The sequence below is a fragment of the Aquarana catesbeiana genome, linkage group LG11 (genome assembly GCF_042186555.1).
Source record: "Aquarana catesbeiana isolate 2022-GZ linkage group LG11, ASM4218655v1, whole genome shotgun sequence".
Taxonomy (NCBI): Eukaryota; Metazoa; Chordata; class Amphibia; order Anura; family Ranidae; genus Aquarana; species Aquarana catesbeiana.
The window spans coordinates 15,741,197-15,802,144 of record NC_133334.1 but is presented as its reverse complement, the minus strand read 5'-3'; the positions used below and the strand labels follow the sequence as shown (position 1 = coordinate 15,802,144).

The following is a 60,948-nucleotide window of genomic DNA, read 5'->3' as shown; positions in this document are numbered from 1 at the left end:
TGGGGCTGTGCTGATAATCAATCTGCTTATTATCAGCACAGACTCCCCCTCTGACAGGGAGAGCCGCCGATCGTCTCTCCCTGTCAGCGCGAACCGAGAAATGCCGTTTACTCTGTCAGAGGCTTCTTACCACAATCGGAGATTCGACGTGTCAGACTGACATGCCGCACTCGCAATCGCTGCACCCCCGCGGGCGTGCGCCTGCATGTTATCCTGCTGGACGTCATAAATGCCCAGTCAGGACAACAGAACCACTTCCCGGCCGTCAATCTACTATAGGCCGGGCAGGAAGTGGTTAAATATAGTACATTGTGGGTCTCCTTAGTCTGACTGTAAAGCGACGCATCTGTACCATGTATATAACCTGCTGCAGCAAAACTGAAAAACAGTATCTCACAAAAGTGAGTACACCCCTCACATTTTTGTAAATATTATTATTATTATTATTATTATTATTATTATACAGGATTTATATAGCGCCAACAGTTTACATAGCACTTTACAACTTGAGGGTAGACAGTACAAATACAATACACTTTAATGCAGTAGGAATCAGAGGGCCCTGCTCCTTAGAGCTTACAATCTAAGAGGGAAGGTCAAGAGATACAAGAGGTAATAACTGTGGGAGATGTGCTGATTGAGAAGATAAATGTACAGTTGTTAGGTGGGGGCCAGATAGGCTTCTCTGAAGTGATGAGTTTTCAGGGATCGTCTGAAAGTGGATAAAGTAGGAGAAAATTGGACAGATTGAGGTAAAACATTCCAGAGGATGAGAGAGGCAGTGGAGAAGTCCTGAAGGCGAGCATGGGATGAGGTGACAAGGGAGTTTGAGAGAAGGAGGTCTTGGGAGGAGCGAAGAGAAGGATTAGGTTGGTATTTTGAGACTAGGTTAGAGATGTAGCTGGGGGCCAGGTTGTAGATGGCTTTATAAGTTATAGTTAGTATCTTGAATTTAATTCGGTGACTGAGTGGCAGCCAATGGAGGGATTGGTAGAGGGGTATAGCAGACGTTGAGCAGTTTGTGAAGTGGATGAGCCTGGCAGCAGCGTTCATGATGAGCTGAAGTGGGGATAGCCTATTTAGAGGTAAGCCAATGAAGAGGGAGTTGCAGTATCTTGGAGATGTTGCGGAGGTTGAGGTGGCAAATATTGGATAGCGATACGATGTGGGGCTGAAAGGTTAGTTCAGAGTCCAGGATTACACCTAGGACCTTGGCATGGGGGGACAAGTTGATAGTTGAGCCATTGATATTGACAGAGAAATCAGGGGAAGCGGCACCTGAGGGAGGAAATATCATGAGCTCGGTTTTGGATAGGTTGAGTTTGAGGAAGTGATGTGACATCCAGGCTGATATGTCTGCTAGTAAGTTGGTAATGCGTGAGGAAACAGATGGAGAGAGCTGGGGGGTGGAGAGATATTTTATTATATCTTTTCATGTGACAACTCTGAAAAGATACTCCGTGCTGCAGCTCACTTTCGGGGGCTTGGCAATCTTCTTATAGCCTAGGCCATCTTTATGTAGAGCAACAATTCTTTTTTCCAGATCCTCAGAGACTTCTTTGCCATGAGGTGCCAGGTATAACTTCCAGTGACCAGTATGAGAGAGTGAGAGCGATAAGATGACAACGGGGAGGGAAAATGGCTAATTGGGCCCAATTTGGACATTTTCACTTAGGGGTGTACTCACTTTTGTTGCCAGCAGTTTATACATTAATGGCTGTGTGTTGAGTTATTTTGAGGGTACAAAAAATTGACACTGTTATACAAGCTGTACACTCACTACTTAACATTGTAGCAAAGTGTCATTTCTTCAGTGTTGCAAAATATTCACAAAAATGTGAGGGGTGTACTCACTTTTGTGAGATACTGATTATAAAGAAAAAAAATGACATTTAAATAGATTTTCCCAGTTGCAAAAAAAACCCCCATTGCCGACAATAGAAAAATGAAAAAAAAAAAACGGTGTGGGGTCCCACCAAAATCCATACGACCCTTAGGTCTGGTATTCATTTTGAAAGGGACCCCTACACCAATTTTTTTAAAAAATATGGTTTGGGGTCTCCCCCAAAATCCATACCAGGCCCTTATCCAAGCATGCAGCCCTGGGCTCCTGAACCATACCAGGCCACATACCCTCAACATGGGGGGAGGGCACCTTGTCCCCATGTTGATGAGGACAAGGGCTTCTTCCTGACAACCCTGGGTGGTGGTTGTGGGGGTCTGCGGGCTTATCAGAATCTGGAACAAGGGGGCACCCAGATCCCAGCCCCCTCCCATGTGAATGAGTATGGGGTACATTGTACCCCTACTCATTTAGCAAAAAAAGCGTTAAAAATAAATAAAGATAAAGAGAGGAGGCAGTTTTTGATAATTCCTTTATTTGAAAAATAAAAAAACAATGTCTCCCGATGTAGATCCATCAACAATCACGACACCCGCTGCACCTCAGGACCCGGAGAAAAAAAAAGCTCCACCCGTGACAAAGGCTAACTGCCGAATGCCTGCACCGCCATGTGACATGGCTTAAATAGATAAGGGACACCCGGTGACATCGCCCCACTAGTGATGTCACTGACTGGTGCATGCTGGGCCAGTGACTGCTATACCATCTTGGAGACACACACTGTTATCATCATGGCTCCAACTTAGTAGGTCAGTATGGTACATGATGTATGTGTGATTGAATATAAAACAAGTAGATTAGCATCTCCCTATATTATCTATATTGTATGCTTTATTCACTGACACGGGATAGATACCACCGGTTCACTTGTCTAATACCCTTTTCTGATATGTGTATTTATAAATATATATATATATATATATATATATATATATATATATATATATATATATATAGTGGGGACAGAAAGTATTCAGACCCCCTTAAATTTTTCACTCTTTGTTATATTGCAGCCATTTGCTAAAATCATTTAAGTTCATTTTTATCCTCATTAATGTACACACAGCACCCCATATTGACAGAAAAACACAGAATTATTAACATTTTTGCAGATTTATTAAAAAAGAAAAACTGAAATATCACATGGTCCTAAGTATTCAGACCCTTTGCTGTGACACTCATATATTTAACTCAGGTGCTGTCCATTTCTTCTGATCATCCTTGAGATGGTTCTACACCTTCATTTGAGTCCAGCTGTGTTTGATTATACTGATTGGACTTGATTAGGAAAGCCACGCACCTGTCTATATAAGACCTTACAGCTCACAGTGCATGTCAGAGCAAATGAGAATCATGAGGTCAAAGGAACTGCCTGAAGAGCTCAGAGACAGAATTGTGGCAAGGCACAGATCTGACCAAGGTTACAAAAAAATTTCTGCTGCACTGAAAGCGGGATTCTGGCCTTAAAAAAAAAAAAGTCAGCAGCTTCAAACACTGTAGCTGTTGACTTTAAATAAGTACTTACCTGTCCTGGGTGCCTGCGATGTCGGCCTCCCGAGGCCGACCTGTCCCTCGGCTCTCGGGTCCTGGCACTGCCATCCTAGGTGAGGGAAAAACAGGCAGTGGAGCCTTGCGGCTTCACTGCCAGTTTCCTACTGCACACGCGCAAGCGGCGCGGCGCTCTGTGAATGGCCCCGTGGTGTTCTGGGAACACACACAGTTCCCAGAAGACAATGGGGCTGCTCACCGAGGAGAAGAATGGAAAAGGAAGACACAGATTAGGAAGACTGCCTAGTAACAAGGGTTTAGGTAAGTTTAAAATATTTTTTTTTTCAAATTTTTTTTTTAGGATTTTTGGTGAATTTTTTTTTTTCAGGGTGGCCCTCCACTTTAAGGTTCCTAAGAGCACAGTGGCCTCCATAATTCTTAAATGGAAGACGTTTGGGATGATCAGAACCCTTCCTAGAGCTGGCCGTCCAGCCAAACTGAGCTATCGGGGGAGAAGAGCCTTGGTGAAAGAGGTAAAGAAGAACCCAAAGATCACTGTGGCTGAGCTCCAGAGATGCAGTCGGGAGATGGGAGAAAGTTGTAGAAAGTCAACCATCACTGCAGCCCTCCACCAGTCGGGGCCTTATGACAGAGTGGCCCGACGGAAACCTCTCCTCAGTGCAAGACACATGAAAGTCCGCATGGAGTTTGCTAAAAAACACCTGAAGGACTCCAAGATGGTGAGAAATAAGATTCTCTGGTCTGATGAGACCAAGATAGAACTTTTTTGCCTTAATTCTAAGTTTAAGATATGTTTGGAGAAAACCAGGCACTGCTCATCACCTGTCCAATAAAGTCCCAACAGTGAAGCATGGTGGTGGCAGCATCATGCTGTGGGGGTGTTTTTCAGCTGCAGGGACAGGACGACTGGTTGCAATCAAGGGAAAGATGAATGCGGCCAAGTACAGGGATATCGAAAACCTTCTCCAGAGTGCTCAGGACCTCAGACTGGGCCGAAGTTTTACTTTCCAACAAAACAATGACCCTAAGCACACAGCTAAAATAACGAAGGTGTGGCTTCACAACAACACCGTGACTGTTCTTGAATGGCCCAGCCAGAGTCCTGACTTAAACCCAATTGAGCATCTCTGGAGAGACCTAAAAATGGCCGTCCACCAACGTTTACCAACCAACCTGACAGAACTGGAGAGGATCTGCAAGGAGGAATGGCAGAGGATCCCCAAATCCAGGTGTGAAAAACTTGTTGCATCTTTCCCAAAAAGACTCATCAAAAGGGGCTTCTACTAAATACTGAGCAAGGGGTCTGAATACTTAGGACCATGTGATATTTCAGTTTTTCTTTTTTAATAAATCTGCAAAAATGTCAACAATTCTGTGTTTTTCTGTCAATATGGGTGCTGTGTGTACATTAATGAGGAAAAAAATGAACTTAAATTATTTTAGCAAATGGCTGCAATATAACAAAGAGTGAAAAATTTAAGGGGGTCTGAATACCTTCCGTCCCCACTGTATATATATATATATATATATATATATATATATATATATATATATATATATATATATATATACAGTACATACAGTGCCTTGAAAAAGTATTCATACCCCTTGACATGGTCAACCAAAGAAGTTGAGTGCACGTGCTCAGCGTCATATCCAGAGGTTGTCTTTGGGAAATAGAGGTATGAGTGCTGCCAGCATTGCTGCAGAGGTTGAAGGGGTGGGGGGTCAGCCTGTCAGTGCTCAGACCATACGCCGCACACTGCATCAAATTAATCTGCATGGCTGTCGTCCCAGAAGGAAGCCTCTTCTAAAGTTGATGCACAAGAAAGCCCGCAAACAGTTTGCTGAAGACAAGCAAACTAAGGACATAGATTACTGGAAGCATGCCCTGTGGTCTGATGGCAGAATTTATGATTTCTTGGCCATTTTTCAGAGAATATGAATGATAACACAAAAACTTTTCTTTCACTCGTGGTTAGTGTTTGGCTGAAGCCATTTATTATCAATCAACTGTGTTTACTCTTTTTAAATCATATTAACAACAGAAACTACCCAAAGGACCCTGATCAAAAGTTTACATACCCCAGTTCTTAATACCGTGTATTGTCCCCTTTAACATCAATGACAGCTTGAAGTCTTTTGTGGTATTTGAGGATGAGGCTCTTTGTCTTCTCAAATGGTAAAGCTGCCCATTCCTCTTGACAAAAAGCCTACAGCCATGCCAAAACCTTTACTTTATTCTGCTGTAGCCAATGACAGGTCGACTTTGACTTGTGTTTTGGATCATTGTCATGTTGGAATGTCCAAGTACGTCCCATGCGCAGCTTCCTGGCTGATGAATGCAAATGTTCCTCCAGTATTTTTTGATAAAATACTGCATTCATCTTGCCATCAATTTTGACCAAATTTCCTGTGCCTTTGTAGCTCACACATCCCTAAAACATCAGCTATCCACCTCCATGTTTCACAGTGGGAATGGTGTACCTTTCATCATAGGCCTTGTTGACTCCTCTCCAAATGTAGTGTTTATGGTTGTGGCCAAAAAGCTCAATTTTGGTCTCATCACTCCAAATGACTTTGTGCCAGAAGGTTTGAGGCTTGTCTTTGTGCTGTTTGGCGTATTGTAAGAAGGGGAACTTTGTGCATTTGCATGGTAATGGCTTTCTTCTTATGACTCGACCATGCAGCCCATCTTTCTTCAAGTGCCTCCTTATTGTGCATCTTGAAACAGCCACAACACATGTTTTCAGAGAGTCCTGTATTTCACCTGAAGTTATTTGTGGGTTTTTCTTTGCATCCTGAACAATTTTCCTGGCAGTTGTTGTTGAAATTTTAGTTGGTCTATGTGACAGACCTAGCCGGGAGAGAGACTTTTGGAGGGGATTGAATGCTAGCCTCTTGCCGATCGATCATGGGCCCTGGCATTTGGGGGAACGGTGCTCTTTGTGAGCTGTATGCCTGGTATTACTGTGGATTCGGGTCCTGGTCCCCCAGGACACACAGACTCTGGGGACCCTGGATTTGCCATATTAGAAATAGTGGCTGATTCATAATGCTGGGATAAATACTGTTAGGAGATGCTGATGTCAATTCCAGCCACCTGTCTGTCTGTTGCCTGCTAGAATGTGTATTGTAAATAAGTCTAGTATGGGATCTAAGAGTCATTAGATCCCCATTGTTGTTTGTGTTAATTAACTCTGCTATTGTGTGATAATGTTGATTGGGTTTTCTGAGCTACAAGACGGCCAGTCTGGCCTAAAGGTCATGTCTGAGTCATCTAGGCTGTCTAAAGGGAATATTTAATTAGCCCATGTTAATTAGGTTTCTGGTCACAGGTGTATGTTCAGAGTAATATGAGCAGGAGGTATGCACCTCCTCTTTTACTGTATAAAAGAGCCTGTATTCCTTTCAATAAAAGAGATCCCTGGTTGAACTTACATACAGCCTGCCTGGTGTTTGTTCTGAGCTATCACAACTGGATTTGAACGGCACATAGCTGTAGTTCAATTCCCGGAGCATCGGATGACCGAACCATCAGTTGTTGCGATCTCCAATATGATGTTATAGCCACAGAGGAGTGTCGGGAGAGTGGAATCGAGCGAGCAAGGGGCTCGTTACAGTCTACCTGACCGTGGTTTGGTTTCAACAGAACCCCTCATTTTCCACTTCTTGATTAGAGTTTGAACACTGCTAATTAGGGATGAGCTTTATGTTTGGTTCAAACATGAGTTCGGCTCGAACATTGGCTGTTCACCGAATATTTGCCGAATAACGAACAATTTGGGGCGCTCACGGCAAATTCGAAAGCCGCGGAACACCCTTTAAAAGTCTATAGGAGAAATCAAAAGTGCTAATTTTAAAGGTTAATATGCAAGTTATTGTCATAAAAAGTGTTTGGGACCTGGATCCTGCCCCAGGGAACATGTATCAATGCAAAAAAAAGTTTTAAAACGGACGTTTTTTTCAGGAACAGTGAGTTTAATAATAAGTAAAACAAAAAAAAAAAGTGAAATATTCCTTTAAATTTTGTACCTGGAGGGTGTCTATAGTATGCCTGTAAAGTGGCACACGTTTCCTGTGTTTAGAACAGTCCGAGAGCAAAATGACATTTCTAAAGGAAAAAAAGTCATTTAAAGTACTCGCGGCTATAATGAATTGTCGGTCCCGGCAATACATGTAAAAGTCATTGAAAAAAACGGCATGGGATTCCACCACAATCCATTACCAGGCCCTTCAGGTCTGGTGTGGATATTAAGGGGAACCCTGTGCCAAAATTTAAAAAAAAATGGCGTGGGGGTCCCCCCAAAAATCCAGACCCTTATCCGAGCACGCAACCTGGCAGGCCGCAGAAAAAGAGGAGGGGGGTGAGAGAGCACCCCCCTCCTGCACCAAACAAGGCCACATGCCGTCAACATGGGGAGTGTGCTTTGGGGTAGCCCCCCAAAGCACCGTGTCCCCATGTTGATGGGGACACGGGCTTCATCCCCACAACCCTTGCTCGCTGGTTGTGGTGGTATGCGGGTGGGGGGCTGATTGGAATCTGGAAGCCCCTTTTAGAAGGGGACCCCCAGATCTCGCCCCCCCCGTGTGAATTGGTAATGGGGTACACCATTTCACAAAAAAAGTGTAAAAAATGTTAAAAAAGACAATAGCCAGTTTTTGACAATTCCTTTATTAATGTCTTCTTCTTTCCCCGCTTCTTCTTCCACATTCTTCTGGTCTTCCTTTGGTTTTCTTCTTCTTCCTCCATCTTGTTCTTCCCCCACTTCTTCCTCTATCTTCCTCTTCCTGTGGCCTGCCAGGTTGCGTGCTCGGATAAGGGTCTGGTATGGATTTTTGGAGGGACCCCCACACCATTTTTATTTAAATTTTGGCGTGGGGTTCCCCTTAAAGGGGGGTTCCGGCCGGGAAAAAAAAAATTAAAAGTCAGCAGCTACAAACACTGTAGCTGCTGACTTTTAATAAGCACACGTACCTGTCCTGGGTGCCCGCGATGTCGGCCCCCCAAGGCCGACCCGTCCCTCGGCTCTTGGGTCCTGGCACCGCCATCCTAACTAAGGGAGTCGCGCAGCACTTTGTGAATGGGATGCGATCTGTTGTGGGACACACACAGTTCCCATAACACACTGCACCCCATTCCCCAGAAGACAACGCAGGGAGGAGAAGACTGAACATCACCTCAGAGTAGGAAGAGGCAGATTAGGAAGACTGCCTAGCAACAGCCATTTCAGGTGAGTTTAAAAATGTTTTTTTTCCTCCAATTTTTTAGGAATTTTTTGATGCAATTTTTTTTTTCTCATGGACCTCCACTTTAAAATCCATACGAGACCTGAATGGTCTGGCATGGAATTTGGGGGGACCCCACGCATTTTTTTTTTTTTATTATTTTGGTTCGGGGTTCCCCTTAATATTCATACCAGACCCAAAGGGCCTGGTAATGGACTGTGGGGGAATCCCATGCCGTTTTTTTCAATGACTTTTAAGTGTATTGCCGGGACCGACAATTCATTATAGCTGCTAGTACTTTTAAATGACTTTTTTTCCTTTAGAAATGTCATTTTGTGCAGGGACTGTTGTAAACACGGGAAACATGCACCACCTTACAGGCATACTATAGACACCCCCCCCCCCCCGGTACGAAATTTAAAGAAACATTTCACTTTTATTGTTTCACTTTAAGCATTATTAAAATCACTGCTCCCGAAAAAACGTCTGTTTTTAAAACTTTTTTTTGCATTAATACATGTCCCCTGGGGAAGGACCCGGGTCCCCAAACACTTTTTATGACAATAACTTGCATATAAGCCTTTAAAATTAGCACTTTTGATTATTCATGTTCGTGTCCCATAGACTTTAACGGTGTTCGCGTGTTCAAACAAATTTTTTGCCTGTTCGCATGTTCTACTGCGAACCGAACTGGGGGTTGTTCGGCTCATCCCTACTGCTAATTGTCAATCTCAATTCCTTGGATATCTTTTTATATCCCTTTCCTGTTTTATATAGTTAAACTACCTTTTCCTGCAGATCCTTTGACAATTCTTTTGCATTCCCCATGACTCAGAATCCAGAAAAATCAGTGCAGCACTGGAAGAAAGATGCAAGAGTCTGTCAGGAGTCCAGAAACTCATTGACCTTTTATACACACACACTAATTACAAGCAAACAGATCACAGGTGAGGATGGTTACCTTTAATAGCCATTCAAATCCCTTTGTGTCAACTTGTGTGCATGTTATCAGGCCAAAATCATCAGGGTATGTAAACTTTGGATCAGGGTCATTTGGGTAGTTTCTGTTGTCATTATGATTTAAAAAGAGTAAACACAGTTGAGTAATAATAAATGGCTTCAGCCAAACACTAACCATGAGTGAAAGAAAAGTTTTTGTGTTATCATTCATATTCTCTGAAAAATGGCCAAGAAATCATAAATTCTGCCATCAAACCACAGGACATGGTTCAAGTAATCCATCACCTGTCAGAGGAAGTGGGTTTAAAACAAGACAGGAAGTTGTAGGTGGGTGTGGAGGAGTGTAGAGGAGACTGTGGATGGTGGATGGTGGTTTTGTGTACAGCGATAAAAGTGAACGGCAGTGTCCTGCCTGGAAGCCTCCTGGCAGAGGAAGTTACCTGCGACAAAACCCAAGGACTGTTTAACTGTGATAGCAGTTCTGGACCCAGCAAGTCAGTGAGACTGAAATCTCTTTCTTTTGTTTTTGCTGCTGGGAAGCTATTTAAGTTTAATAAACCTCCTTTTGACTGAAAAGCCTGTGTCCTGCGATCTAGCTGGTCCCCCAAACTTTACAACTGGGGGAGAATGCAGGCAGGACAGAGTAACAGGCTTTTTTTCTTGCTGTTGGCATTGGACTTAAACTGACATTTAAAGTGACAGTACATTGGATGTATGTCCTGGGTTAAAGCTGCACAAACCCTAAAAGCTAATGCAATGGGGGAGCTAATTAAACAGCTGTCCCTGGCTAATATGCAAGAGCAGACTCGCTACGTAGAAGCTAATCAGCGCTTAGCAACCCAGCTTGAGGTACAACAAACTCACCACAAAGAGGTGCTGGCTCTGCAGCAAGAAAATACTCGCATGTTGGTGGTACAGTTGGCAGCCCACCAAGCAACCCAGCAAGGGGTTATGCAGGCTCAGGTGACTGCCTTAAAAGAAGCAGTGCAGTAGCTTTCTCAGGGCCGTGAGCAAGCGGCTGTTGCCCCTGTCAACCAGGTGACCACGAGGGCAAGCCTTTTTATGCAGAAGTTGTCCCTGAGTGATGATGTAAAGTCATTTCTTGCTACATTTGAGAGGACAGCAGAGAGAGAAGGGTGGCCCCAGGACCAGTGGGCTGGCCTGTGTGCCCCTTTCCTCACCGGAGATCCTCAAAAAGCCTACTTCGACCTGCCACTGGATGATGCTAAAGATTATCAAAAACTAAAGGCAGAAATACTGGCTCATCTGGGGGTGGCTACGGCCGTTAGGGCCCAACGAGTGAACCAATGGAAGTATCGTCCAGATTGGCCACCCGCTCTCAAATGCATGACCAGGTGCAACTGGTAAAAAAATGGCTGCAGCCCGAAGTGTTGTCTAGCCCCTAAATTGTGGAGCGGGTCCTGCTGGACCAATACCTAAGGTCACTGCCAGATGACCTTCAATGCTGGGTCAGCCATAGAGACCCCAAAACAGTGAACCTCCTTGTCGAGATGGTGGAACGATATACAGTGAAGGAGGATCTGCTTGGCCCTACCAAGCGCCAAGGGCCCAGTCTGCCATGGCCTATTCGATCGACTGCTGCCCTTCGAAAGGACGTCCCACGGAGCCCTGGAACTAACACCCCAGAAGGCCAAGGGTCACTCCCGGTACCTCCTCAGTGTTCTGTTCCTGTTCGGAAAGGACAGAATGTGCAATGATGACGATGTCATTCCTAGGGCCATACCCGGGCACACTACCCACTGCAAGAGGAGCCCATGGAATGCGGGGTTCTTTGGAGGGGGTCTTTTTATGCCCATAAAGTATGCACCACACATCTCGACCTTGGTGAGGGGAAATTTGAGTGTGAAGTCCAAGTGAACCACTTCCCTGCCCGGGCTTTGTTGGACTCCGGATGCATGGTAACCCTGGTTCATCCTAGAGTAATTGGGAAGATCGGTCCCGCAACCAAAACTTTACAGGTTGTGTGCATTCACAGGGGCACTAGAGAGTATCCTCTCATCTCAGTGTCCATCTCCACAGCATGTGGCACTGGTACCCAAGAGGTGGGGTGGTAAAGAACTTAGTACATGATGTTATAATAGGACGAGACTGTGCACTATTTGAAAAACTGTGGGGACTAGGAGAACGACCTGAATGGTCCAGAGACTGGGGAGAAACTAGTCCCTCTGTTCCTACTGTTGAGGGGAATAACCCTGAAACACCAAATGTTCTTAATGTGGATCCAGTTGATGAAAATGCTAATGATTTGGTTAATGGTAATGAAAGTAGTGCTGATACTCTTAAGGATGTCAAGATGTGTAGTTCACAGACCTACCTGAACACTGAGAGGGGGGAACCTTCCCCACTTCGGGTAATGCTGGGGGAAGAGGATGAGGAAGTGGCCTCTACCCCTGCCCTGCTGGATTTGGGTGTTCCCCAGTGGGCATTTGGAACTACCCAGATGCAGGACCCCACTTTGGCCCATGCACGGGAACAGGTTGTAGTAGTAAATGGGGTTCCCCAAGAGCCAGGTGCGAATGAGCGGTGGCCGTACTTCGCAATATGTAATGAATTGCTTTATTGGGTTACCAAAGTGAGAAAAAATGTGGTAGAACAATTATTGGTACCCCAACAGTATAGACGCAAGGTCCTGGACCTGGCCCATGACAATGTTTTAGGAGGACACCTGGGAGTTGAAAAGACTAAGGCACGGATCACTGACCAGTTTTACTGGCCAGGTCTGAAAGCAGAGGTAAGGAGATACTGTACCTCTTGTCCCACCTGTCATTTGACAGATCCCGTGACCCACTTCCGGAGCCCTTTGGTCCCTCTGCTCATAATTGAGGTCACATTCGAGGGGATAGCCATCGATTATAGTGAGTCCCCTGGTAAAGTCTGCTCGAGGTCACTCCTATACTGGTGATCCTCGACTATGCCACCCGATATCCTGAGGTGCTACCCCTGTGGAATACCTAATCTAAGGCTATTGCCCAGGAATTATTCCAGTTGTTTAAACGGACTGGTTTTCCCAAGGAAATACTCACGGACCAGGGCACCCTGTTTATGTCGAGGGTTATGGCCGATGTATGCAAGCTGTTCCGGATTAAACAGCTGCGCACATTGGTCTACCATCCCCATATGGATGGGTTTTTAGAACACTTTAATAAGACCCTCAAGTCTATGCTCAAGAGAGTTTTATTGTTTTATGTTTTGTTAAACATAATTTACAGAGGTATGCTTTTTAAATTTTTTTATTTATTAAATTGTATTTTTTCATCACTAGGGATGAGCTTTCTGTTCAAGTCGAACATGAGTTTGACTGGAATATCAGCTGTTCGATCATTCGCCGAAGATCGAACATTATGGGGCGTTTGCGCCAAATTCGAGTGGCGCGTCACGCCCCATAATGCACTGCATCATCACAGTGCATTGCTGGCTGATGATTGGCAAAGCATGCACTATGACCCGCATGCTTTTGCCAATCACAGCACCGTCAGCAAAGAGAGCCATAATTGACCAAAGGCAGGGTGCATTTGGCCAATTATGGCTCAGGGGCTTAAGTCCATGCCCCACAGTATATAAGGCCACCTGCACGTCGGCCCTGTGTAGTGTGTTGCTGGCGTTAGATTGAGCAGGCAGTCCATTCCTGGTGTACTGTTTCTAATCTACTTCAGGCAGGCAGGTGATTCAGTTAGCTGCAGTGTATTTAATAATATATATTCAGTCAGACTGGTGTATATATATATATATATATATATATATATATATATCCACTGTATCCAGTTTAGCTAGACCTTACTGCAGTCCATTCCTGGTGCACTGTTTCTAATCTACTTCAGGCAGCCAGGTGATTCAGTTAGCTGCAGTGTATTTAATATATACTGTATTTATTGGTGTATAACACTCACTTTTTCACCATGAAAATCGGGTGCAAATAGCGTGTGCGTGTTATACGCCAATACTTCAACTTCAGCTGCCTCGGAGGCAACGGGGGGGGGGGGGAGTGCCATCAAATTACATACAGTGAGAATCTCCTGTTTACTTGGCGGCCTCTGTAATAGGAAGTCAATAGATTGCAATGGCGAGGCTGCTGCATTTATGGCAATGGCGAGGTTGCTGCATTGATGACAATGGTGAGGCTGCTGCATTGATGGCAATGGTGAGGCTGTATTGATGTTGACTAATAAGGCTGCATTGATTGCATTTGTGAGGCTGCAGGTGGGCATTAATCAGGCTGCATTGATGGCAATGGTGAGGCTGCAGATGGGCACTGACCCTTATTTTACTTTAAAATTTAAGTTTTTTCCTGAAACTTCCCTCTTAAAATGAATGTGCATGTTATATGCCGATAAATACGATATATATATATATATATATATATATATATATATATATATATACAGTTAGACTGGTATATATATATATATATATATATATATATATATTTATATATTTATATACACTGTATCCTGTGTAGCTAGATCTCACTGCTCCTGGTGTACTGTTTCTAATATACTTCAGGCAGGCAGTTGATTCAGTTAGCTGCAGTGTATTTAATATATATATATATATATATATATATATATATATATATATATACTATATCCTGTGTAGCTAGATCTGACTGCAGGCCATTCCTGGTGTACCTATTCAAATACACTTTCAGGCAGGCCAGGCAGGTTATTCAGTGATCTGCAGTGCATAAAATATATATACAGTCTCCAACATATATATATCCACTACATTCTAGTCTAGCCAAGCCTATATCTGACTGCAGGCCATTGCTGGTGTACGTTTTCAAATACACTTTCAGGCAGGCAGGCAGGCAGGCAAGTGATTCAGTGATCTGCAGTGCATTAAATATATATACTCTCTCCTACATATATGTCCACTGCATTCTAGTCTATCCAAGCCTTTACCTGACTACAGGCCATTCCTGGTGTACATATTCAAAGACACTTTCAGGCAGGTAGGCAGGCCAGTCAGGTGATTCAGTGATCTGCAGTGCATAAAGATATATATACAGTCTCCTACATATATATCCACTGCATTCTAGTCTAGCCAAGCCTATACCTGACTGCAGGCCATTCCTGGTGTCATTTTTCTAGTAAACTTCAGGCGGTCTTTTGCTAATCCAATTTTACAGCATGTCTGCAAGGCCACCAAGGAAAGGCAGATGCTCACAGGCCACTAAAAGAGGGCAAGCAGGCTCTGTGTCTACAGCCAACAGTACTGGTTGTTGACAGGGTGCATCCTCAGCATGTGGCTGTGGGGCACGCTTGTCCTTTTTTTCAACAGCTGGCCGTGTTGAGCCACAACGTGCAGAAGAGTTGGTAGAGTGGATCACAAAGTTGTCGTCATCCTCCTCTGTCACCCAGGCTAAGACAAGTTTGGCTGCCAATGCAGCTGCCAAAGTGGCCTATTCCATCGACTCAATGACATCAGTCACTCCTTCCCTAGCCCCACCATCATGTCCTGAAGTGTCCCCCGAACTGTTCGACCACAGTGTCGGGTACATGCTGCAGGAGGATGCTCAGCGTTTTGAAAGCTCCGATGATGGTAACCATTTTGAGGATGAAGGCAAAAACGTGAGCCCAGAGAGAGGGGTAGCCCAAGAAGGACAAAAAACTTGCAGTCATGTTCCCCCAGCTGCAGCATACTGCCAGGTTTGCTCCAGTGGTGAGAAGGGAGGGGATCATGAGGTCACTGACTCTACATGGGTGCCTGATAGAAGAGAGGAGGAGGAGGAGGCACATCTCTAATGAGGCAGGATGCCTCCAGGGGCCAGCTTAAGGACAGCCAACTGACTGCATCACACCACAGAGCTCCAAATGTGCAGGGCGCTGCTGACTCTGCGTGTTTTTTCAAAAGTTCTTTGGTGTGGGCCTTTTTTGAGACTTGTGCAGCAGATCGCACCGTTTCTGTTTGCAACATATATCTGAAGCGTATCAAGCATGGCCAAAACAGCAGCTGCTTGGGTACTACCTGCTTGACCAGACATATGTCGTGCTCCCATGCAGTCCGTTGGCAACAGTACTTAAAAGACCCACACCAAAGAACAAGGCAGACCTCTCCTTGCTCCTCATCAGCTGGGATCTCCAACCCCACTATACCTTCAGTCCTCTCAGAGACCTGCAAAGAGAGGAATGAAGGTGTAGAATTAGGTTCCCAAGCACTTGCGGGCAATCTGCTAGTGGTACACCTAAATCCAATTGTAGCAGGCAAATTTCTCTACCCCAGTTGCTAAAATGTCAAAAGAAATTCGGTCCCAGCCATCCACATGCTCAGTGGCTGAATGCTAGTTTGGCTAAATTGCTAGCACTCCAACTGCTGCCTTTTCAACTGGTAGACTCTGCCCCCTTTCGAGAATTTTTGGAATGTGCAGTACCTCAGTGGCAGGTTCCCAAACGCCATTTTTTTTCTTTGAAGGCCATTCCTGCTCTCTACCGGCATGTGGAAGGCAATGTCTTGGCCTCGTTGGACAGGGCGGTCAGCGGTAAGGTGCATATTACCGCTGACTCATGGTCCAGCAGGCATGGACAGGGATGTCACCTTTCTTTCATGGTGCACTGGGTAACCCTGCTGGTAGCTAGGAAGGATGTAGGACAGGGTGTAGTAATGTTTCAACCCCACGCCTCCAAAATGCTGGTAGTGGTGATTCTGCCACACCTCTCTCCTCCACCCTCTCCTCTTATTCTTCCTCTATGGCCTCTTCCTGTGCAGATTTGTCCTCGGAACCAGCGGTGCTCCGTGGGCGTTCTAGGGGCTACGCAAGCACTCAAAAAGATGCCATGCGGTGCTTGAGTTGGTCTGCTTAGGGGACAGGAGCCACACTGGGGCAGAGATTCTGCCAGCTCTGTAGGGGCAGGTTCAGAGGTGGTTGATGCCACGCCAGCTTCAGCCAGGAATGGTGGTTTGCGACAATGCCACAAACCTCCTCTCCGCCCTCCGACAGGGACACTTCACTCATGTTCCCTGTTTGGCTCACGTTCTAAATTTGGTGGTGCAGTGGTTCTTGTGCAGGTACCCAGGCTTACAGGATCTCCTGAGTCAGGCCAGGAAAGTCTGTGGGCATTTCCGCCGGTCATATAATGCCAGTGCTCGGGTGGCTGACATTCAAAGAGAATGCAACCTGCCCAGGAATCACTTAATTTGTGACATGCCCACCAGGTGGAACTCAATGTTGGCAATTCTGCAGCAGCTGCACATGCATCAGAGGGCCATGAATGAGTACCTGTATGAGTATGGCACCAGGACAGGGTCAGGGGAGCTTGGCTTTTTTGCCATGCCAGTGGCTACTGATCAAGTATGCATGCACTGTCCTGTCACCATTTGAGGAGGCCACGAGGATGGTGAGCAGTGACAGTACATGCATCAGTGATACTGTCCCTCTTGTTTTCCTGTTGGAGCACACGCTGCATGGAATAATGGACAGGGCACTTGAGGCAGAACAGAGGGAGGAAGAGGAGGACTTCCTTACCTCTCAAGGCCCCCTTTATCCAGACAGTATTCCTGCAGGCCTGCCTATCACACAGGAAGAGGAGGAGGAGGATTGTGTCAGCATGGAGGTGGAGCCTGGCACTCAGCATCAGCAGCAGTCTTCAAGGGATCATTTTCAGTTATCCCCCAGAGGAAGGCACGAAACCCCTGTGCCGAATACGCGTGGGGGAGGGGTAGGACGGAGCTGTCAGCAGAGGAGGAGGATTGCACATGCCATACCGCACGCCATACGATCAGCTGCTTATTATTTTACCTGTACAGTCTGGTGCACTCTAGCACCCATCCAATGTGAGTACCCTCTTGGAGGGCTTATTCTTTAATAAATGTCCTGGCTATATTGCACTATGGAGTCCCTCTGTTTGTTTTTTCTATGATTTTGGATCTTGGTTTTACCTGAGAGGAGTGTTTTTGCACCATTGTAACCTGAGTGAGCCTAGCAGTTTCACCTGGGAGGAGTGTCTTTGCATCATTGTATCCTGAGTGAGCCTAGGAGTGGCCCCAATGCTTATTTTGACACCGTTTAATTACTGTGTCACAGGACTGAAGGTGAGCGCAAGCACATGTGGGGTGTGACGGGAGAGCACAGTTTTCACGTGTTGTGATATATACACCCATCAGAAGAAGCATGATGTTTATTCTTTTTATGGACACTATTTATTCACGTTTTTTGTGATTTGTATTTATTAATTGGGATATACACTCATTTGTCACTGGAAAGTGTTTTGATATTTTTATTTAAGCACGTTGCACTTTTATTAGTTACTACCACGATTGCACCTTTATATGCACTTGGTGGTTTATCATTTATAGTTATTTGCATTATATTTTACCTGTATGGTTTTATTTATCACATTACATGTGTTTTATATGTGAAAATATTTTTTATATATTATATATTTATATGTGACACTATACTAGCGCGGGCACATTTACTATTTTTTATTTTTCAACATTACATTACAGCCTCTAGCAGTTTTAAATGACTTTTATTCCTTTAGAAATGTCATTTTGTGCAGGGACTGTTCTAAACACGGGAAAGACGCGCCACTTTACAGGCATACTATAGACACCCCCCAGGTACGATATTTAAAAGAATATTTCACTTTTATTGTTTCACTTTAAGCATTATTAAAATCACTTCTACCGAAAAAACTGACATTTTTAAAACTTTGTTTTGCATTAATACATGTCCCCTGGGGCAGGACCCGGGACCCCAAACCCTTTTAAGGACAATAACTTGCATATTAGCCTTTAAAATTCGCACTTTTGATTTCTCACGTTCGAGTCCCATAGACTTTAACGGTGTTCGAATGTTCGCGTGAACTTTCGGTCCGTTCGCATGTTCTGGATGCGATCCGAACCGGGGGGTGTTCGGCTCATCCCCTATTCATCGCTACCCTAGTCAAGCGAACATGGGCAGGAACAGCAAGAATGTCACTAAAACGTTTACAAGTGACCATATTCACTTACTGCTGAGTGTCAAGTATGTACTGCCAAGGATGTAGCTGGAACCAGAACCAGTGACATTCTGAGGAAAGTTGCAAACTGACACGCCAAGTCCATGAACTGTCTGTGCGTGTAAATGCACCTCTAGCAGTAACGCAGGAGCCAGGAACCAAAGTTTATCTGTCTGATATTTTTTCTGGTGACCCCCACTATAGAAAATAGTTGTATGCTATACTTTAGGCTTAGGCCACACTCTTCTGGTTTTGGGTACAACGTTGCATGAACGCGCAATTGTCAGTTAAAGCGACACAGTGTGAAATCGCAAAAAGTGCTCTTGTCAGGAAGGGGGTAAAATCTTCCGGGGCTGAAGTGGTTAAATCAGGGTTCCCAGAGCATCCCTTATGTTAGAGTCCCCAGAGTTCTCCCTTACATTAGAGTCTGTAGAGTCTCCCCTTACAGTGAAAGGGAACTCTGAGAGTTCAGATGTACTGAAAAAAGGGGAACTCTGTGGACTCTGATGTAAAGGGGGACTCTTGTTATTAACTTCATATGATTAGAAATGTTATTTAATAGAAAAATATACAGTCAGGTCCATAAATATTGGGACATCGACTCAATTCTAATCTTTTTGGCTCTATACACCACCACAATGGATTTGAAATGAAACAAACAAGATGTGCTTTAACTGCAGACTTTCAGCTTTAATTTGAGGGTATTTACATCCAAATCAGGTGAACGGTGTAGGGATTACAACAGTTTGTATATGTGCCTCCCACTTTTTAAGGGACCAAAAGTAATGGGACAGATTAACAATCATCCATCAAACTTTTTAATACTTGGTTGCAAATCCTTTGCAGTCAATTACAGCCTGAAGTCTGGAACGCATAGACATCACCAGATGCTGGGTTTCATCCCTGATGATGCTCTGCCAGGCCTCTAATGCAACTGTCTTCAGTTCCTGCTTGTTCTTGGGGCATTTTCCCTTCAGTTTTGTCTTCAAAAGTGAATTGCATGCTCAATTGGATTCAGGTCAGGTGATTGACTTGGCCATTGCATAACATTCCACTTCTTTCCCTTAAAAAAGTCTTTGGTTGCTTTCGCAGTATGCATCGTCATTGTCCACCTGCACTGTGAAGCGCCGTCCAATGAGTTCTGAAGCATTTTGCTGAATATGAGCAGATAATATTGCCCAAATCACTTCAGAATTCATCCTGCTGCTTTTGTCAGCAGTCACATCATCAATAAATATAAGAGAACCAGTTCCATTGGCAGCCATACATGCCCACGCCATGACACTACCACCACCATACTTCACTGATGGGGTGGTATGCTTTGGATCATGAGCAGTTCCTTTCCTTCTCCATACTCTTCTCTTCCCATCACTCTGGTACAAGTTGATCTTGGTCTCATCTGTCCATAGGATGTTGTTCCAGAACTGTGAAGACTTTTTTAGATGTTGTTTGGCAAACTCTAATTTGGCCTTCCTGTTTTTGAGGCTCACCAATGGTTTACATCTTGTGGTGAACCCTCTGTATTCACTCTGGTGAAGTCTTCTCTTGATTATTGACTTTGATACACATACACCTACCTCCTGGAGAGTGTTGTTGATCTGGCCAACTGTTGTGAAGGGTGTTTTCTTCACCGAGGAAAGAATTCTTCGGTCATCCACCACAGTTGTTTTCTGTGGTCTTTCGGGTCTTTTGGTGTTGCTGAGCTCACCGGTGCGTTCTTTCTTTTTGAGGATGTCCCAAACAGTTGATTTGGCCACACCTAATGTTTTTGCTATCTCTCTGATGGGTTTGTTTTGTTTTTTCAGCCTAATGATGGCTTGCTTCACTGATAGTGACAGCTCTTTGGATCTCATATTGAGAGTTGACAGCAACAGATTCCAAATGCAAATAGCACACTTGAAATGAACTCTGGACCTTTTATCTGCTCCTTGTAAATGAGACAATGAGGGAATAACACACACCTGGCCATGGAACAGCTGAGCAGCCAATTGTCCCATTACTTTTGGACCCTTAAAAAGTGGGAGGCACATATACAAACTGTTGTAATTCCTGCACCGTTTACCTGATTTGGATGTAAATACCCTCAAATTAAAGCTGAAAGTCTGCAGATAAAGCACATCCTGTTTGTTTCATTTCAAATCCAATGTGGTGGTGTATAGAGCCAAAAAGATTAGAATTGTGTCGATGTCCCAATATTTATGGACCTGACTGTATGTATAGTTTATACTATAAAAAAAATTGATGTGTGCCGCTATACGTTGGCACAGTGGCAGCGCTGGGCAAATGGGCGTACCTGTAATTAATTGGTGAGGCTAGCGGGCGTGTGCGTAGAGCGTGACCCCACCCGCGTGACTTGCTGGTGTCCCGGGCGATCGTGTCACGGAGCCTCAGAATGGATAAGTGCCTATGTAAACAAGGAATTTCCCCATTCTGCCTAGTGACATGACAGAGATCACTGCTCCCTGTCATCTGGAGCAGTGATTGCTGTCATGTGAGTGGTAGCCCACCCCCCCACAGTTAGAATCACTCCCTAGGACACACTTAACCCCTTGATCGCCCCTTAGTGTTTAACCCCTTCCCTGCCGGTGTCATTTACACAGTAATCTCTGCATTTTTATAGCACTGATCACTGTATAAATGACAATGGGCCCAAAATAGTGTCAAAAGTGTCCGATGTGCCCGCCATAATGTCGCAGTCACGATAAAAATCGCAGATCGCCGCCATTACTAATAAAAAACATTAATATTAAAAATGCCATAAAAGTATCCCCTATTTTGTAGACGCTATAACTTTTGCGCAAACCAAAAATATGTAGAAGAATACATATTGGCCTAAACTGAGGAAAAAATTTGTTTTTTTTTAATATATTTTTAGGGGATATTTATTATAGCAAAAAGTAAAAAATATTGCTTTTTTTTCAAAATTGTTGCTCTTTTTTTGTTTATAGTGCAAAAAATAAAAACTGCAGAGGTGATCAAATATCACCAAAAGAAAGCTCTATTTGTGGGAAAAAAAGGACGTCAATTTTGTTTTGGTGTACCGTCGCACGACCGCACAATTGTCAGTTAAATCGACGCAAAAAGTGCTCTCATCAGGAAGGGGGTAAAATCTTCAGTGGCTAATGAAGGTCCAACATTTAGCAACTCACATGGTTGATGATTAAAAGAGGCACATCTAAGTATCAAGGCATCCAAGGTAAAGATGTCCACATAGACCATCCTCCTCACCGCCGGCTCTCACCGCTGTGAGTCTGCAATCGTGACCAGGAAGACTAACCTGCAGTAGAGCGATTGAACGGCTCATGGACCGCAGCGTGGAAGGGACGGCATTGATGGCGGTGAGGAGAATGGTCTATGTGGACAGCTTTACCCCGGATGCCTGAATACTTAGATGTTCCTGTTTTAATCATCAACCATGTGAGTTGCTAAATGTTGTACCTTCATTAAATGTAACCATATTGCTACACTTAGAGGCTCCTCGCTTCTCTTTTATATTCAGTTGTGACATGACACTACTTGTATATCAAGTCAAAATGTATTTAAAAATTTAGCTTGTCTTGCAAAACGCTCTCAAACCAAATTACTCTCAAACCAAGGTTTTACTGTATGTGCAAACCTTACAATATATATATTGCTGTGCTCAACAAAACAAAAATGCAAAAAACATGTAGCTCCACCCCCAATGCATTTCACCACACCCGTCATGGCTTACTCACAGGGAAATGGGATGTCTATGCCTGTATATATTGCCACCACATGTTGACCAGGTAACCACCATGTTGACCATCTTTAGCATGGACCCTTGACTCCTCCCACCATCTTGGAATTGGGAATGAAGGCCTAATAATCACTACTTTTCTGTTTAATAACTCTGCTATCGTGCATAGTAATAGAATAAGAGTATCTCCCGCCTAGGCTGCTATAAGGATGGGGTTGCCTCCCTTCAGACACTCCACCTATAATTGAAACCTAGGGCTTAGCTTTACAGAGGGAAAGAGGAGTGAGGAGGATTGTACTGTGTACATACATATCACTTCTATCAGCATGCTTCGTATAATTCAATACAACCGATTGGCTACTTGTATTGCTTCCCCCTCTCCCGGTCGGACAACTGCAGTCAAGGGACCAAAAGAGGTCAAAACTACATCACATTCAGATACTTGCACTTCTAGCATTTGAAAAATACATTTAACAATGTATTAATGATTACAGAGATGCAATCATTTGTGTCTTTCATATCTGTCTGGAGTTCACACTTTAGGTTTTATGGGACCAGTACAAATGTTTGGTTTTATGGCTGTGTGTTTGTTTCTTTGTTTTTGTGGTTTTTAATGATTTGGAAGCATGCATATCTTGATGATTGGATTCTTTATTAAGTATTTAAATTTAGTTGACATACTGTATATTTGATTTTTTGCTTTTGAAAGATGTTCTCTTACACTATAAGTAGGATTTTAAAATGTTACATTACTTTTTTCAACTTTGCCAAATCAAAAAGTGATGTATCATTTGCATAACTTTCCACATTTTGTTATGTCTTAAAATAAAAGAGTTTTTATATATTTCTTTGACTGTGCAGATAGACTTTTGTATTCAGTTCCGGCCTACAGAGAATTATAAAGCATTTTGTAAGAAATATACAATATAAGAGACCATTATTTGAAATCAGTATAGCGAATACCTCCACAGCCACCGTGTATTTCCCTTTGGTGCTCAGATAGGCCGGGATCATGGCAATCCAGACACTGCAGAACACCAGCATGCTGAAGGTGATATATTTGGCTTCATTAAAACTGTCCGGTAAAGTCCTGACAAAAAAAGCTATAATAAAACTGACAGCAGCCAGGATCCCCATATAACCCAGGACAGAGTAGAACCCGATAACTGACCCTTCATTACACTGAATGATGATCTTCTCCTGGTAGGAGTGTGTGTCCAATTCCTGGAAGGGAGGAGAGATGGACAACCAACTAATACAGATTATAACCTGAATAGAAGAACAAGCTAAGACTATACAGGTGGGCAGTTTTACTCCAATCCATTTCCTCCACACGCTGTTGGGTTTGGTGGCTTTGAAGGCAATGTAAACCATAATAGTCTTGGCCAATACAGAAGATACGGCTATTGTAAAGAGGATTCCAAAAGAAATTTGGCGTAACAAGCAGGTTACATCCACAGGACGACCCAGAAAGAGGAACACACAGAGGAAACCCAACATGATGGAGACCAGGAGGACAAAGCTGAGGCTCTTGTTATTGGCTTTCACAATTGGTGTGTCCTGGTGTAAAATAAAAATGACGAGTACTAGAAGAGTCTTCCCAAAACACAACAGTGAGAGGACTATAAAAACTAGTGAGAGCGTGTCATCAGTGAAGGAAAGAAATTCTACTTCCTTGGGAATACAGTGAGTTCTGTTCTCATTTGGCCATTCATGATCGGGGCATTTCATGCAGTTTTCACTATCTGGAAAACAAAATAAAATCAATGAATACTGTGATCACTTACAGGATATCTTGTTTGGTTTATATATAATAATATAATCGAATATTAATATACGTCAACATATCAAATCAGCTATGTCGTTTATTTCTAGGTTACAATTCGGCCTTTTTAATGTTCTTTAGAGACAATACATACAAAAGAGCATACCCACAGTAATATTTCATAGTCATTACCTGTAATATTTGATATTTCTCCATATGAACACAGGACACAACTATGACAACAAGGGTGTATGGAAGAGCTGAGAACTTTCCGGTATCCTGGGAGACAACTTATTGAGCACTGAGATTTTGGAACCTAACAGAAAGCAACATGTTGTATGTTATACAGTATATATTTTATATTGGTTTTAGAAAACCAAGTTTTCAAATGTATAATTGACACTTTACAAGTGATGTAATCTCATCTCTATCCTAATTTCTCAGATAAAATCTCTTCTCCTATGGAGAGCAATTATTGTGCTGAGATTCTTGAACTTGTAAACCATCTGCTGACTGTGGACTTCAACAACGCTTTTTATTTTAATTTTAATTACCCAAACTCGAAAACATTTTTTCTGATTAGTAAATGACCAAATGAATGTGTGTGATTTTTTTTAAATATCATGTTATGCTTACACCTAACTAGATTTTAAAAGCCAACTTATTATCTTACATACTTGACTTCAGCTAATCATTTTTTGATATGTTACATATTTCATGCATGAATTAACTTTATTCATGAAATTATTCATTCAATAAAGAGATGACAACATAATATTATTTGTGTTTTTATAAGGTGAGACTGTCTTAAGTTAATTTCTTAAGGCAGAACTTCTGGACGTCCATCAGAAAGTACTTGCGATGTTATTAATGGAACCCAAACACAAGCTGTGGCAAGGTGCAGTGCAAATGTACTTAATGCCACCACACATCTCTTCTGGCATAGCTTTGTGCACCATAAACAACTACACATTGGCATTATCCATCAGACCCCATATAACTTACGTCTCCTTACACGACAAATTAGATCTAAAATAATTTCTGGCTTCCTTACAAACCGGGATGATCTCAGAGTAAACCGCTCCCTAGAAAGTGGGAATGAAATTGCCTTTCAGTCAGTGGGGATGGAAGGAGGCTTTAGACATGACCGTCATCTGTTATAGTTCAACCTCAAAGTTTCCTCCTATTGCCTTCTCCAGCAATTCAATTTCCTCCAACTACCCCTCTTCCCAGAGTTCCTCCAAGATATCCAAAGCCAACATCTCATTATAGCCTATTTCACTTCCTGCCAGTGTTTTTGCTTCCCCAGCGTTATTTTCGCCCATCATGGCATAATACATTTTCACAGTAAGATTTCTAATGATTTTTTTTTTCAGATCCACAAACACCTCATACAGATGTAATGGGGGGAGGGGTTCAAGATGGAGCATAGGTACACTATTACGTAAGAAAAATTGCTTCCACTTCTGTAAACCCAACTAGATACACTAAAAATCTTAATAGTTGAGTGACTGATTGCTAGATTTTTCCTTTTTTGGGTTCCTCATCTGGTCCCACTTCTTCTTTTTCTTTTCACCCCCCACACTTACACTTGGGGATCTCCTCATTACAAAAGGTGATTGAGGTTGACTGATACATATGTCTGGCCCGCAAATCATATGTAAAGCCTCGTACACATGGTTAGATTGTCGTACGACTGAGCGTCTGATTCTTGTCAAAAGCGTGTGCAGGATTTTGTCTAGCATACTAACTATCCGCGAATTGATGACGTACTACAAGAGTATAAAGAGAAAGTTTGTTTCTCAAGTGCCACCCTTTGGGCCCCTTCTGCTAATTTCATGTTAGTAGAAGTTTGGTGAGCGTTGATTCGCGATTTTCAGATCTTACAAAACAAATGCCTTTTAAAATATGTTTGGCATAACTACATCAATATCACCAGCAAAGTAGCTTCATTATTATCCCATTAAAGAAGATAAATATGTGCGCTGAATTTTCGACATTTCATCAATTGCCACGTCACGAATGTTAATTCTAGATTACAAATGGTAGTTTACAACAGTGGTCATCAACCCTGTCCTCAGGGCCCACTAACAGGCCAGGTTTGCAAGATAACTGAAGTACATCACAGGTGTTATCATTTGCTGCTCAGTGATTTTAGTATTCTAGTCTGCATCTCCCCAAGGTAATACATAAAACCTGGCCTGTTAGTGGGCCATGAGGACAGGGTTGATGACCACTGGTTTACAAGATCAAACTCTTCTGGGTCGTTCCTAGATTCCGATCATGCGTGTTTGTACTTTCGTCTTTTGTGTGACGATTTCTGTACTGACCATCCAAAAATCGAACGTTGAGCTGTCCTTCATCAAAAATTTACTAGTCTGCTCATCCAGCTTTTGTCTGACGAAAAAGTGAAATCGGCTCTCTAAAGCACCGTACTAATGACCTGAAAATCCACAGACAGCTCGTCATACGAATTTTCCCATCTAATTTTTGTATAGTGTGTACTGGCCTTAAGTGTGGTAGCTTCTTGTTCCCTGGTTAGGAACCCTATGGGATTCACATAGATTTTTCTCCTCTCCAAGTGGAAGTTGCCATTGTCATTCCTAGGGGTTGGTCGATGTAGCTCACCATGGAGAGGCCTACCTAGTGTATGTACCCAGAGGGCATATGATGTTAGTAACCATTGCCTCTATTCCACCTGGTACCTCATTCTTGCCACTTACAACCTTTTCATGATGCATCTTGTATCCCCACTCTTATTTTTATTTATATGTTTACTTTTATGTTTATTTGAAAACTTACCCTTGCCTTCAGTGTTTATCAATGATTCCTTGAATATATTACCATCAACCCACAAAGAATCAAAGTCAAAGTTTGGGAGAGATATATTTCTATTGCAACATAATTTGATTTTATGAGTTTGGTGTTGAGGAACTCAAGAGGCCTGCACAGAACTCTGATCCTAATATTATTTATCAGTTGATCGTATGGTTTCCAGAAAGTCCACAGGAGACAGAAAGGGACTTAAGCCTCGTACACACGGTTCGATTGTTGGCAGGGGATTGTCTGTTGACAGACTGTTGTCCTAAAATCTTACCGTTAGTACGCTCCTTTTGACAATTGTTGTCCAATTTCCGGCCAACAAATGTTGGATGACAGGCTAGTACATTTTCGTCGGACAACGGCTTGACGTCTTTTTTTTGTGTGGTCAGTACACAAATCCGTCACACAAATGTCGAAAATTACAAACACGCATGCTCAGAATCAATGCTCACCAAACACGAAATTAGCAGAAGGGGCCCAAAGGGTGGCGCTCAAGAGCTGAAATACCTCGTAGTACGTCACTATGTTCGTGTTTGTGGCATGACTATCGTGTAACGTTAGTATGCAAGACAAGATCCTGGCACATGCCCTTTTGATAAAAATCAGACACTCGGTTGGCCAACAATCGTATCGTGTGTACAAGGCTTAAGACCCCATACACACTATTAAATTTTCTGCAGATTTTCGTCTTCAGATTTACCAAAACCATCTAGCACAAGGGCCTGCCTGATTGCATACAAATTGAAACTCTTATGCCCTGTACACACCATAGGATTTTCCAATAACAAAACCATGGATTTTTTTCCGAAGGATGTTGGCTCAAACTTGTCTTACATACACATGGTCACACAAATGTTGTACGAAATTCCGATCGCCAAGAACACGGTGATGTACAACACGTACAATGTGCGAGAAAAATGAAGTTCAATAGCCGGTGCGGCTCTTCTGCTTGATTCCGAGCATGCGTGGACTTTTGTGCATCGGACTTATGTACACATGTTAGCAATTTCAGCCAACAAGTATTGTTGTCTGAAAATTTGAGAACCTGCTCTCAAACATTTGTTGGCGGAAATTCCAACAACAAATGTTCTATGGAGTATACACACGGTCGGACTTTCCGACAACAAGCTCGCATCCAACATTTGTTGTCGGAAAATCCGATCGTGTGTACAGAGCATTATGGTTTGACCTCATATTATATGGTTTTGGTAAAAGTGACAAAAATCTGCAGAAAATCTAATAGTGTGTATGGGGTCTTAGAGAGAAATGCTGGAGAAAAGACATACATACATAGACTTACATAATTCTTGCTATACCTTGGGAAAAGAAGAGTCCTTGTTGGAAGGTAATAGTTCTGATAGTTGATAGTTATGATATGAATGACCCACATTTTTAAGACTTTTTTCTGAAGGACCTTAGAGAATCTCATATACCGGCTTATATTCGGGTTGGCTTATACTCGAGTATATACGGTAGCTTTACCTGATTTTTCTTATTTTTCCATTTAATTAAAGTAGAATTAATTACAAGTTTCCAATAATCAAACGAATTACTAAGGAAATTCCCGACAGATCTTGTAAACAAACTCCCATTAACAAAAACATGGTTCTTAATGGTGAACTGTATAGAAAGGTCTTCATTTCCTTCATTTGTACCGAAATTATCATATGATATCATTTTTAAGCACAAGTTCAACTGCAGAGTAAAAACATTCCATAATATATTATATATCACGGTTACTGAATTACTACATTTAAGTAGCTGTAAACCCAATTACTAAAATACGTTTACTATTCATTTCATTTTCAAAATTAATTTTAAATATATATATATTCCATGCTCAGGCCCTTCCTGTTGTGTGGTGGACTCCTGTCTCCCAGTTGTGCTGCTATGTTACCACCTTGTCACATGAGATTCCACCATTGACTACAAGTGACCAATTCAATACATTATAAGCAAGCATGGTCCATTGTTGTCACCATCAGGAAACCCACCCTAGAAAATGCCATACATCATCATGGATTGAATGCAGAGAGGAAGTGGTTGCAAATAGGTTGCAGCAGATTGCAACACTCAGATGTAACCGAAGATAATAGAAGTTGGAAACAAGTGAAATACTATCATACCCTACAGGCGCTATTAAGGACCCCCACAGGTCAGATAGACACAGTACCAGACACTATTCACCTCCTTCCTTTTTTCTTAAACAGATAGAGTTTTCTCATGGTGGCATTTAACCCCTTTGCCTACCGGGCACTTTTACCCCCTTCCTGCCCAGGCCAATTTTCAGCTCTCAGCGTTGTCACACTTTAAATGACAATTGAGCGGTCATGCTACACTGTAACCATGTGACATTTTTATCATATTCTTCACACAACTAGAGCTTTCTTTTGGTGGTATTTAATCACTGTTGGGTTTTTTATTTTTTACAAAAAAAAAGACAGAACATTTTGAAAATAGAAAAGAGTTTTTCTAAGTTTCTGTCAGTAAATTTTGTAAATAAGTAATTTCTCTCCTTCTCCGATGTGCGCTAATGAGGCGACACTTATGGGCACTGATTAAGTGGCACTGATGAGGAGGCACTAATATGCCGCACTTATGGGCACTGATTGGTGGCACTGACATGTGGCACTAATGAGCACTGATAGGCAGCACTGATGGGTGGCACTGATGGGCACATTGACGGGTGGCACTGATGGGCACTGATGGGCATTGATGGGTGGCACTGATGGGCATTGATGGGCAGCAATGATGGGCATTGATAGGCAGCAATGATGGGCAGCACTGATAGGCGGCACTGATATCCAGCACTGACTGGCATAACTAATGGGCACTGATTAGTGGCACTTGTGGGCACTGATTGCTGGCACTGGTGGGCGCTGATTGCTGGTACTTGTGGCACTGATTGCTGGCACTGGTGGGCGCTGATTGCTGGTACTTGTGGCACTGATTGCTGGCACTGGTGGGCGCTGATTGCTGGTACTTGTGGCACTGATTGCTGGCACTGGTGGCGCTTTATTGCAATCAGTGCCTGATTACACGTCTCGATGACCCCTGCGAGGAGATGCCGCTGATTGGCTCTCCTCGCCACACACTCTGTCAGTGTGAGGCAATGAGAGCTGATTACCGGCATTTCCGTGTTTACATGTGATCGGCTGTGAGTGTCCACTCACAGCCGATCACATGGTTAAAGACCCGCAGCTCTTTACAGAGGTCAGTGTTGCGCCATGTCCTAGCAACACATCGCGGCAGTGATCGGTGTGCTGCCCCCCCGTGGGAGTCATATGATGTCATCCCAGAATGAGAGCTGCACTGCTCCTCTGTCATATGATGGTGGGGGGGCAAACGGCAAGTGGTTAATCACCTAAAAATCAATTGTACTTGAAAATTGATCACACCTGATGTACTGACGGCCTAGCTCATTCCTTAGGGCCATAAAATGTCAGGACTAGGGATGAGCTTCGAGTTTGAGTCGAACTCATGTTCGACTCGAACATCGGCTGTTCGCAAGTTCGCCAAACAGCAAACAATTTGGGGTGTTCGCGGCAAATTTGAATGCCGCGGAACACCCTTTAAAAGTCTATGGGAGAAATCAAAAGTGCTCATTTTAAAGGCTTATATTCATGGTATTGTCATAAAAAGTGTTTGGGGACCCGGGTCCTGCCCCAGGGGACATGGATCAATGCAAAAAAAAGTTTTAAAAATGGCCATTTTTTCGGCAGCAGTGATTTTAATAATGCTTAAAGTCAAACAATAAAAGTGTAATATCCCTTTAAATTTCATACCTGGTGGGTGTCTATAGTATGCCTGTAAAGGGGCGCATGTTTCCTGTGTTTACAACAGTCTGACAGCAAAATGACATTTCAAAGGAAAAAAAGTCATTTAAAACTACTTGCGGCTATTAATGCATTGCCGGTCTGACAATACACATAGAAGTTCATTAATAAAAATGGCATGGATTTTAAGGGGAACCCCGGCCAAAATTTAAAAAAAAAAAAACGTTGTGGGGTCCCCCTAAAAATCCATACCAGACCCTTATCCGAGCACGCAACCTGGCAGGACGCAGGAAAAGAGGGGGGGGTGAGAGAGCGCCCCCCCTCCTGAACCGCACCAGCTGGGCTGCGCTGCATCCAACATGCTTTCCAAACGGGCATTCAGTGCTGCTGGTGGTTTTGCGACAGATAAAAGAGCACTTCTGTCCACAGACTCAGTTGACCGGCTGACAATTGTCAAAATGAATCAGTCCTGGATTAGCAGCAGCTATCAAGTCCCTGATGCCGATGTCACTGATTAAGTGTTATTGCGATCTCAAATTTCTGCAAGACTGTCTAGGCTACCTAGCTTTGTGGGCGTTGATTTTTTCTTGAAGTAATTCTTTATATAGGTTTCATGGGCACAATTAACACCCAAGGACCAATTTTTCCACACCTGTTTGACAGGTGCATAAAATTAAATTTTTTTACAGCAAGTCCAAATCTTGCTTTCGTCAAGAGTACCTCTATGAGGGTTATGGTGTGAAGGCATTACCAACACCCAAAGCCCAATTTTTCTTCACATTTTACTTCTATCCAAAGTCTGCAAAAGAGACACCAGACTTTATCTAATACCAATTGTTAATCTTGTCCTGAGTGTACTATAATTTGGCTTCTTCACATAAGGCTTGCTCACTGTAGTGCAAAACTTTGTTATTTCCATCTAAAGTCTGCCAAAGAGACACCAAAATGTATCCAAAAAATCTCTAATCTTGTTCCGAGTGCACTAAATTTTGGCCTCTTCATATAGACTGGCTCCCCAAGTCGTTGTTTACTATATAAAGAAATCTTGCAGGGAAATTCAATTTAAATGTAATTTTTCTTTCTTTATAATTGTCAGATTTGATGCAGCAGGTTCTATACACGGTACAAATAGGCCACTTTACAGGCAGAGAAAGGGGACCCTGTAGGCCCTATTTTTAAAGTGATACTAAGGTTCTTTTTTTTTTTTTTAAATAACAAACATGTCATACTTACCTCAACTGTGCAGCTCATTTTGCACAGAGTAGCCCGAACCTGCTCTTCTGGGGTCCCTCGGCGGCTATCTCGGCTCCACTCCGCATTGGACAACCCCCTGGGAGAAGCGCTCTCCCGGAGGTTTACTTGGCCCCGCCCCCCGGTGGCCACATCATTGGATTTGATTGACAGCAATGGGAGCCAATGGCTGCGCTGCTGTCAATCTATCCATACAACCAGCCTCCGTTCCCAGTTGATGCCTTCTCTGGAGAAACGCGTCGGGTGGAGCAGCTGATTCTGACGTTATCACGTTTTATCCAGCTATTTGGTTTGATCCTGAGCTGTTGCTTCATTAGTTTTTCAACCGTTCCTGTTTCCGTTTTTCTGATTGCTAGATTGCTAGCTTGCTGTGAACATTTGCTGTGAAGTTTTATTGAAGTTTTTTAAATTGCTGTGAGCTGCTGTGAAGTTTTTTGGAATTAAAAAAACCCTTTTCGAAGTTTATCTGCACTCTGGAGCTTTTTTCTTATCTCCCTTGAGTGTTAACCGCCGAGATCATCCATGAGAAGAGATCTGAATCAAGGGTGATTATAACTGTTCCTGTGTGTGGATTCCAAAAGGAGAGAGGAGTTAGTTTTCAGTCGTTGAAGGTGATTGTAATCATGATCCCTGGATTGAAAGACAGGTGGAGGATTTCGATGCCGACAGGCTGATGCAACAGGCTCCCATGATCTCCATAATTTGAGGTCCAACTGATCTGGTAAGTGGCAGTAATATCACAAGTTTTTGGGCTGCAAGATCATCTCATTCCCATCTCTCCTGATTACTGAGTTTCTCCATACTCACATTGTCATTTTTATGGACTTTGCTTATATATTGTTGATCACTTAGATACACTCACTTTATATGGATTTTGTGTATATCAGAGTACTTTTGCTTTAGGTCCTTGTAACAGATTGATAGTGCACACTACTGTTCACATGAGTCGTTTTTTGGTAGCATTTTTTGGTAGCATTTTTTTACTTTATTGTATCACTTTTGCACAATACTATATATATCTTTATATGAGTTTGTATGGTTGTGTTTAATCATCTTCACTGATTAATTAATGGTTGCTCGCTTGTTTTTTGGAGATATATGTTTTTGAGCTTTTTTGTATTTAGGCTTACACAAGCAGCTGCACTTTTTTCACTTAGTTAGCGCAGAAATTTCCTTTATAGCTACTATAAAACTATCCAATCAACAGCCGAGAACCCCCAGCCGAGAGACAGCATGTCCCCGTGGTACAAGTTCGAGGCTTCAGGTAAGTAAAACAGGGGGGGCTGGGGACCGGTCACTGCCAGGGGTTTTTTTCACCTTAATGCATAGGATGCATTAAGGTGAAAAAACACTTACCTTTACAACCCCTTTAAAGGAATTTTCATTTTTATTGTTTCACTTTAAGCATCATTAAAATCACTTCTCCCCTAAAAACAATCTTTTTTCAGTTTTTTTTTTTTTTTTTTTGCGTTGATACATGTCCCCCAAGGTGGTAGCTGGGCCCCCATACCCTTTTTTTATGGCCAATGACTTGCATATAAGACTTCAAAAATTAGGAATTAAAATTTTTTCAGGGTCCCATAGATTTCAATAGGGTTAGTGGCTTGTGACTGAACTTTTGCGATGTTCGAGAGTTCTGGCACAAACCAAACCTTTTTGTAGCACCATTAATTTTTCCTGACACCTAAATATATATCTAGACAAGACAACAGGAAGAGAGTATGTGAACCCTAGATTTATTTTTTGGTATGTTTCATATGATGCCTCACTATATATAGTGTTATTAAGCATATTCTTTTTTTGTAAATGTGTTGCAAAGTTTCTTAGCCAGAGAGAAGAACTTCCTGTTTCAGGTTGACAACACTAAGCTGATGCTTCACAAATTTCAGCAGTGTCAAATATTACAAACAGTAAGCTGCAAGTTGGTCACCTGTCACAAATCATGACTCGTTGACACATCTCCACTGAAGGATTCTAATAAAAGTCTACTCTATTTTTGGCCACATTTGTGCTCACCTTGTGTCTAAATTTTCCTTCATCTGTCTGACCTTTAAGAGAAGAATAATTCTGAGATGAATACAGAACTTGTAGAGCATTAACCACATGTTCCACCGCGCGATACACAGGAGATGTAGTTCTGTCAGATGAATAATCTCCGGAGTCCGGTAAATGTTCCTGACCTGTACAATTGTGAAGAGAAATATAATACAATTTTTCATACAAAGTATCTTTTTTTTTGTTTCCTGACAAGCAGAAAAGTGTTGTCATCCACAGATTTTCAAGTAACTTGTCTTTTGGGTGGATCATTGGATGGAAACCATCAACAAAATTCTTAAAATTCTTATCAGCTTCAGACCAAAAGTTCAAGGATAAGCTACAATTCAAAATCTCTGGATACTTTTCTAAAAGAGGAATATTTGAGGCCCAATTAGGAGGGAGGATGAATGTTACGTCCCCGTATAATCTTCTCAGTGAGGAATGAAACAGGGCATCATGATATGTTCCACAGAGTATGATCACTTTTACCGATGATTTCTCAATGGTGCTATATGCAATTTCCAAATCACGACTATCAGGCATTAATACACCGATACCAGTTTTTATTATAAAGGCCACACAATACCTACGATTTAACAAAATTCTTAATAACCAAGATGATTCCCTTTCTCCACTTTCATCTGCAGATGTTATTATTCCAACCCAAGTCCATCCAAAATGTCTCAGTAATTCTAATATATAATGATAAATCATAAAGTCATCTTGGACTGCACTGTAAAAAGAGGGAACGCTAGCTGTGTTGGGCAAAGTATGATCCACTGCCCCATAACTGACCTAAAACACAGGATGATGTGTTTCAACATTTAGGCTATGAACTTACAAGAAATGGCTAAGCTTCAAAGGATTTAGGAAGACACACTTTTTCTAAAATGAGATTTACTGCACATTCTCTAAACATTTACATACAAATCCTTAGCTGCGTCCATGAAATACATCCACATAAAGAATAACCTGCACATTCAGTGGGCCAAGCAACATATACCCTCATTCACCAAAATCTGCACTTCAGTGGGAAAAAGTGACATTCACCTCATAGCCACCTAAAAACTTTTTTCTTGCAGATCCATAAAGCCATAAAGATTGCTTCCCTTTGAGGGCCACTAGTGGAAACTTTGCATGACTGCTGCCTCTCAATCCCTTCTGTCACTGACAGATGGAATGCAACTAACGATCAGTATCCAAATATGACATAGTGATCACATGCAGGCTATGGTCCTCATTGACAAAAAAAAAAAGCTTTCAGCCTACAGCTAGCCATTGCCACTTTTGTGGCAAGAGTGGAAGAGACTGGTAGACTAGTGGAAGAGTGGTAACCTGTGAAGCTCTGGTGAACTCCATGCCCAGGAGGGTTAAGGCAGTGCTGGAAAATAATGGTGGCCACACAAATTCACACTTTGGACCCAATGTGGATATTTTCACTTAGGGGTGTACTCACTTTTGTTTCCAGCGGTTTAGACATTGATGGTTGTATGTTGAGTATGTTATGCAAGCTGTACACTCACTACTTTACATTGTAGCAAAGTGTCATTTCTTCAGTGTTGTCACATGAAAAGATAGAAGAAAAGATTTACAAAAATGTGAAGGGTGTACTCACTTTTATGAGAAGGGTGTACTCACTTTTATGAGATACTGTATATATATATATATATACATATATATATATATATATATATATATATATATATATATATATATGTGTGTGTTTTTAATTGTACCTGTATGCTTATGCATATGATAGATATGCTGCACTTCTGTAATTTTAAACAGTTTTATGAAAATGTTTATGCAAAAATAAATTAATAACAGATGAGACTGACAAAACAGCCCTGATATACCAGACTTCAGACATAATTTATGTTATTATACTCACGTGCAGGTAGTTATATACAAATAACAGCTGATTTATAGGCAAGGTTGTGGTTAAACTCTGGTCTCCAATAAAACCAACTAATTTCTGGTGATCTCGGCAGGAATAATTTGGGATAGTCTCTCCCGGTCCAGATAAAATCTGTAAAACACTTTTTATGGCTTTTCTGGGATGAGAACACGAGTCATAAAGATGATATCCTAGGGTCACATTAGGCAGGATTGTTGGATTTTTATTCATTTGGTCAATGGCAAAAAGGAACATTTGAATATTCTTGTAGTAATGTTGCATAGGTCTGTTAATATAATGGATTCATAATATGGGTACAAGAGGTCACCAGTTTCCTAACACTTTTTGGTTTAATACCAAAATGGAAATGAAAAAAGCTTATACCAACCCATTACAGTTGAACTTAGACAGATACAGAAATCAGTATTGTTTTTGTTAATATCTCATAAACTGGCTTACCAATAGGGATGAGCTTCAGGTTCAAGTCAGTCATGAGTTCAACCTTAACCCAAGCTGTTTGCCATTTGTTGAATGGACAAACTAAATGGCTTGTATTGGTAAGTTCACCCACCACCTGAATCATTGGCTACTGCAGAAGGAAGTCATTTAATGGTGGTATCAGTACAGCCACTAACTGATGACAGTTTACAGCTGCCTACCATCTTTGTTTTAAATAGTGAAAAAGAAAAAACAGCAAAAAGGCGCCTCTTAGTTAGATTGTAGTATTTAATGACAATAAGGGCATTAAAAACACTCACATTTCATGACATGTTAATTCGGTGCAAGGGATAGCAGTGACAGCCATAGACGATCTCTGCAGCAGTAGGTGGAAGGAAGCCTTGTTCTTCTGTATTGCCTGCCGTTAGTAGAGCGTATACTTCCGGGATCCGACCAGGATCTAGAACGAGGCTTGCACCTCAGCCAAGTGATGGTAATTAGGGCTGGAACGCAGAGTCTGTGGTATGCGCTGTAGTGCCGTTAAGCAACGCGTTTCCGAGCATGCGCCGTGGGGCGCGCTCCTTTATCAAGCTAGAGGAGAAGGATAATGTGCGGCCTATTTAAGTGCTTCCTCAGCACTGCCACCTAATGATAGAGACATATATTTAAGGATACAACGAGCACAAGCTTCTCTCCAGCCACTCTCCTCGAAGGCTCCCCGAAAATCCAAATTAAGGTTGAATCTGTCATTGAAGGCTTATGGTGTCTGTTGAAAGTTCTAAGAAGATTCGACGGAGCAGGTAAACTATACGGCGTCGTACAGTTTAGCTGCTCCGTCGAATCTTCTTTAAACATTCAACAGACACCATAAGCCTTCAATGACAGATTCGACCTTAATTTGGATTTTCGGACGAATGCAATTTTTAACGAAAAACGTAATACATAAAAACAAATTTCGGGAGTAACTAAATAAATGTATTTTTCGGATGAAAACGAAATTCCGAAATGAAATATTTCAGTGTGCACATGTCTATCAATCACTCCACATTCCCACCCCTCAATTCTCTGTTTTTCCTTTCCCCCCTCCCCCCCCCTTTTTCCCCCCTTCTCTCCTCCCCTCCCCCCCCCTCGGTTCTCCCATTCTCTCCCCTTTCCACTCTTCTCCCTCTACTCCTTGCCCTGTTTTATTTCCTCCTTACTCCCCATCTCTCCCTCTCCCTATCCGGTCTTCCTCCCCCTTCCGTCATTTATTCACTTCCACCCTACCTAATTAAACATTATTACACCTTCCTATAATTCTCTTTGGTTTCTAATTTATTTGTTCTCCTTATGCACCATTTTATCCTTATCTTTTTGCATTGTTTAACCCATCACATCACCCTTTACACTTTCACCATTTACTATTCCCTTACTATTCAATGTGTCACTGGCTCACTTGTTTTCAAATTGGCAACTGAGTATACCCAACTATTTTACAATTTTTATTCTTATTATCCCCGTCATCTTTGCAGCTCCCCCGGGTCGCCGTGGGAGATCACCCTATGGTGGTGAAGCCTTGCGCCTGGAGTCTGTTGGGACATGGGTAAGCAGACTTGTCCCTTTCCCCCTGTAATCTCTATTACATTTCTTTAATTATGATGCTGTAATACAAGTTTTATTGTTTATGTCTTTTTGGCAAACCTCATTGTACTTTTTCCTATTTGTTAGGTTCAGACTGTTTAGTCAGAATAACGATCTTCAGATTCCCTCCTGACGAAGCGGTTATGTCCGCAAAACTAGTTGAGGAATATGATATCTGAGATCAATTGTCTTATTGTATAATAATGACCCCATTGGTGCTTTACTTTTATTACAATCATGCTGTATTGTATTACCAATGATTTGTTCCTTGCATCAATAAAATCAACTATACATTTTTATATCACTGGTATATTCTTTATATTGTTATTAATTTTTACTGTATCGCAATAGTCCAACATGCCCCCACTTTTTTGCTCAACACCAGGAGGGAAGCTTGTCTGGGAGTAAAATGTATCTAAGTTTGTTCTGCAGGAGGATTACTGAACTGTGCTGAAGTTCTGAACATTAAACTAAAACCGAGAATTCCAGTTCCGATGCCGCATGGAGAGGAGCTAGGTTGCATTGGCTCCCGTTGCGCTCCTTGTTTACCTGCTTTTCAAGCCTACCACCGCCTGAGGTATACCCCCCTGCTGCCATACCACTGCCCAGGGGAACACAATGGATTGCTTTGCAGAGTGATCGCTCCTCCACACAGTCCTGGCTTCCCAAACAGCCACAGGGGACACAGCTCCCAATGCAGCTACTACGGCACCCTCTGTTTACACTGACTCTGGCGCCTCAGTGGCATGTCAGCAGCCTCAGACACATGGTTTGCCAGCACTGATGGATCCTGCTTCTCCAGCTGGCATGGCCCAAGCAGTGGTAGCACTCCTCACCCCCATGATCACTGAGGCTGTGGACCATGCGGTTCTTAAAGGCCTAGAGCAACTACATCGGGATCTACAAATCCAAGCCTTGCGAATCACGCAGACTGAGCAGCTGATCTCCCCTATTGAAGATGAAGCTGCAGAAGTATCTGCAGTGGTGGTTAGACTCTCTAACATTCAAAGGGAGCTTCAAGATAAGGTTAATGACCTGGAAAATCGATCAAGATTCAACAATTTGCACATCATAGGGCTGCCAGAATCCTACACATTCCACTACTACCCCAGAGCAGTTGGGTCTCCGCTCAAAATGCCTGGTGAAGCATGCTCATCACATTGGGCAACCCTCAGAGTCACATTTCAAGCCTTGAACGCTAATTGTCCTCTACCTCAATTATGCCGACAAACATGCCATTCTTCAAAAATTCCTGTGGATACGTAATCTTTCCATTGATCATCCGCTACTACTTTTTGCTGACTACTCCATTGAGGTCCACAGGATCCTGGTGAAAATCAGTAATAACAGCAGGTGCACCTGGCAGTGGCAGAACTTACATGGGCGGAAGTCGTCTTCCCCAGCAGCCTGTTTCCTTTGAAAGTCATCCATCCATCTGCTGTGGATCCGCACACCACCATACAGCCACGGTTGTCCTAGACGGAACCCGCCACCAGTGTTTTCCAGCAAAGTACCCCTGGGATCGTTTGATCCCTAAAGCTCGCATGACAATCCACCGTACGGTGATTGTGTCCATCTCCTCCGGTAAGAGTATCTACTTCTGCCACTTACATATTGATTCCGAATGCATGAGAATTTTTTCCTGAATTGGAAGCATCATCTGCACTCGTCCTTTGTCCTTTTTTCACTTTAAGAACACTACACTGTATATGTCAACAAATTTTTATATCACCATGGACATTTTTTTCAGTCAATTGGGACTGTTTACTTATTATGTTTATTTTGGCCTATAAAACATCACCTGCAATAATCACCTTATGCAATTTTACATAGGATGCGAGTACATCATCCTGTCACTTATTGTATTTAGCACCGCATTTGTTTATCATTTATATACTCCATTGGGGTGCTGCTCCAATGGAAAGCCTTCTCATCCATCTGCTCCTCCCTCTACAACAACTATGTCAAATTCGTCTTGGCATGCCTGGCTGTTCTCCATATTCAACCCTCCACTGGAGACTGTATCTCCTTCATATCTCCCTCGGAGGTGGAGCACTACCTCAACACTACTCAGCTCACAACCATGGATCAAGAAGAATATTCCCCCTCTCAAGGACCCTCCTCCCCTAGAACATTTTCTTTATCCTCATGGAATCCACAGAGCCCTCAGAAGCCTTCTCACAAGAGTGTTCACTTTGGCCTTCCAGATAGAATCTCTGTAAAATGCTGAATTGCTCTACCTAAGCTAACACTTGCTAGCGAGTGGGTATGGTGCTGCGCTAATCCATATAGATACACAAATGTATAGGTGCAATCGTGCTAGAGTATTGCTGAGTCAGGAGCTAATCACCTGCACTGGGTATACAATGTGTATTAAACTTAAACAAACAATAAGAGTATAAGTGTGCTGTGCCCAGTCAGGGAAATATAAATAAATAAATGAATAAGTGGGAATAACCAGACTATAAAAAATTGCAGTATATAAACATCAGCATGAGTGTTATAAAAACATGCAGTGTCAAACTTCACATATAGTGCAAAAATAAATAAGTGAGTGACTAAAACATTGATCACACAAAAGAAACTTCCTCAAAATAAAAATCAAAAAGTGCAATATTACACTGTACGTCCGGAGAGATCACAATACCTGTGACGAATGCAATAAAGTGTCCACTGCAAACAATAGGTGCTCAAAATTGTCAAAAGACATTAATACAGTTCAAGAAAAAGTGACTTGTGCAGCAGCAAAATCTCCAATGCTTCATCAAACGTGCCAAACAGTGAGATAGTGCGGGCGGCAACTGGATTCTAGCGTCACTCGCTTAAATAAGTGGAGAATGTGAAGTGTATAGGTCAATCCTCTTCATGCAGCAATCCTACACTGGTGGATAATGGCCCCTTACCTCATTACACTGAGGTTACAGCATAAGGCAGTACACCGCTTATGGTAGCTCCTGTGGGGGTTGGTCCTGGGTCCCGGATTGTCTCGCTTACACTTGGTTTACTCTAATTGTTTGTTAATGCCCTCTGGTTGGTTTTTAGTTTGTTTTCTTATCTGCTAGATCAGGGATCCTCAAACTACGGCCCTCCAGCTGCTACGGAACTACACATCCCATGAGGCATTGTAAAACACTGACATTCACAGACATGACTAGGCATGATGGGAATTGTAGTTCCTAAACAACTAGAGGGCCGTAGTTTGAAGACTCCTGTGCTAGATACTATAAATTGGTTTCTCTCATGGAACGTATGGGCTCACCCCATTATGGAAAGTAGGGATCTGGCCCATTTTATTTCTCTTGTGTAAGCTCCCATATATTCGCCTTCACCAATTGCTATTTCATCTGCCACACAGGCACCTTAAATTACTGGATTCCCCTCTCTCCCTCCTTCCACTCGCTCTCCACTCTCTCCCCTTCCTTCTATCCTTCCATCCTACTATCTTTTCCCTACGCCCTCTTCCCCCCTTTGGAGCTGTTCAATGCTCTTTGTCCTAGAGGAAGCACCCACTGTGGGAGCATTCTGGGAGTTAGCTCCGTGTGGAAAGAAGTAAAGTCCATGATGTTATGTTGGAGGCCTATCCTCCTTGTTGCTTCTGTTTGGCCTAATTTGTTATTTGCTTTTTTTTCTTTATTTTTGTAAGATTCTACCAGTACAACAATGATACCGGACTCGGCAGGGCGATGCCTGATGCGGTATTTCCCTTTTTTGGGCTGCTTTACTTCACTTCATTGCAACAGCCATGGCTCCTGTGGATGCTGGGGATCATCTTAAGGTAATTTCATGGAATGTTAAGGGCTACGTTCCCCTAATAAACATATGCAAATTTTGTGACATCTGAAACACTTTTGGACAGATATTGTTCTCCTTCAGGAGACTCAGCTGGTAGCAGACGGCCCCTTAACACCTCTGTAATCTTCTTGGCGGTGATTTTAATTCAGTTATACACCCCTCCAAAGATCGTACCCCCGTCCTCAATTGACGGACTCCTTAGACCACAGCCTCCACTATGCTTGTCCACTCAATCTCTACGCTCCATCTCTTAGATGTACGGTGCACTTCTCATCCTACCAACCATAAATATACCTTTTCTGTTCCTCTGCCCTACTTCCTCTGGTGACCTCCTCTGACATAGGTGACATGGTCATCTCGGACCACAGTTCTATCATCTTGCAGCTGTCGGGGCTCAAATCCCCTCATCCCGTGGGCAAGTGGTACTTCCTCTCCTGCCTTGCAAACAACAGAGACTTCAAACACACCCTGATGGCTGCATAGGTGGAATTTTCTGAAACCAATGGAGTGCATCTGACTACCCCTTATCTATTTTGGGAACTTGGCAAGGTTTTTCTCACAGAGCGCATTATCTCCTATACCTTCTAATTCAAAAGACAATCTCATCTTAAATACCAACAGGCCAGCAAATCTCTTAGTCTAGCTCATCTTTCCCTGACCTAGAGCCATACCCCTGCTAACTGTCAAGCCTAGTAAGCAGCCAAGTGCACTTTTGATTTGATTAATGGGCCACACAGCAGGAAGCAACAAAACAGTCCTACACGGCTTTCCAATTTCACAAACATGGCAAGAAAGCGGGTAAGCTCTTGGCAAAATTGTGTTCTGGCCACCATTGCCCAACTCACATAGAGGCTTTCCAATTCCCCTCAGGATTCATTATCAAAGTGCCCTCTAAAATTAGTGCTCTTCTCCCTGAATATTGCACATCAGTTTACTCAGAAGATCCTATTGACACTGACGCTGTGAGGATGTCACCATTCCTCAGACCTGCCTGCTGGGGTAGCTGAGCGCTCAAAGTCTTTTGAGGATATGCCCCTGCTAGAGTGCATTCTGTGAGATTTCATATGCCTATAGCTGGACAATGTGAAAAAGCATAAAAGTTTATAGTTTCCTTTGGGAAAGCATGAGAGAAGATAATTTACAAGGGGGAGTTTGTGTTTGACAGAGACAGAGTATTGTCACCCCATGAAACCAAATTGTAGATTTACTGAAACCGGTGCACTCAGAATCTAGTGCAGCTGTGCATGGCAGCCAATCAGCTTCTAATTTCAGCTTATTCAATTAAGCTTTGGCAATAAAACCTGAAAGCTGTTTGGCTTCTATGCAGAGCTGCAACAGATTTTGTACTCTCCAGTTTTAGTAAATAAATCCCAAAGTGCCCAAACAAGGACCTTGATATTAGTATCATCAGCTGTAATTTTAATGTCATTAAAATAAAAATATGTTTTCTAAGTGATATTATTATGTTTTGGTTCGTGCCAGAACTCTCGAACATTACAAATGTTTGGACCTGGACCATGAACCCCATTGAAGTCTATGGGACCCAAACTTGAATAATCAAAAGTTTCCATTTTGAAGGCTTATATGTAAGTTGTTGGCCATAAAAAGGCTATGGGGGCCTGGGTACTGCCCCCCTGGGGGTCATGTACCATTGCAAAAAAAACTTTAAGAGAATACTGTTTTAAAGGAGCAGTGATTTTCATGATGCTTAAAGTGAAACAATAAAATTGAAGAATTGCTTTAAATATAGTGCCTGGGGGGTCCCCTTAATCTGCCTGTAAAGTGGCACATCTGTACTTTGTATAGAACCTGCTGCAGCAAAACTGACATTTATAAAGAAAAAAATGTCATCAAATGGATTTTCCTTGCAAGCTTTCTTTAATTTATAAACAACGGCTTGGGGATCCAGTCTGTATGATGAGGACACAATTTAGTGCACTTGGAACAAGATTAGAGATTTTTTGGATAAACTCTGGTGTCTCTTTGGTAGACTTTGGATAGAAATAACAACGTTTTGCACCACAGTGAACAAGCCTTATGTGAAGAAGCCAAATTATAGCACACTTAGGCCAAGATAAACAATTTTTTTTTTTTTTTTAGATAAAGTCTGTTGTCACTTTTGCAGACTTTTGACAGAAGTAACACGTGCAGAAAAATTGGGCTTTGGGTGTTGGCAGTGCCTTCACCCCATAACTTTCTAGAGGTACTGTTGATGAAAGCAAGAATTGGCCTTGCTATAAAAAATAGAAATTTGACACCCCGGTCAAACAGTTGCAGAAAAATTAGGCTTTGGGTTCTGTTGCTAATGGGCTGGGTGTTGGGGGGTTAAATGCCTTGTCATGCATGTGGTACCCAAATAGCTGGTGTTTTTCCAATGCATGATCTGCTGGAGGCAAAGATTGTAAATTGCAACAGTGCGAGCGACTGCACATGTGCTAAAAAAGGCCCACACAGCTGAGCTGTGGGAAGTGGGCTGGGAGAATAAAGCTTTACAATCAGATGGAATAGGATGGCTGCTCCCTACTGTTTTATGATGGCTGCCTCTGGAGGACATCCTGCCTCATTGGTGTTGTGCCTCACCCTCACTTTCCTTCTCTGCTCTATCCAGCACCCAAGTCATGTCAGTGACCTCATCATCATCATCCCCTCCATCCTCATCACTGGAGCCAACTTGGCAATATTCTGGGGGAACATGACTACCAATTTGTTGTTTATCAGTGTTCTCCCCTCTCTGTGGGCTCATGTTACTCCCTCCCCCTACCTCAGAACTAACATCAGAATCAAGTAATGTCTGTGCATCCTCAAGAAGCAAGTGGCTGATGCTGTGTTCAAATAATTCAGCTGACTCCTCCATGCATGATGTTGAGGCTATGGCAGGAGTAGCTGTAGATAAGGAGGCAGAATAGGCCAGCTGCAGTGGACTGTGAACTAGTGTCAGCTTGAGTGATAGAGAATGAGGCTGGATTAGTTCAAAGAATAGAAAGTTTCTCCAGGGGGGGTTTTAAGCAGCAAAACATTTAGACATTTGTATAGGAATATTGGATGAATCAAGAATTAAAGATAGGTTCAAATATATTGTAGATTTATTATAAAATACAAACTCTGGTTCACGTTACAAACAACAACATAAAACATCACTTATTGCAAAGAGGCCCCCAGGAGAACATAGTTTGCCAATTGCATTAACAGCATTAATATCCACATGACTACTCCATTGCATTTTGACCCATTCTGGTCTTCTTCAGGGGGATTTAGGTTCTAGAGAAATATATCAAAAAATAAAATTTGTTTTAAGACATTTGACGGTATATGAAACATCATTACAACAAGCCAGGAGCATGGCGGACAAGATGGGTGAACTAGAGATACTGTTGTACAAGGAGGATTTGGATTTTGTGGAAATTTCAGAGACCTGGTTCAACAGCTCTCATGATTGGCTGGCAAACATTCAAGGGTATACCCTATACCGCAAGGATAGAGAGGGTAAAAAAGGGGGAGGGGTATGCCTATATATATCAAGAATAATGTACAAGCGAATGTAAGAAATGACATCATTGAGGGAGCTAGAGAGGAGGTGGAATCCTTATGGGTAGAGCTCCAAAGGGATGAAGCTAAGGGGAAAATAATACTGGGAGTATGCTATAGGCCCCCTAACCTGAGCGAGGAAGTGGAGACGGATCTCCTATCACAAATTGGATTAGCAGCAAGGATGGGAAGTGTTATCATAATGGGGGATTTTAATTATCCAGACATAGACTGGGCGGAGGGAATCACACATTCATTTAAGGCTCGCCAGTTCCTTAATGTCTTGCAGGACAATTTTATGGGTCAGATGGTAGACGCTCCAACTAGAAAAAAAATACTGGATCTACTGATTACCAACAATACAGACCTGATCACGGATGTGGAAATACGGGGCAATTTAGGTAACAGCGATCACAGGTCAATTAGTTTCAGTATAAATCACACAAATAGGAAACATAAAGGGAACACAAAGACACTGAATTTCAAAAAAGCCAACTTCCCTAAACTACAAACCTTGCTAAAAGGCATAAATTGGGATAAAATATTAGGAACAAAGAATACGGAGGAGAGATGGGTTTGCTTTAAGAGCATATTAAATAAGGGCATTAGCCAATGTATCCCATTGGGTAACAAATTTAAAAGAGTGAACAAAAATCCTGGATGGCTTAACTCCAATGTAAAAATGCATATAAAAGCAAAGGAGAAGGTCTTCAAAAAATACAAGGTTGAGGGATCATCCTCAGCATTCAGACTTTATAAAGAATGCAACAAGAAATGTAAGGGTGCAATTAGGACGGCTAAGATAGAACATGAAAGACACATAGCGGAGGAGAGCAAAAAAAAATCCCAAGAAATTCTTTAAGTATGTAAACAGTAAAAAAGGGAGGACAGACCATATTGGCCCCATAAAGAATGAGGAAGCACATCTGGTTACAAAGGATGGGGAGATGGCGAAGGTATTGAATTTATTCTTCTCCTCAGTCTTCACGAGTGAATCGGGGGGCTTCAGTAACCAAAACTGCAGTGTTTATCCTCATGACACAACACAGGAAGCACCTCCATGGTTAACAGAGGACAGAATTAAAATTAGACTTGAGAAACTTAACATTAATAAATCACCGGGACCAGATGGCTTACATCCGAGGGTACTTAGGGAACTCAGTCAAGTGATTGCCAGACCGTTGTTTCTAATTTTTACAGACAGTCTACTGACTGGAATGGTACCAGCTGATTGGAGAAAAGCCAATGTAGCACCAATATTTAAAAAGGGCCCAAAATACATCCCTGGGAATTACAGACCAGTTAGCCTAACATCAATAGTATGTAAACTCTTGGAGGGGATGATAAGGGACTATACACAAGATTTTAGTAATAAGAACGATATCATTAGCAGTAATCAGCATGGATTCATGAAGAATCGTTCTTGCCAAACCAATCTATTAATCTTCTATGAGGAGGTGAGTTGCCATCTAGATAAAGGAAGGCCCGTAGACGTGGTGTATCTGGATTTTGCAAAAGCATTTGACACAGTTCCCCATAAACCTTTACTGTACAAAATAAGGTCCGTTGGCATGGACCATAGGGTGAGTACATGGATTGAAAACTGGCTACAAGGGCGTGTTCAGAGGGTGGTGATAAATGGGGAGTACTCAGAATGGTCAGGGGTGGGTAGTGGGGTTCCCCGGGGTTCTGTGCTGGGACCAATCCTATTTAATTTGTTTATAAACGACCTGGAGGATGGGATAAACAGTTCAATCTCTGTATTTGCAGACAATACTAAGCTAAGCAGGGCAATAACTTCTCCGCAGGATGTGGAAACCTTGCAAAAAGACCTGAACAAATTAATGGGGTGAGCGACTACATGGCAAATGAGGTTCAATGTAGAAAAATGTAAAATAATGCACTTGGGTGGCAAAAATATGAATGCAATCTATAGACTGGGGGGAGAACCTCTGGGGGAATCTAGGATGGAAAAGGACCTGGGGGTCCTAGTAGATGATAGGCTCAGCAATGGCATCCAATGCCAAGCTGCTGCTAATAAAGCAAACAGAATATTGGCATGCATTAAAAGGGGGATCAACGCAAGCGATAAAACGATAATTCTCCTGCTCTACAAGACTCTGGTCCGGCCGCACCTGGAGTATGCTGTCCAGTTCTGGGCACCAGTCCTCAGGAAGGATGTACTGGAAATGGAGCGAGTACAAAGAATGGCAACAAAGCTAATAAAGGGTCTGGAGGATCTTAGTCATGAGGAAAGGTTGCAAGCACTGAACTTATTCTCTCTGGAGAAGAGACGCTTGAGAGGGGATATGATTATAATTTACAAATACCGTACTGGTGACCCCACAATAGGAATAAAACTTTTTTGCAGAAGAGAGTTTAATAAGACTCGTGGCAACTCATTACAATTAGAAGAAAAGAGGTTTAACCTTAAACTACGTAGAGGGTTCTTTACTGTAAGAGCGGCAAGGATGTGGAATTCCCTTCCACAGGCGGTGGTCTCAGCGGGGAGCATTGATAGCTTCAAGAAACAATTAGATAATCACCTGAGTGACCGCAACATCCAGGGATATACAATGTAATAGTATAACCTAACACCAACAAATATTTAGAAAATAATATAAAGTCCAAATCTTCACAATAGTAGGATGTTCGGTTTGAACGTAAATAATAATCCAAATGAGCTATGATTGCTCTTACCAGAAATACCAATGATATGAGCGGATGGCAAAAAACCCTGCCAGGGCCTTTGGAATGATAGACCAGTCAGCACCGTCCGTTTATCATTCCAAAGGCCCTGGCAGGGTTTTTTGCCATCCGCTCATATCATTGGTATTTCTGGTAAGAGCAATCATAGCTCATTTGGATTATTATTTACGTTCAAACCGAACATCCTACTATTGTGAAGATTTGGACTTTATATTATTTTCTAAATATTTGTTGGTGTTAGGTTATACTATCACTTTACTTCAAACATAAGATTTTTGTTTAGCGCAGTTTATAAATTCTTTTTGTTTTGATTGGTGTTGTCGCACTGTTTACTGCTGCTTAATTTTATATGCTTCTAGCGTGGAATTTTTTTGTTATATACAATGTAATACTGACACATAATCACACAAATAGGTTGGACTTGATGGACTTGTGTATTTTTTCAACCTCACCTACTATGTAACTATGTAACATTTCAAATTGTGCGAAAAATGTATCTCCATAAACATGGAGGTATATTTACCATTAAGTAGATGAAAGAGGGAGGATGTATCGCACAAACCAGATTGTTAAAAAACATTCACGTTCAGCAACCACACCGACTCCGCCCCTCTGCGCCCTCCAGGCGGATCCACAGTCCATCGGACTTACAAGGGGCCACGCTCTTGGACCTGGAGGGGAGGACGGGGGGCAAGACACCTGCAATTGGGCATTGAGAAATCTTATTATTCAGGTATTCTGTGAGTATCTACTACAGCTTTGCGACTACAGACTGGCCCGTACTGAATCGAATATTTAATTCATATTGATTGGACATATTCGTTTTATTGCATGATTCAACCATTAATTGGATTAATTTATAGTTTAGTTAGTTCGGATTAATATAAGTAGAATGAATTAAATTAGAATAGGATGAAAAAAGGGGGTATTGGTACCCGATTTAATCAAGGTGTAAAAGTGAATGTGCTATGTGTGCAGTAGTGTAAGTGATGATGAAAAAGAGTGTGGGGGTATGATGTGAACGTGATACAAAGCACTGTAAATGTGATGTGGGAAAAAACAATGTAGTGTTAATATTAAACCTATGTTGAATAGTTGTGGAAATTAAAAAGAGCTTTGAAGTGTACATTAGGTGCCTGTGCTGGTGAAGAAGTCCATGTGTTGGTTAAGCTAAACAAAATGAAGAGTGTAAAGTGCTAGGTGCGAGTGTTGAAATGTTGTAAATAGAACCATATCTTTACACCAATAATGAAATATAGTAACAGTGCTCAGTAATTGTTATACAAAGAGCCCCAGAGAGGAAAAATGTAGGTAGATAAAATGTTCAAGGAAGTACCGATATTGGCCAGTCTGGTGTGTTCAAACGCTGCGCTTATCTAGTGCTTGCTTCTTCATATATGTAATGGCGGCATTCCCGAGATCACCTCAGGATCATCTGGGAACTGCCGGTTTATGTTGTGTCTCAATTGATTGCCCATGAATTGCAGGTGCTTGACTCCTCCTTGTCAAGAACTCCCCTGCTCGTTCCCACCGCTTGATAGTGCCATCTGCGTGGCCCCCTCGGCGTTCCGGAAGGCGTGAGCCTCGGCATTCACCGTCACCTCAGATGCGATTGTGTGACATCACTGACGGTGATCAAGGGACCCTGCCAGCACAAAGGAGGCTCCTCACAATAGCCCTAGTGAAAGGGCTCATCTGTGGGGAACACAAATTGGGGAGAACCGCAAAAATGATTGCGTCTTCCCACCGTGCTGGGAAGCCGGATAGAAAGGGGAACACCCACCCAGTGTCACGGGGCCGGATGCGACGGTCCATGGAGGATGAACGCTGAATGCCAAACCATAATATTTGAAGAATATACAAAATTAAATACAGAAATAGTTTTAATGTTGGTTTGATCTGGTCATATGTGTATGTATTATTTTATTTTAATTATTTATTATAAGAGCTGAAGGTATATTGGTTCAACCAATTGGATGAAAAATGGGGAGGGAAAAATCATTGTCTTCCTTCATCCCAGGAGTGGTATTCTCCTATGCCTAAATAGTTAATTCAATCTATCTAAGCTACTGTACATCTTCAAACAAGGAGGATGGATTAGTAAGCCAGTCCACCACCACCTCTGCATGCTGTGGCTGGATAGCATGGCCAATATCAGAAAAAAGAGACAAATGTGCCCTGCCTGAGGACGGACCACGTCCACCTTTGTTGTGGATACAGACACTGATCGCCCCCCTCATAGTGGCATGGGAACATCTGTCTCTCCTTGTTGGCCTCCCATGATGATGAGGGGTGGCTTATTACGCAAATGTATTACATAATAGGAAATGGGTGATTCGTTCCATTCTATTTAATGAAATGTGGTGTTTGGTGCACTATAAATTGAGAACTGCTGCTGACACAAATTGAAAAACTATATAAAATATATATATATTTATTTATGGCATTTTTATTATTATTTTTTTTATTAGTAATGGCAGTGTTCTGCGATTTTCATCGGGAATGTGACATTGCGGCGGACAGATCGGTCACTTTTGACACTATTTTGGGACCATTGACATTTATACAGTGATCAGAGCTAAAAATGGCCTCTGATTACTGTATAAATGTCACTGGCAGGGTTAAACACTAGGGGGCTATCAAGGGGTTAAGTGTGTTCCCTCATCGTGTTCTAACTGTAAGGGGGATGGGCTACCACTGACAGAGAGAGAGAGATCACTGCTCCCGATCACTGGGAGCAGCAGATCCCTGTCATGTCACTAGGCAGAACAGAGAAATGCCTTGTTTACATAGGCAGTTCCCCGTTCTGCCTCTCCTTGCTGCAATCGCAGGCCGCCGGTGGACATAGAATCCATGGGACCCATGGGCACACTCCCGTGGCGCGCCGCTATCCTGATTTTGTGGACTGACATATAGGTACATCCATTTGCATAGGAGAGCCATTCTGCCGACGTATAATGGCGTGAGCCGGTCGGCAAGTGGTTAATAGCCGGGTGCCGGTAATTGTAACCACAAGTCATTTTAAATGGGATTTGACTTATATTTAAAGGCATTTTTATTTTTATTGTTGCATTTTAAGCATAATTAAAATTACTGCTCCTGAAAAAACTATTGCTTTTAAAAATATATATATATATATATACATGTCCCCCAGGGCAGTACCCAGACCCCCATACCCCTTTTATGGGCAATTACTTGCATTTAAGCCTTCAAAATGGGCACATTTGAATTATCCTGTTTGGCTCCCATAGACTTGAATGGGGTTCGCCGTTCAGATTAGAACATTTCGGGAGTACTGCTGTGAACTGAACAGGGGGGTGTTTGGCCCATCCCTACTCCCCAGTCAATAAAGTTAGTAAAATTGATCTGTGAAGTCTGACTGGGTTGAACTCTGTTGTAGTATAATAGCAATAATATGCACTGCCTAAAACTACCCTGAGCCAAAAAGTGAGAGAAAGTCAGCTTGAATCTGAAGATTCCCACAGAGGTATGTGTGATGGATTCATTTTGTATCATGACTGTAAACCTGAGAATAGGGAAGAGCTTCAGGTCGGGTTAGATAAGAGTTGTAACCCAACTTAGCTTGTTTGCTGAGATATTTGAGTTATTGAAAGATTCACCTTATTATCTATATGGTAGAAAACTTGTGAATCAAAAGACTGGAAAACTCTTTTGGGCTTAAAGTGACTGTGAACGGTCCCTGCAATAGAAGAGCAATTAATTGCTGAAATATATGACATTTCTGCAACAGGGCAGAGATAGGAGACATGGGTCTTCAGAAAGATCAATAGATTTCTTCTTCTACAGCAGAGTACTTTCATTTTTTTTTGCTTGTTTTTTTTGCCTTCTTTTAACCTGATAGGGTCACTTTTAGAGATTGTTTTATAGACAAATGTATAGACTTTTCTACCAACTTAGAGAGAATTTTCTTGCATCAGTAAAAGCAACACAGTCACTTATTATGAATAAAGGGAGCAAATGATATGTAATCTGGCATTATAAATTGTGTTTGTTAGACGTGATTGCAATTGTTCAGTTCATCATTATTTCATTACCTTACAGATATGAGTATCAAAATGCTTTTTTGTTCAAGTTACATACTTCATACAGAATATTTTAGTAAGATTCGGCTTCTCAGGGATGTTGTATCCGGCCATGAGACAGTTGACGGTGAAGACTCCTCCGATGATGATGTCTCCATCCTGAAAAAATTCATAATCCTCGTACGCTGGTACAATCTGGAGGTGACAAGCTGGTGAAGGACTGTGGATATTGATCAGACATAATGTTAAACACATAAATAAAACAGCCCACATTTACAAAAAATCTGTTACATCTGTTTAGGAAAAAATCTGTACACCACACTACATGGTGTGAGCTGCCGTGTCTGTCAGTGCAGCACTTCGGAGCCCTCTGTGCTCGGTTTATAAAGACGTGTAGTGCAGAGATTTAGAATCTTCGAGTTTATTTAGCTGTAGAAAAGAGGAAAATCGGTCTTTGTATTTTAGTTAAAGCTTTTGTCTGCTTAAAATTTACATGAAAAGATTTTCTAAAAAAAATAGTTAAATAGGAAATAGAAAATAAAGCATTTCTAATAAAATATGTAATGTGATTAAAAGCATTTTTCTCTCTTTCTTTTCATGATTCAGTGTCTGTTCTGTTTTCTTGCCCACTTGCAACGCTGTATCCTGAACTAGGCCGACAAGGCCCAGGCCTAGGGCAGCACTTTGCAGGGGGCAGCACGGAAAGAGTCCCCGCCGGCTTGCGCTACACTGTTTGTGTAGCACCAGTCTTTTGGGGTGGACTGGGCAAATTAGTCTTGCGCCCCCGTAAAGCGGCCTCACTGCTTCCGGGATGCAGGTGGCTGGCATTCCGCAACTGTGGTGGTGGGGCGCCGCTTCTAATTTTGACTGTCCTCTCATCCTTAACCACAAATCTTTCTCACTTTGCTATATGTTTTCTGCTGCACCATTGGCATTGTTATATCTTCTTAGTCCTCTCAATAAAATTATCAGAAATTTGTGCTTAAAGTAGAACTATAGGCAACACTTTTTTTTCATTTTGGATAGAGTAAGGGAGGGTTATAACCCCTGTCAGTTTATTTTTTACCATCCCTGTCCCATTGTAGAGATTTCCCTTCACTTCCTGCCCCATAGCCACACAGGAAGTGAGAGGAAGTCTATGCAAATTAAGGGAATTCATCCCCCCCAGGCCCCCAGAACCAGTTTCCCCACTCGAAAATTTCAGGGCGGGTCTTAAACAGCAAGGGTGTGGCCTTGACAGGAAGGGGTGGGTCATATTTAAATTAGGGGGTGCACGAGTTAATTCAGGCTTAGGACAGCACAAAACCTAAATAGACTACTGCCCACTTGATGCTCTTAACGTTCCATACATTATGATAACATAAAAAACGTCAATAATTTTGGAACTGTTTACAGTCATTCTTAAGGCCAACTATGCCCAATGTATAGCAGATTGTTAAGACCAGGCTCTCACCCTAGTGACTGGGATTTGTCAAAATTGCAACCACCTTTTAAGCAGGATCATCTAAGCCTAAGAATCCTGGAAGGGCTTTCCAGAAAATTCAGATATAGAGTTTTTTTTTTTTTTTTAACTCAGGCCGTATCCATGGCTCATTATTACTCAGTATTATTACTCAGTCCAACATCAGAAAGGGAACTTCTTGACTCCAGAGGCCTCTTGATTCCCAGTAGCTCCAGGCACTGCCGATACTCCACCAGGCCAATGGGATCCTGCAGCCCTAAGCAGCCAGTCTGCTTCAAGTAATGGTAAACCCAAGAGAACTACTCCATCACAGTGCCATCCCTTGTACAGGCCAACTATTCCTTCCCCACAGAGCCCATTAGCAGTTCCACTCACTCTTCACCCCAGCACATTACAGACACAGAACATTCAGCTGGTTTAGGGAGCATTTTAACAACTTTAATTCAACACAACTGTCATCAAACAATCTTGTTCTCATAAAGATGCCTTTCCCTGCAACACCTCACAGGCTTCCTCATCAACGTCTACCTGTGACTCTCTCCCTCAATGGGTCCATATCTGCCTTCTGACAGCTCAAAGGGCACTAATTCGAGCTTGGATCCACCCTTCCCTGCCTCAAATTGCTTCGGTGAAAGAAGCACTCCAAACCCTATTTCACATTAAAAAATTGGACGCTATCACCCAACATTCTACATCACTAAAATGCTTTATTGCCAGATGGCATTGCTTCATGGAACATTCTTTCTCTCCAGAAGAGATCTCTTTTCACATGACTCCCTTCCGCTATACGGACTGGTACCTGCATGCAGACCTTGCCAATACACTGGGCAAACTTAGGATCCAGGACACCTCCAACTCTTTCACCCCCCATATTCCCTCCCCCAGGCATTCCACCCACTCTATGTGATCAAGTAGTACCTTATTTGATGTGAAATGTTCTTTATTTCTTCATAACTTTATTGATCTTTCTAACCGTTTCCAGTCGGAATGTTCACTGGCTTCCACTCCTTAGGCCACCTCTTTGATAGAATTATTGGTTAGTTACTCTTGTTAGACCAGATACTATGGTACTAGTTAATATATGAATGTTTGTAGGCTTCAAGCCACGCGGTTCTGTCTTGCTTACTATGTCGTACTATGACTTTTACTTTTTTGCATACTACTCCTGATTCAAAAATTGTATACTTTTGTGCGAAAATTTTATAAATATATATAAAAAAAAAATGCCTTTCCAACATGGTGGCTTTAGGCAAGTCTAAATCTAATAAATATCTTCATATCTTTTACTGCTCAGATGCTCATAGTGCTAAAGCAAGGTCCTGAAAGGTAACCTCTGTCCTGTCTGTCCCCAAAAAACTCTTCATCACTAAAGGCAAGGCCCTATCCCATCATGCGTACTCCATGCAGGGGTCAGTATTCTGTGGAGTTCCTTTTAGTACTCAGAGCACTAATACAGTCATGTGACTCCTCTGTGTACCTTGCACAGTCTTGTTTAGCATTATTCGTCCTGTCATGCATGTTTCATTACAAATTAAATCTGTGATTTTGGACAGTCAATGCCAAATAGTGATGGGCTGAACACCATCCAGTTCAGTTTGCACCAGAAATCCTGAATGGAGAAAAAGTTCAGACCCGAGCCACAAACTCTAGTGAAGTCTATGGGACCCAAACCTGAAAAATCAAATGTCCCCATTTTGAAGGCTTATATGCAAGTTTTTGGCCATAGAAAGGGCACGGGAGCCTGGGTACTGCCATAGGGGACATGTATCAATGCAAATATTTTTTGTAAAAGATTGTTTTTAAAGGAGCCGTGATTTTAATGATTCTTAAAGTGAAACAATAAAAATGGAAAATTCTTTCAACCACTTCAATACCAGGCACTTTTGCCCCTTCCTGCCCAGGACAATTTTCAGCCTTCAGCGCTGTCGCACTTTGAATGACAATTGCGCAGTCATGCAACACTGTACCCAAACTAAATTTTTAGCATTTTCTTCCCACAAATAGAGCTTTCTTTTGGTGGTATTTGATCACCACTTTTTATTTTTTGCTAAACAAACTAAAAAAAAACACAAAATTTTTGAGAAGATAAAAAAGTTTTTCTTTGTTTCAGTTATAAAATTGTGTTTTCTCCTTCACTGATGGGCACTGATAAGGCGGCCCTGATGGGCACTGATGAGTTGGCCCTGATAAGGTGGCACTGATGGGCACTGATGAGGAGGCACTGATATGTAGAATTGATGGGCACTGATAGGCAGTACTGATATGCAGCACTGATGGGCACTGATAGGCGGCACTGATGAGCACTGATTGGCACTGATAGGTGGCACTGATGGGTACTGACAGGCGGTACTGATGACATCAACCCTAACCCTAACTGGAACCCTAACCCCAACATCAACCCTAACTGGAACCCTAAGCCTAACATCAACCCTAAACCTAACTGGAATCCTAACCCTAAGATCAACTGTAACCGGAACCCTAACCCTAACATCAACCCTAACTGTAACCCTAACCCTAACATCAACCCTAACCCTAACCGGAACCCTAACCCTAACATCAACCCTAACCCTAACCGGAACCCCAACATCAACCCTAATCCTAACATCAACCCTAACCAGAACCCTAAGCCTAATATCAACCCTAACCGGAACCCTAAGCCTAACATCAACCCTAAATGGAACACTAACCATAGAATAAAACCTAACTGTAACTTTAACCCTAACATCCCTCCCCCCACTATCCCTCGCCCTCCATAATACCCAGAACATCCCTCTTCTTATCCAACCTCCCTCTCCCCACAAAATTTTTCCCACTTATCCTATCTATCCTCCCTTTCACCCCACTTCCTCATCTGATACATCTTCCCATATCTATGTAATCTTACCTTTTTTTGTATATATCTAAATTTCAGTTTTGACGAATTGTTTCAACTGACCTACTGCTATTTGGAGCATCAGAACACCAACTTCAGGAAGAGTGTGGAGCCAGCTGAGCGATTACTTGTCACCTTAAGGTAACATAAATGATATGCCATATTACAGATTATGGAGAAAATAAAACTAGCCAAAAAAGGCTGCAAACATCATCATGAGAACTGAGAGTTATTGAAATAACATTAACTACATAGAACTGAGATTCATTTAAATAACATTAACATTAATATTAACATTTAACATTATAAGCAATAACCACATGCATAATAAAACAATAGTCCTTAATGAAATTTTAACACATTATAAAAGTTCTGAGAACCCTTTTAAGATATCCTTTGCACATTGTAATGTGCGTTGACATCAACATCTGACCTTGGCCCAGGGACCTCTGCGCATTGAGCCAAATGCAGTCAAATTTCTGTATGGATGTTGTCTGGTTTGGGGGCCATATTGAGAATCAATTGGAGGCATTGAATTGGTGGGGGGCATTGGAGGTGTTATATTGAGAGGCCTGGCAGGGGGGGAAATCACAGTAGGAACGGGTGCAATCACAGAGGTGAGTGGAGACGGAATGGGATGTGGGATTCCTGAAGTCTTTATTTCATAAATACTGGGTACATTATCAAAACTCGAAGGATAAGGAGTTGGTGCTTTTGGGGTGGAGGAGAATGGGTGGATAATACATGGTCATAAGTTGATTCCGCCATGTTAGAAGACAGCTGTCGGGGAACACAGAACGAGTGTATACACTGCTGGACCACCATTCTCATTGCAAAATATTTTTCCACTGGGACCTCTTTTACTAGAGGAAGCAAACTCATTACAAACAATGTGTGAGGGCAACGTTGTGCCACCATTTGTTGGAAGATTCCAGAAACAATGCTGAGCAACTGCCCAGTGCCATCATCCTCCCCCGATTGAGCTCTCCTGTTATTTGGAGTGCGCCAATTTGACCTTTGCACTACAGGACTATTAGCATCCTCTTCAGAATGGGATTGGGTGGGAGCTTGTGATGCTTCTGCCACCAAGGACTCCTCTAGACCAGGCTGCTCCATTGGGGACTGGTGCAAAGGGTTACAGCTCACAGTTTCCTCCTACTCCTCAGCAGGAGCTTCGACAGGTGCTCCCGGAACACTAACATATATCATATGTTGGATACATCCTATTAAAAAGGAAATGAGGTAGATTGAGGAGGAATAGGGTAGGAAGGAGTGAGGGTGAGAAGGAGGGAGGTAGGGGATATAATAATTGCTTACTTCCACAATTCCAGCACTGGTTTAAGAAAAGCCAGGCATCCAGCATATGCATATGTTTTTTTCCTTGTGGCAGCTGAGCCACTCTTGGCCTCCCGCTGATTCCTCACATATTTGATGTAGGTATCCTGTAGACTACGCCACCTTGTCTTGAGAGCGAAAACTGTAAAAAAGTAGGAACAATGTTAATTATGCTTCTCTTTCCTCTCAGGTACCTAGCTACCGGCAATTCATTTGCTAGTTTACAATACGAATACAAGCTTGGAAAATCGACCATGAGTTCTATTGTGCATGAAACCTGGGCAGCTATCTAGCAAGTTTTAAAAGATTTGGTGATGAAGAAGCCGAATAGGGAAGACTGGGCTAAAATAGCCGAAAATTTTTGTCAGCAGTGCAATTTTCCAAATTGTGTTGGGGCAGTAGATGGAAAGCAAATAAGAATGATCAGCCCAATTCATAGTAGCTCCAAATACTTTAACTACAAAAAGTATTTCTCATTCGTTCTAATGGCAGTGGCCGATGCCAATTATTCATTTATCTATGTGGATATAGGTTCATATGGAAGTAGCTCTGACTCAAGCATCTTCTCTCATTCTTCTTTTGGCAAGATGCTTCATGAAAACTCACTGAACCTTCCTGATAATCAACCACTTCCTGGAATAAATCAACCTCTGGAGCCTTATGTCTTTGTTGGGGATGAGGCATTCCCTATTTCGGAGCGACTTCTACGGTCATATGCCAAAAGAGGACTTACCATTGAAAAGAGGGTATTTAATTACCGACTAACAAGGGCAAAACGTGTAGTGGAGTGTGCTTTTGGCATACTTGCAAATAAGTGACATTTCCTGCACTCACCTATCTGCCTGAGTACGGAGCATGCCCTTGGTGCAGTGCAAGCAGCCTGTGCATTGCATAATTTTGTCCGTGCTCGAGATGGGTACAGATTTGAGGACTCTTTGATGCATGACCTCGAAGAGCCAACATGGATCAGAACCCGTGGCAACTACAGTGGGGAAAATGTTCACCAGGATTTCGCAGAGTACTTTATGTCAGAAAATGGGCAGCTATCGTGGCAGCTAGATGCAATTTAGGCTTAAAAGGTTAAAACACTGTACTCTGCTGAACATAATACATGGTGTCAATTTTCATTGGTTAAAATAAAGAATTACATTTGCTACTGCTCACGTGTGTGTACTATTGTCATTATTTTTCAGGGTGTGTGTGTTTGTGTACATATATATCTTCCTATACCATATAACTAACACAGATAACCCTAACCAAGCTAACCATAACCCTAATCTGAACACTAACCCTAATTCCAACAAAGCTAACCTTAACCCTAATCTGAACCCTAACCCTAACAATAACTCTAACAAAGCTAACCCTAACCCTTACCCTAATCTGAACCCTAACCCTAACCCTAATTCTAAACAAGCTAACTAGGGATGAGCCGAACACCCCCCCGGTTCGGTTCGCACCAAAACCTGCGAACGGACCGAAAATTTGCACGAACGTTAGAACCCCATTGACGTCTATGGGACTCGATCGTTCAAAATCAAAAGTGCTTAGACATGTGCAGGATGAAAAAATTTGTTTAGTTTAATTTCGTTTCGATTCGTTATTTAACTAAATTAGTTTAGTTAAATTCGTTGCATTCGTTACATTCGTTTTCGGAATTCGTTTCGTTTCGTATTCGAATTCGAAAAAATTCAACCGTATTCGAAAAAATTTGACCGTATTCGAAAAAAACTATCATATTCGAAAAAATTCTACCACATTCAAAAAAAAACTATCAAATTCGAAAAAATTCTACCACATTCGAAAAAAAAACTATCAAATTCGAAAAAATTCTACCACATTCGATAAAAAACTATCAAATTCGAAAAAATTCTACCACATTCGATAAAAAACTATCAAATTCGAAAAAATTCTGCCACGTTCGAAAAAAAACTATCAAATTCAAAAAAATTCTACCACATTCAAAAAAACTGTCAAATTCGAAAAAATTCTACCTCATTCGAAAAAAACTATCAAATTCGAAAAAATTCTACCACATTCGAAAAAACTGTCAAATTCGAAAAAATTCTACCACATTCGAAAAAAACTATCAAATTCAAAAAAATTCTACCACATTCGAAAAAAACATTAACTGAATTTGAAAAAGTAAACTATATATAACCATTTTGCGAAATTTGAAATACGTATAGAATGAAATTGAATTCCAATAGAAAAGATTAGGATAGAATAGAAAATATAAAATAATAGCATAGAAAAACAATAGAACAGAATAGAAAAAAATATAATATATTCTATTCTAATCTTTTCTATTCGAATTCATTCTGTACTAAATTCCAATTTCGGAAGATGGTTATATATATATTATATATTTTTTTCTATTCTGTTCCATTATTTTTCTATGCTATTCTTTTCTATTGTATTCTAAACTTTTCTATTCGAATTTGAATTAATTCCATGCGAAATTCGAATTTCGGAAGATGGCTTCTAAAATTAGATTTTCATATAGAGTGAATTCGAATTTGAATAGAAAAGATTAGAATAGAAAATAATAGAAATCGAATAGACTAGAAAAACAATAAAACAGAAAAGAATAAAATATAATATATATATTATATTTTTTTCTATTCTGTTTCATTGTTTTTCTAGGCTATTCTTTTTTATTCTATTCTAAACTTTTCTATTCAAACTTGAATTCATTCTATACGAAATTCGAATTTCGGAAGATGGCTTCTGAAATTCGAATTTCGTATAGAATGAATTTGAATTTGAATAGAAAATAATAGTAAAGAATAGACTAGAAAAACAATATAACAGAACAGAATAAAATATAATATATATATTATATCTTATTCTATTCTGTTCTATTGTTTTTCTAGTCTATTCTTTCTACTCTGTTCTAATCTTTTCTATTCAAATTCAAATTCATTTTATACGAAATTCGAATTTCGGAAAATGGTTATAAAGAAATAGAATGAAATCAAATTCTAATAGAAAAGAATAGAATAGAAAAACAATAGAACAGTAGAACAGAATAGAAAGAAATATATATATATATATATATATATATATATATATATATATATATATATATATATATATATATATACAGTGGGGCAAAAAAGTATTTAGTCAGCCACCAATTGTCCAAGTTCTCCCACTTAAAAAGATGAGAGAGGCCTGTAATTGTCATCATAGGTATACCTCAACTATGAGAGACAAAATGTGGAAACAAATCCAGACAATCACATTGTATGATTTTTGAAAGAATTTATTTGCAAATTATGGTGGAAAATAAGTATTTGGTCACCTACAAACAAGCAAGATTTCTGG

At 41.8% G+C, this 60,948-nt stretch overlaps 1 protein-coding gene across 1 annotated transcript; it reads right to left on the bottom strand.

Annotated features, from left to right (window-relative positions):
* Positions 1-23,113: 23,113 nt before the first annotated feature.
* LOC141112918 (vomeronasal type-2 receptor 26-like) lies at positions 23,114-36,318 on the bottom strand. Its single transcript, XM_073606024.1, has 4 exons — positions 36,285-36,318; positions 33,908-34,071; positions 28,451-28,559; positions 23,114-24,021 (listed from the first exon to the last, which is right to left on the bottom strand). The coding sequence occupies exons 1-4, from the start codon at positions 36,316-36,318 to the stop codon at positions 23,114-23,116; spliced, it is 1,215 nt and encodes a 404-aa protein (XP_073462125.1).
* Positions 36,319-60,948: the final 24,630 nt, after the last annotated feature.

What these genes read in the sequence shown, in the direction of transcription:
- LOC141112918 (XM_073606024.1), bottom strand. Translation starts at nt 36,318, where the DNA reads ATGACTGACTTGAACCTGAAGCTCATCCCTATTG. An exon ending in CCTGAAGCTCATCCCTATTG is followed by an intron (nt 34,072 to 36,284) that starts GTAAGCCAGTTT and finishes ACAATTGTACAG; the next exon opens with GTCAGGAACATTTACCGGAC. An exon ending in AAGGAAAATTTAGACACAAG is followed by an intron (nt 28,560 to 33,907) that starts GTGAGCACAAAT and finishes TTTACTCTGCAG; the next exon opens with TTGAACTTGTGCTTAAAAAT.